Source organism: Lissotriton helveticus, chromosome 5_1 (assembly GCF_964261635.1).
Source record: "Lissotriton helveticus chromosome 5_1, aLisHel1.1, whole genome shotgun sequence".
NCBI lineage: Eukaryota > Metazoa > Chordata > Amphibia > Caudata > Salamandridae > Lissotriton > Lissotriton helveticus.
The window spans coordinates 1290560882-1290632970 of NC_136065.1; positions in this window are offsets into that span (position 1 = coordinate 1290560882).

Genomic DNA, 72089 nt, shown 5'->3' on the forward strand with positions numbered 1-72089 from the left:
TACCTACCACGTACTTGACTTATCTCTCTGGGATGCAGTCCCTTATGTCTCGGCATTGAAGCCCAGAGGGACTGGTAGTGCGGCAAAGATAACCAATGGTAGTCTGTTCATTACATAGATCGCCCGAGGGCAGTAGTACAGACCGCGTGTCGGAGAGGGTCAAAGGCCAGGGGTATTCAGTATAAGGTGGGGGGGGTGACGAATTCATGTTTTCATTCGAGGAAAAGAAAAGGTTTATGGTGGTATAGGGTCGTTCCTGTTCGCAGAGCATGGTATTTAAAAAAACAACCCTATCAATCTAAATGACTGTTATGATGCATATATATTTTTCTTTTAAAACCTTGATTACAAAAATGTCGGCATTCAAATACGGGCCTCCAACCATACAGGCCGGCCACGGGGCAGACGGGAAATGCATGAGGTAAGGAGAGATTACACTGTAGTATAGGAGTACGTAACGAGCGAGCCATTTAATTGGAAAAAACTAAACGTGCCAAACGGTTGCAGGATCAGTGAAGGTTGATTTTATAATTGAAAGTATAACAGGATCAGTTACAATAAAATCGTCCATACGCACACCATGGGTGAGTATCATGAGTAACATTTACTTCGGAGCTTTAATAATACAATAATCAATAGTAAAAAACCCGACATCAATAGGGTTGTCCGCATGTCCAGTCAGTACACTTCCCCGCCCGCCATGTGCACAAAGACCGCATACATCCCCCATAATATCAAGGCTAAGTAACTAGAATCGTCATAAGGAGTTGCAGGTCCGCCCATACTGGCGCCATTTTGGTCGAGGCCAGGGCGGGTCCAGAGTATAGTTCAAATGCCTCCAATAACTAGCGGTCGGACCAGAATCCCTTTCGGCAGTTCAAAAAATTCCGTTAACGCCAGCAGAAGAGACAGGCGGCATGAACCGCGACTTAAAGGCGAGGAAGGCAAAATCTTCCCTACCGGGTCACGCTGAGGTCCCACCGGAACTGATCGAGTTGGCAGTCTACAGTGTCTCTTAGTCATTCGGACAAAAGCTGGTGTCAGCATGAGAGCATCACCATCTTGTGACGACGTTGTGGCCACTCCGGAGAGCGGGACAGCAGGCGCATCCCTCCACAGATGCGTTGAATCAGTCTCTCCCACGGCACCAGACGTGGACAAGGCGGCGGTCGCCCGGGGCAGCGGCACATCCATGGGGGACAGTCGAGCAACAGTGGCAGTTGCCCCCACCGGAAGCCCGCGGGAGTCGAGGGCCAACAACTCTCGTAGAATCTTTAAAACTGAGAGGACGTCTTCAAGAGTGGGGCTCATGCCCGAGCAGGCAAGCATCCGAGTTCCATGGTAGCCCAGAGCCATCCTAGTGGACCAGGCCCAAATCCGGGGAGCCGGCCGCCATCTTGAGAGCCCCCCCCCCAGCAGCCGCCCTTTACCACGGCCACCGGAGCGGGTCCCCCGGCCAGTCAACCGCGGGGGCTCGTTGAGTGGAACACTAATGGCAGTCTTAGTGCGGGAGAGGAACCTCCACCTGGGGGGGGGGGGGGGGCCGTCCGCGCAGCCTCTCCGCGGGCGCCCCACGCCATCTGCGGGCGCCCCAAGCCATCTCCTGGCGCAGGTATACAAGGTGGCTGGACCAGGCAACAAAGGGGGGAGCCATCAGCAAGGCATCCCCCGCACACAACTTGCTGGACATCACCTCTGGATGATCCGTGGACGGGCCTCGGCGCGTTGGGTTGTCTCCGGCCTATTCGCACAACGGTCCTCCACCCCAGGCCGCCACCGACGCTACCTCGCCGGCTGATGGCTTTTGTAGACTTTCCACAGCCCAAAGCCAACTAAAAAGCAGCCCAAAGTAGCCCAACATTGCTACTTTAAGGAAGGAGAGACAGGGACAGCGTCGAGCAGAGAATGCATTGGGATTGATGTTGCAGCTGTTTGCCATGTAAATAGTTGTTTAATAAAAAGTTTTAACATATTACTTTGCTGGAGTGTTGTATATATTTATAATATTTGCATAGGGTTTGTCGTTATTTGGGCGGGGTGGGCGGCGGAGTCGAGCTGTCTTGCGGCCATCATGGCGTCGAGCTCGGCTCTTCTCACTAGTTTCATATTTCTCATGAGGGGTTGTTCCTAATGTTTCTATTTTAGCGGGGTCAAAAAGATCCCATCAGTGGCCTACTGATTTTGCTCGATTCCTTTTGTTTTTCCTAACGATTTTTATGTTATAGTTTGCTAGCACGATACAGCGGCTAATCCGTATTTTTATATATATGTCCTTTTTATTAGGGGTGTCCTCCGGTGGAGCCGGATGATCTACCTCTAATAACGGTCCGGGCTGAACCAACTACTGAACAATGGGGAGAAGATAGGCATGACGGGTTACAATGGGGACAAAAGTCTGCACTACCTATCCTTCACTACTTTGCGGAGACTAGGCAGAATATTTCTATTCTACAGTATTCGCAAATAGGGAATACCCAAAGAGAGAACCAATTCCAAACAGTCAATGTTCGGACAAACAATCAATCAAATGAGGGATTAAAATAGGCACGACGGATTACAATGGGGGCAAAAGCCTGCGTTACCTATCCTTCACTATCTGCAAAGACTAAACAGAGTATTGCGACTCTGTGCTTGTTTGTAAATAGAGAATGATCCAAAGAGAACCAATTCCAAAACAGTAAATGCTTGGATAACAATCAATCAAATGGAGAGGGAAGCAGGCACGACGGATTACAATGGGGGCAAAGGCCTGCGTTACCTACCCTTCACTATCTGCAAAGACTAAACAGAGTATTGCGACTCTGTGCTTGTTTGCAAATAGAGAATCTCTCAGAAACAATCAAATGAGTAATACTAGTATTTTCAAACAATCAAACAATCAATTCGCAATTTGTCGTGTTACACGACCTTACCCGGACCGCATGGACAGTTTCTCGTCTTCCGCTTCCAGCACCTGATCGTCCTCTATTCTCCGTAATTGCTGTGGCACTCCTGATGCTTCCCAGTCAGGACCGTAGATCACTCGAGAGAGAGGTCTGCTCGGAACCAGTGAAGTTCGGATGATCGGCTGCCAGACGAGGGTCTATCGGGCAGGTGCACTTCCCGATCGTTGCAGTCGTTCACTCTGTCGTTGGGACCTCTCCCACTGGATCCACGTGTCGCTGATGGGCCCCACGTTTGGGACGCCAATTGTAAAAAGGTAGGGCCGAATTCGACCAAGAACTCTTCAGTATTTGCCCGGCGTTAGCCGCCTCTCATACCATCCGATATTACCAAACAATGAGGCAGGCGCTGGAGACGGAAGGCAGGAAACAGGAGTTTATTCCGACGGAGCAGAACACGTCAAATCAGACAACAGGGTATCTTCTCGAGGTGCTCTAACCGCATCTCTGAGGCCTGGCCTCTTATACACAGGTTTATGGCTTTATTATATACACTGCATCCGTAATGTTTCTTTGAAGGACAGAAAAGACATCCTCGGAATCCCCGGCCCAGACCCGTTCCCACACACATCTACAGTAGAGTTCCCACCCCGATCTCAGCATGTGGTGGTTATCGCGCAGCTGGACATTCCACTGGGAACGGGGATGTGTGTGATCAGTCGGATCTTCGGGGTGCGAAAGCATTGATTAATCCCCACTCCTTTGATGTGAGGCGAGGTCCTACTGTAGGGGGCAATAAACTGCATCTGTCGGGCTAGGTGATGGCCTGGGATCAGGCCGGACAGTCGGGCAGGGAGGAAGAGGTTATCAAAAGGGCCTGTTCTTTGAATGAGATGAAAGAGCGGGGGGGTTCAGTACGGGATGTGGCTCGGAGACAGGGTCGCGTTAGAGGTGCGTTTATGGCCCAAGCAGGAGAGACCGGGGACTGTCGGGGCGCGGGGGAATGCTTGCGAGGCCGGGTAGTGAGGGGGAGAGACGCGCAGGCTATTGGCAGTGGGCAGAGAGGCCATGACACACAAAATGGCTGCCACTTACGTGCATGATGGGGCCTAAAAGGGACAAGATGGCGTGGCCACTGTTTCACGATTTTCACTTTACTTTCAACAGTGGCGGTGGTGAACATAAATGAACTCCGCTTATGTATACCTAATTTTAGTCATTTTCCACAGTACTGCAGATGTGTGTGCCACTAAACATGTCTACACTTACCACTGCTAGGCCCCTAGGTACCTGTAATACAATTATAATAAGTGCGTTGAGTTTTCTCCGAGTAGATGGACAATGGATATGTAATAACCATCAGCATGTAACATTTGCACGGCAAGTGAAAAGTGACACTGCACACATGAAGTAACAAGGTTTCTATATACATCATGTTGTAAGGCCAGCTCACAATCTTACCCTACTATTGGGTCATCTGGGCCCCATGGAAGAAGGGCTCAGGAACCCCTGTAGTCGCACTCTAAGTAGAAAGGGGGGGGAGTGAATCAAATGCACGTCCCCAATGGCAGGTAATGGTAAAAAGGGGAGCTAAGGGTCAATAGCCCTCCACACATACACCCTCAAGGTGCACTCCTGTCTGTGAACCTGCTGGCGTTAGCTCCTTCCACCCAATCAAGGGAGTAAGGGTGTTGCCAGGTATATGAAAATTGAACTCGTAATCATATTGGTCGGGACCATTACTCCATGATATCTAGTTGTAGCTAGTTTACTGAAAGCTGCTGCTCCCTTCAAACTGCCCACACCTGCAGCAGCAGACAGGTAGAAGCCCTCAGCGAGAGCGACAGTCTCGCCGGGGGCATGCGTCAAGTGACATCATCACTGCGTCCCGTCTGGGAGACCAATCCAGAGTGGGTGTGTATGCCCTAGAATCATTTGTTCTAGGTCGAGAGCCCATCCAAGCACAGTCACATGATGCCAAAGAGTTGTGGAGGTTGCTGATCAGAGGCTATTTGAAAGCCAGGCAAGCCCGGTTCTAGCGGGTGGGCCGGGTGGGCCAGGCCCACCCAAACATCATCCTGGCCCACCCAAACAGGATCCTTGGCCCCCGCAGTGAAGGCTTGAAGGCAGGCGCACGACGCCTTTGGAATCAAAGTGCTTCAACCCTCCCCCGCTGTGCGTGTCAGCCCGGGCTGAGGGGCTCACACACACAGACAGTTTAGAGATTATCGCGGCCGCACCCGAGTACTTCACAGGTCTTTACAAGACCATTTACATGTTAATGAGGCTTGGTTTATTTTTTCGCCCCTTCATCTCTGCAAGGTGAAAGGCGACAAATCCTTTCTTTGACAACGGTAACCTTTGGTAACCTGTGCCTACTGTCCTGCTGCGTTGATATTTATTTTTCTAAGCACCACAGAAAAAAAGAAGTTTGTTTATTCCTATGCACCTTTCCTGACCCCTGCAGTGGCTTATCACATAAGGCTGTGACACAAAGTTTGACTAATGGAGTAGGTAAGAGAATGTGTTACTATATTTTTTTCTTTTAAAAATCTGCACAGGCCCAGCAGGACACATACTTCGTGTCACTGCAGTTCGGAAAAAACGGACTACCTGTGACCAGCGCACAAAACAGAGCCCGATAGAGACCCGTTTCGAGGCCCCCTTAAAAAAGTTGCCGGTGCTCAGACCCAGTGAGACCCGGCCTACTTAAAGCCCTGGATTGCTCAGTAGGTTAGTGCCTTTGTCACAGAGAACCTTGTGTTACTTGCAGTTCAGAAGTTACAATCCGAACATAGGACAGTAACCAATGAACTGTCATCAAAGAGCTGCAAACAAACATAGATGGTATAGTTAGAACTTAGCTTTTTTTGTTTTGTGATATAGTTAGAACTTTCCCAGTCTTTCATTATTCTAATGTTGCTAAATTGAGTATGTTTGGATAGATATACATTTTTATCAGTAAAGCTGACCTCCATGGAATACTCTTTAAATCCTAAGGTTGTGTTTCCCCAGACCAAACCCTCTTAAAATATCCCACCCACCAGTATGGATGACATGTGATTCATACACCTTGTAATCCTCATTGGCTTATGTGACATTCCCTATAGACTGATTTACATACTTGTATGATTCATTGTCTCTGTATAATGTGTGCGTTGAGTAAAGTACTGATACATACTACACTGATATGAGTAGCACTATGCAACAAATGAAATGCATATGAGAGAGGGGCTATGTAAAGATAAGGGGCACTGTTGGAGGGTGGCAGTGAGGGAATCCGAGGAGGAGGTAGTAGAAGGGGCTATGGAGCGATGAGGGGCACTGGTGGAGGGTGGCAGTGAGGGAATCTGAGGAAGAGGTCATGGGGTGGAGGGGGGGTCAGGGAGAGATGAGGGGCACTGGTGGAGGGTGGCATTGAGGGAATCTGAGGAGGAGGTCAATAGGGGGAGGGGCTATGGGGAGATGAGGGGCACATGTGGCGTGTGGCTTTGAGGGAATCCGAGGAGGAGGTCAATAGAGGGGGCCATTGGGAGATGAGGGGTACTGTTGGAAGGTGGGGGTAAAGGTATTTACGGAGAAAGAGGTTATTGGTGCGGTGCCAAAAAAGACTTTCGCATCAGCGCTGAAGCCGGCCTTTCTGTTTTTGTTTATTTAATTAGGAGTCGGGTCATAAGGGCTACTGTGGGACATACTTTAAAGTGCGTGCTAATTATATTTACTGCTATATTCAATGTTTTAAGTTTGAAGGTGATTTTACTAATGTTTTTACTGGGAAAAATGAAAGTGGAGCCTGATGTTGCCTGATGTGGGGCTGGGGCCCAAGGTCAGCTCTGAGATAAGGTGCCCTGGAGAGGAGTAGTGGATATTCAAGCCTGTAAGAGAGTGCGCTGCAGAGTCAGGGTTCAGGTGGAGGTAGTAATGAAGAGGGATTCTCCCTGAAGGCTTGCACAGAGGGAGCCCGAGAAGTGTCACTTGCCTGATAATCCTGCGTCAGAAACCTCCTCTTTCCATCAAAGGGACATTACATGGAAAAAACACTTTTTGAGAGTGATCACATTTAGAAAGAGATTTGGGAAAGAGTGCGTTTTACTGGGCCTTATAAGACTAAGAAGAGATAAAGGAGGGCCCTGAAGCAGGCCTGCCTAGACATATATGCGATAAATTGAGCCTGCAGTGGCCTACCCGAATGCACCCTTGGCCCACCCAAATAAAAATTCCTGGAACCGGGCCTGAAGCCAGGACTCCAAACAGTACAAATCATGCCTCCACTTATGCAGGGCCTCCTGCATAATGCCTAAACTCTACTCATCTAATGCAACTTGAGAACTTTTCTTTATAATAGACAATTTTATGTCATGATTTGTAGTGTTTGTCTTAGGCATTTGTCTCATAGGTAACCCTGGTTACATTTTAACCAGCTGTAAATTTCTAATATAATGAATAGTGTGGTTGGATGCTGTCTAAAATACCACTGTTGCCAGTGAGAACAAGTGGGCTCAACATGTATCAGAGCTCTCTTAAGGGCCTATGCACCCTGAAGTCTTTAACCATCAGCCTACATTTATTGTGTTTACCTTTTTTGTGAGATACCAGCCCGTTTATTTTATGAGTTTTGCTTAATTTCTCTTGATTTAGCATTATTCTAACAAACTATCATGAAAACCCATTTTGTGATTTTGTGCACCCGCAACAATGAGCTCTTTGATGATATGTGAAAAACTCTCCATAGAAGAAGACAGTAGGCATGCGTCTGCTGGCAGGAAGGGCGGGGGCGTAATTACTGACTGCATGTCTTGGCACCTTCGAGTCGAAAGTGGACAGAAGCAACAGATTGAGTATCATGTTTACCCAATCCATTGGTGAATATCGATTGAACCTGCCCAATCTATATTTCTTTTTCAGAGCATAGCTTAGAATACGCCCCTGGAGGGACCAAAAACGGATGCAATAGTCTATATAATTATTTTATTCATTTTGTATGCATAATAAACATCCAGTACATATTTGTCAATATTTAATATATATGCACACTTGGTACAAACTTATTTGCCATCTATATTTCGATTATTGAGAATACATTTCATCCATTACACGGCACCATCAATGTGGCACATAATCTAACTCAAACACGCCCAGGTATCCTTTAGCCAAGGTCCCCTGTGAAAGTAGGCCAGAGAGTAGACATGCATAACACACTTGATACACGGGTAACCTTCTGCCTGCCACCTGTAGTCCGTGAGAAACATTATCCAAGTGAAACGAATAAACCCAGAAACTTAATGAAGATTTATGAGGAACCACGATCTCCAGCCATAGGATAAGAATGGCTCCTAGAAGATGATTTTACTATGATAACAGCGACTCACTCCACAATTGCTACAACATTATTTGGCGTTAAATCTATGCACCCTAAATGTGCTTGGACCTAATGATTATTTGTACTGTTCGGCGTTTTATCTGCTATACATTTCTTTACTTATACCTAGTGTTATTTTTAAAGACTGCTGCTGTTACTAAACATTGAGGGGGAGATTTACAAGCCCCTTGCGCCACCAGTGCGTCACTTTTTGTGACGTACTGGTGGCGCATTTTACTGCTCCATATTTAAAAAGACAGGAAAAGCCACCCTGCGTGACTTTTCCTGTCCTTGTAAATATGGCCCCTTTACACGCAGCACTTTGCGTGAAAGGGGTGCTTTATGGGTGTTGCTGTGGGTGCTCCCACGCAACAGGAACCAGACACATTTCCAGATGTATGAGGAATCGTAAATCTGGCAATACGTGTGAATACTATGCCTCCCAGGGGAGGCGTAGGGAGGCGCAACAAGGAGAAAAGTATTAATTTCTCCTTTTTCCACTTTCTATGCATGCTGCATTCTGCAGCACACATAGAAAGAGGAAATCACTTCTAATGATTGTTTATGTACAGGAAGGTGTTCCTTCCTGCACGTAAACAATAATTGAAACAATGAAGTTTTTCAACTTCTATATGTGCTAGTGCAGCACACATAGAAGTTGAAAAACGGCATTCCAGATTGTTTTTGTGCAGGAAGGGAACTCTTCCTGAACAAAAACAATATCTCCATGCATGACGCAGATATACTTGCACCATGGTGCAAGGGTGACTGTGCTGGCGCATGACAGCAGTTTGTGCACCAGCACAGGGGAAGCACCGAGATGCAACATATTGTTGAAAATATGTTGCATCTCTGTGGTTTGAAAGTTACTTACAGCCAGATTCATGAAAGAAAAATCGGCTCGCAAAGGGCCAGATTCTGAGAATCTGGGGGCATATTACCAAGCAATAGCGATAATTATCGCTATTGCTTGGTTAGAGACAAAATGTTACCGCTGAGCTGCGGCGATTTTTATCGCAGATAAACCTTGGTATTACCAAGGTTTATCGCAAATGCGATAAAAAACGGCCGCAATGCATGAATATCGCTGAAAAGTCAGCGATATTCATGCATTACCGAGCTAATGCTCTTAGCCATGTTATCCACCTCCCATTGTATAACATGGCTAAGAACTGCTCAGGGCAGGTGTTAGCTTTTGGAGATATTTGCACTTAGCGCGAATATCTCCAAAAGTTGGTAATAGGAGATAGCGATGTTAGCGACTGTTTCCAGTCGCTAACATCTTGGCACTCCCACTTTGCATGTCATTAGTGATAAATATCACTGACATGCAAAGTGGGGCCCAAGATGGTCGCTATCTACTACTAGCTGTCGCTAACTGGTGTTAGCGACAGCTAGGTAATAGGGAGATCATTTTATCTCCGCTTTCTTGGCTTTTAAAGCCAAAAAAGCGGAGCTAAAACCCCTTGATAATATGCCCCCTGGCCCTTTACGAGCGCTATTTTTGCATTTGGGATTCATCAATGCAGAAATCGCTAAATTGCGAATAATTGCATTTAAGGAATCTCAATTTGAGATTCCTTAAATGCAATTCATGAACCATTTTTAAATTGCGAATTCGCAATCTGGTGCCGCTATTTACCGCGAAGCCTAACTACGTGTTAAATAGCGAAAGTTTAGAAAAATGCACTTTAGTGCATTTTTCTAAGTTGTATGTTACACACACGTCCTTTGGACATGTGTGCGCGCAACACCAGTGTACATTAGCATTTCAGGGGTGCTACAGGGTGTCCTTTGGACACCCTGGCACCCTTGAAATCGCTTCCTTATTTGCGACTCCCCATTCATTCCTATGGGCCTTTAGGCCCATAGGAATGAATGGGTAAGCCATTCCTTATTTGCGATTAGCAATTAGTGAATCGCAAATAATGAAGCTGTAGAAATCGCAAAAAATATTGCGATTTCTACATGAATCCCGTTTTGCGAGTCTTTAATAGCGATTCCTAAAAAATCGCTATTAAGGACTCGCAAAACATGAGCATGATGAATCTGGGGGCTAGTGTGGTGCAGTCAAATGGCTTGCAGCAGGCACTTTCTTGTAAATCTGCTCCTGAATTCATTGAGAATGATAACAACCATCTAAGTTGTAACCCATGAACTTTCATTACTCAACCTGGTTCCTTTGGAGAGTTCCTTGTAGAAAGAGTTGCCAGGAAAACTAATGTATCCCAGGCGATGAGACAGCGGTAAACAGCCGTTCACACTGAGGATGCTTCCCAGTAATGACTGGCTGTCCAGGACCCAGGAAAAAAGTATCACACATATACAGCACTTAAAGTGGTTCAAAGCAAAGTTCGAAGTGAGATCCCCCAGGTGCTACTGTTGGAAGAGAAGCTCGGACTAGTATCTGAGCAGTTCAGTGCTCCGTCAGGTGATCCATCAACAGGAAACGGATTACTAGGGTGAGGTGATGATGCCTGGGGGATGGCATTTTAGGGAAGGTGGTCGTCACAAGGACGAGGGACAGGTGGATATTTGTTCGAAAGGGGTTTAACCAGCTGGAACGCCAAACTTAAAGTGCTACTTTCGAAGAAATTTGTGAAACATTACTTAGACTACTCAGTTCAATAGGTCAAATCAGCAGAAAGATAAAGTCAGACCGGAGGGAGTTCTTTGTTCAGTTATCGGGTTATTCATCAAAATGTGCAGGATGAAATCAACATCAAGTTGTCCCTCTGTAAGAAGAGACACTCTTTAGAAGGGCGTTTTTACGTGCCACACCTATAAACCTCAACAAAAAGAGGTGGGAAAAGGGAAAAACCCTCTTTTATAAGTAGCCCTCACCCACTCTAATAGTGGCATGCGTCACTGTCAAGTTCACCCTGGCCCCTAAAAGTCAGAGCGGGCTCAACCATGTTCCAGGGAGCTCTTTTAATATTATTATTTAGGAGGTGTAACAATTAAATAAAAAATTCTCTCTAGGTATTCCTTGATTAGCAGGGTGGATGGGAAAGATTAAAACTGAATCTGAAGGGGATTAAGCATAGTATGGTCCTATGACCCTTTAGATCAGCAACATGTTTCAGCCCCTCACTTCTGGTATAGGAGGGGGGTGGGTGCACACTGCCTCACACTTCAGCACTCAGTTTGCCCTGATACATCATAATAAATGCAGTGCATGATAACACTTTCTTCGGTGTCAGGCTTTAGTTTTTCACCCTTGTTGGTGCAGCCAGTGCTGTGTATGTTTAGGTCCTGGGATTTCATCAGGCAGGTTTGTTTTTCTTGTACTCCCCCGGTGACATATACTTTATTCGTAGAAGATTTTTTGTAGCATGCATTCTAAGTCAAGGCATGCACCGACAGTGTTATACTTGCCAATCCAAATTATACCTGTAGAGATAAGAAAATGCATGGCATAAAACGTTTGTATTACAGTGTGTGGTTGTATATGGTTTTATAAGCGTGATGTGCACACCTCCTACATGTGCATGTCTCTTCACATACATCAAATTGTGATCCATGTGCGTCACTAGATGGCGTTGCAATCATTTCAATGCAGTATACCATACGGTGTGTGATGCTTCACATCAGCTTTGCAACGCAAACTTCTGGTGCACGTTCTGTTTTGTACATATACTCTCCAGTTACAAATCCCAAACTAAGGCAAATCAATTGAGGGTTTAACCGCTGTGCTCAATAGTACACACAAACAGACAAGTGAGGACCCAAGTGGGTCGCGGGATGCATACACAGAGATGGGACATACTATAATTATTATCATACTATCATTTTTATCACTCACCGTCTCATTGGGTAATTCTTGTCCCTCGGAGGGCGGTGGGGGTTGGCCCTGTAGTCAAACACTAAGTAAAAGAAGGTTTTGCCATAGTGTCAGTCTTTAAGAAAAATTCGAATCCAGAACACTTAGATTTATCACGTTTTAAAAGTAAGCCAGGTGAGGAACATCACTGCTGCCAGGTTCTGCATATCCATGGCAATGATACTTCTAAAATAGTTAGCACTTACGTTGTCAAGGATCCCTGCCCTCCGTACCACCTATTCCGCTCTGCTCTCCGTGGCTCGTGGTGCTGATATGCCAAAAGCTGGGCTGTTTTATTTCCTGGGGCAGGCCAACAGGACCTGCTTTGCACTTACGCTGATATGGGAATTTGCACTCAAATGGTTTGCTTCTAATGCAGAACCTATGCTAGACAACACACACTCACCTTGCACTGAAGTGCAGGCTGTGTGTCGTGGAAGGCAGTCTGTTTGTGCACCAGTGGAGGGGATGACAGCAAAGCAGGCCAACCTTAGAAACATATGGCTCTATGCTGGCTCTGAGTTTTACTGCTTGCAGAATAAAGCAAATGTGGTTGCTGCGCTGCATTGTGGGAAAATCTGTAAACCTCAGTACCACTGTGAGATAACCATTGATTCTGTACTAGGGTGGCTCTGCCATCTTGGTTCTGATGACCTCTTTGCAGCTTTCGATACTTTGACCCTCTACTGTCGATGTCATTGACCCTGCCCACCCCTCCTTCCTCCACTCGTCCTATCTGTGTTTTTCCAGAAAACCTCTCTAACCTTTTGCCTATCCTTACGACATCTACCGCTAAGGCCCCGGGCCCTCACAACACTGATAGCTTTATGCATAAAAAGAGTGAATGCATTTTTATGGCAACTTACTTTGCCTTTAAAGAGTAAATACAAAAATGAAAACTCTTTTAAAGTTACAATTTCTATCATATAGTGCATTGATCCAACGTTTCTTCTTTTAACTAGAAACATTAGCGGGTTCTGAGCGCAATGGGTCAATGGACTTTGTACTGCACCATATACTGAGTACTGTGTATTGTGCATTGTACAGTGCACACATCCGTTCATTATAGAGTATTGAACAACATGCTGTACTGTACTGTGCACTACTACCCATGCTGTACGTCGTAATATCTAATCGATTGGGCGGTTTATATAAAATTGCAGTGCTTAATTTGAGCCGGTGGCTTTCTGTACTAATGACAGTCTGCACATGATGGCACTGTCAGTTGAATTTAGAGATAAGGACAGCAGCTGTTTATTAATTCAACACACAATAAAAAATATAACTAATACCTACCACCCAGACCGTTTTTATGGTTTTGGGGGCCTGGAATTGTCACACTTTTAATACTAATAGTGTGTTGGTGCTATCACTGGCAGAGGCAGCGGGTCGTGCAAGCTGTAGTGGCCTCCTGAAGAGAGCCCTGGCACTTCTTTTTTGTTTTGTTTTTTACAAATTAAGCACTGTGAAAATATGGTGTCAAAGGTCTGTACGCCCTTCCAGGTGTGTTCGACTATCCAGATATCGTACAACACCGTGTTCAACGAACGCACAGTTTGAGTTCCCGAAGGGCAATTTAACCAGTTCAAATAGCACAAGAAGTCTCAGCATTTTTATAAATACGGAACACAGTTCCGTTAATTATTTTTTGTGCGTAAATTACAAATAGACGATAAAGCGTCTGGTTTGAAGTTTCTCTTATGACTCTTGCATAAATTATAAGAAATTACCTATGAGTGAAAGATCAAAGTGAAAGTCTCATCGAAGTGAATTCCAATGCAGCGTGCCGCATCTCAGCGGGGCATCTGACGCCCGTTCACTGAGGGCCCAGTAACCTCCACGTGACTCCGCACAGGCATTAGTGAAACACGCAGACTGTCTCCCTCACTCTTCCGGGAATGTCGACGGTGGAGTCGTTTCTGCTCTCTAGAAGTCTTCGCGGGGCCATTACTATATAAACAAGTCCTGCTGTCACTGACAGGTCCCCACCTGTTGACGGATCTCACAGGCGGCCTAAGAACTTGTGCCTGTACCGCACCAGCGCATGGAGACGCAGTCAAGCTTCACATACATGATTCACTTGGTCTTTTGGGATATTTGTGAGGCACCTGCATTACAAAGGCCTCAAGGTGCCCGCAGAAGACAGCAGATTAGACGATTGGGGCAGTCATAAAAAAACAAGCCAGGTTTTGAGTTCTTTCCAGAGGGACTTGGGTCACAGAACCCTATGAAATATTTAGGTGGAACCCCACGGGATCCACTGATGAACTGCGAATCTTCAATTGGGGTTGGTGGGGTAATTGTAGGGTGGTGAGTTGATCTGGTTCATGCCGGGGGTGGGGGGGGGGGGAGCAGTTTCAAGGTCTTGTCAGTCAGAAATATGAACTCCTTTTTGTGTGGGTCTTTGGGGACCATGAGCAGTCCCTTAAATTGGCATTGTTCTTCGGACTGGAGCCAGTGGAAAGTCTGCAGAAATGTCCTATTACTTACCGGTAATCTTCATTACTCCGGGTCCCGTACACCTTCATAATTACATGTGGAGATAACTATCTCCCGACAGAAAAAAAGAGCAGAGGCATGCTGGGACCCTAATACTGCCCCTCCCACCGGGAGTACATAAGCAGTACTTACCCAGCATCCCGTCTGTACAACCAAGCCCAGACAGCAGGCGGGGTTCGTCCATTGGGGCGTGGGGGCGTAGCCCCCCCATGCCCGACGCCGCCCGCAGCTCCTCCATGACAATCATGTCAATGAATCAACATGACGTCAGACCGCCGGGGGGGCGTCATGTTGATTCATTGACATGATTGTACAGGCGGCAACACAAGTACGCATGCGTGGGGACGGAGGGTGAATTTTTATCCATGCCCACGCATGCGCACTTGTGTTTTGGCGGCGTTGCGCATGCCCATCAGGAGCCCTAATGGGCGTGCTGCGGGCGAGAGGGTACCTCTGCCCCTGGTGCCAGGATTGGCCAGGGGCGCTGTGAGCCTGTGACGTGTGGGGAGCAGAGCCCAGAGGTGGCGCGGACCGGGACCGGCAGAAAGGTAAGAGTGTGTGTTTTTCGGTGTTCCAGTAAACTAGCTTGCACAAATGACTTGAGATAGTTCAGTGTGTTAAAGCATCTGCTGCAGAAATGTGTGCGTCTATTCCAGGTCACCCGTTTATTTCACGGCATGGGGTTTTGGATATGTAAAAATTCTCAGAATTTCTATTTTGATAGTTGCAACAACAGCCTTCAACAGATTTCATTTTATAAACATTTTCCAGAAAATGAGTTAACAACTTTGTCACCACAAATATAATGTACTCTTTGAACTAAGGTTATAACATTTCAAAATGTTAACAAACGGTAGAGACGGAATAGCATGATATATGCATTTATTATTGCATGCATGTTGGTGTATGTTTGTATGTGATTATAGTACATACCTAGGGCTTACAGGATGGCAAATACATGGGCGGTAGAAGGTTTCCAGCATAAAAAGGTAGGGGTGATGTAATATGTAAACTGGCACATCCTTCAACATCGATCCTAAAGGCTTGTTAGAGTCCATAATTTATTTTTATATGGTCATAAAAATACATGAATGATGGATGGATGCAGGGTGGGTGCATTAATGATTGTTCGGTGGATGGGTGGGTGGATGGGTGCATGGATGGATGCATGAATGATGGGTGAATGGATGCATGAATGATGGATGCAGGATGGATGGGTGGGTGGGTGGATGGATGGATGCATGAATGAATGATGTATGGATGCAGGATGGGTGGATGGATGGGTGGATGCATGAATGATGTATGGATGGATGCATGGATGCATGCATGATGGGTGGATGCATGATGGATGGATGGGTGGATGGATGGATGGATGCATGAATGATGTATGGATGCGGGATGGGTGGGTGGATGGATGGGTGGATGTATGAATGATGTATGGATGGATGCATGCATGATGGGTGGATGCATGATGGATGGATGGGTGGATGCATGAATGAATGATGTATGGATGCAGGGTGGTTCGGGCTCGCTCGCTGCGCTCGATCGCTGCGGTGCAATATGCAAATTAGTTTACGCCTCACCACTTTCAAATGTCACCAGCCGCCCCTGCCAGACAGGAAGGCCGGCCGCCCGGGAGGGAGGGAGGGGCGTATGAAGGTGTGGAGGACTACGGGACCCGGAGTAATGAACATTACCGGTAAGTAATAGGACATTACCCCCAGGTCCCTCCAACCTCAACACCGTCATAATTACATGTGGAGAATACCAAAGCAGAAAACCCGGCCTTCCGCCCGCACAAGCACACCCAGGAAACCACAACAAAAGCAGCCACCCAAGGGAGCACCGAGAAGGAGGAAAGGAAGACCGCAGGAAACCCCCGGCCCGCAACCCAGAACAGGACAGCAGGGACAAGGACCGGAGAGAAAGAAAAAAGCCAGGGCACCAAGAAAGGAGGCCGCCAACCCGAGAAACCAACAACCGGGACCCGGACCAGGATACCAAGACCTGCCAAAACAACCCACCGGAGAAGACCGCCAAGGACAGAACCAGCAGGAAGGCACACAGGGCCAGGCAGACTCACCAGGAAGACGAGACAACCCGGAAGAAAGCCAAAGAAAGAAATGGCCAACAGAGTGCAGGCACAAGCACCCAGTCCAAAAAGGAAGGGGAAGCACAGGCCAGAAACACGGCCAAATACCCAAAAAGAAAGGACCCGGGCCCAAGAGACCCGAGGAGGAAACCCGTCCGAGGAGGCCCAGGAAGCAACGAGCACCCAGAAGCTGAACAGGATCAAGAACCCGACCCAAAAGACAGGGACGGGGAAGAACCCCACAACCCAGCCGAAAGCCCACCAAACAAGGAGAGGCCAACAAGACCGGAAATCAGCAACAAAGAAAACAAAACCAGGTCGGGAACAGAGAAACCGACCACAAGCCCAGAAAACCCCAACCCCAAAGGGAAGGAACACAAGGCAGGAAGGGAGCACAGAGCAACCGGGAAACCCCAGCAGCCGCCCAACGAGGCACAGAGTGCAGCACAAAGAAGGCGCCCAGAAGACACAGGACCGCCCAGGAACCCCACACCCAGGCCAGGCCAGCAGCAAGGGCAGGAGCAGCAGGAAAAAGAAAGCCCAGGGAGCACAGCGCCCAGACCAACACCACAAGGCCCCAACCCAGCAACGCCGGAGAGGAGCCAAGCAAACCGCAAAAAAGAGGCCAACAAACGCCAACAGAACCGGGAAGCCAGGACCAGAGCCAAGCAACCCGACCACGCAGGAGGACCCGTAGGCCCAATCAAAACCCAGGAATGTGCCCACGCAGCGCACACGGCACAGCAAAAAGGGCAGGGAGGAACCAGGAACCCCCAGCACACCACCGCCCGAACCACACAGAAGGGCGGAAAAGCACAGAGAAAACCGCCAAAGCGGAAGCCAGAGGAAGCAGAGGGCCAACAAGCAGAAGACCCCAGACAACCCGCAGCCAGGAGGGAGAACCCCACCAAGGCAAGAGCACCACGGAACCACACCCCACCCAGAGAGAGGGGGGAGGAAGGCACCCAACAGCCCCACAACAGGAACCAAGGCCGGAGAAACAAGGAAGGCAGAAGCCAACCAGGCCAAAACCAGGAAACGCACAGCAGAACACCCCAGAGCCGGCAAAACAGCCAGGAAGCCCAGGAGGCACAGCTCGAGGACAACCAGAACAAGCAGGAAGCCCACAGACCACCGGAGTCAAAGGACCCCACAAAAGCCCCAACACAGGCGAAAGAAGACCGCCAAGAACCGCCAGCAGGAAAAAAGCCCAGAAGGACCCACCAGGGTGCGGCACAACAGCAGAGTGCCCCGCCAGGACACAGAGAGCCCAGGCAAGGACGCAGAGCCCAAAAGAAGACCAACACGCAAGAGCAGAAAGCCCCAGCAGACACCCAGCCAGTGCAGAAAGGCAGCACGCTCCAGGCCACCAACCGGGAGAACAGGAGACCCGGAGAGGGGAAAAACAGGAGCCCCGCCAAGGGCGCGGCACCAGCAAAAGACAGCCAGGCCCAAACAGCAGCGGCATGAACACCAGGCCCAGAAGGCAAAAAACCACCGGAAAGACAACCCAGGGGGAGGAAGCACCAGGGCAAGAAGAGCAGGCTCGCCACAACCCCCTACCAAGAAGCCACACCCACAGGAGGCCCCCAACCGGGAACAAACCAGGCAGGAACCCAGGCAGCACCAGGACAAGCAGGCAGGAAAACACCCAAAGCAAGCCAAAAGGCAAGCACAGGGAGAGCCAGAGTAGGAGGCACAAAGAGGGAGAGAAAGAAAAGCGGGAAACCCGCGGCAGGCAAACTGGAAACCATGGGGCCAACAGGACCCAACCCCATGCAGACCCCCAAGGAGCCGGAACACCGACTCACCACCAGCCGGAGGCACGGAGGCGCAGAGGAACCAGAAGAAGGGGAAACAGAATCGCAAGCCCAACAGACTCCGCCACCGAGGAAGCGAAAGGCAAACCTGACACAAGAGCAGGACCCTGACATAGGGCAAGGCGGAAGCAGGCAGGCGAGACCCCCAACAAGACCGGGAACCTCAGGAGCAAGCACAGAGAGAGCCAGCAAAAGAAAAGGGAAACAGCCCACAGAGAGGCGACAGGAACCCACGCCAAACAGAGGCAGGCCACCAAACGGTAAGAGCGAAGGCCAACAACAGAAGCAGCCAACGAATGCCAGGCAGAGGAGAAAGCCGCTCCCGACGATGGGGTGGGAGCCGCGTGCCCAACTCCCCAACCGGCCACCAACGCGCGCCCCCCCGGAACTCGGGAGCCCGACCGGGGAAGAAGCCCGCCCGGGCGGGAGGGCTCGCCGAAGGGACGCGGAAAGGGTGCGGTCGCATGGGCACCGGCAGGCCCAGCTGACACCCCCCAGGAGGGAGAGGCGGGCCGAGGCTGCAAACCAAAGGGAAAAGCCATGCGGCAGAAAACACCCACCACGCAGACCAAGGGAGAGGAGCACAAAAATGAGGCACTGCAGAAGGGAACAAAAAACCCCCAACCCAGACCAAGGAAGCCAGCGCCCAAGCCATAGGCAACCGAGGGGCAGGGCAGACCAAAGAGCAGCGAACCCGGAAACAGGCCAGCAACCCGAAAGACAGGCCAGCCGCGCCAAACAAGGAGCAGGGGCGAGCAGCATCAGCAGAGTGGCAACCCCCCCCCAGACCCCAGACCACAGAGAAGAGGAGCCGGAGAAGGGGAAGAGGCAGCGGAGGGAAAACCCCACGCAAGCCACCCGACACAGTACTACCAACAACGAGCAGCCCCTCAAGACAGAGGAACGGGGAGAAACAGAGCCCCCAAACCACGCCGAGAGAAGAAAGCGAACCAGCAGTAGGCACAACCACCAACACACCCCAGCTCCGGGAGAGCGACTCAGTAGGCCAGCCCGGAGGAGGAGGAAAGCAGCCCGGACAGGAACACCCAGAGGAAACACAGCCCTCCAGACGCAAAGACACAGGCACCACACAGGCAGAGAAAGCGCCACCACCAAAACAGACCCCAGGACAGACACCCAAGATCAGAAGGAGGGTGGCGGGGGCAAAGAACCCCAGAGAACACCAGGACGGAGAGCACCAAGGCCGCAGCAGGCAACCCAACAGAACGGGCACCCACAGGAAGCGCAGCCGCAACCCAAAGCCCACGACCAGGGCAAGGAGAGGACACGCAGGCGCGGACAGAAGTGGGGACCCAACACAGCGGGAGACCGCAGGCAGTGAATGCAAGAGGCCCCGGGAGCATACCCCCGCAACCCCAGGAGGCGCAAGCAGGATCAGAAAATGGCCACCGCATGACACAATGACTGCGCCAGCAGGATCCGAACCCACGTCCAGCGAGATCCTCAGTCACCACAGGGACAAGACTCAACAGCGGGCCATAGCTTTTTCCAGGCCGAAATAGCGTCAAACATAGCACCCTGGAAGCAAATACTCCCCAGCAAGGGCTGTAGATACTCTGAGTGAAGTGGGTATGAAAAACCACTCAGCAGCTCCAGGAGAGGCACGAACTCACCACCTCGACATGGCACATCAAGAACTGCTGTATAAGTACAGCTGAAGAAGCACTGCGCGCCAACCAATGTGCCACAGAAGCTCACTGCAGGAGAAACGACAGGAACACCCGACCAACCTGGAAAGAAAAACATAGGGAGACAGCACAGTGGCAGAGCGCATGTATGAGGCCCCTGGCACAATCCCCGGCATCCCAAGACTCTTGCCACACTCAACACGGAGACCGGCAGAAAGTCAGGGCTGCCCACAGGAAGAAGCCAACATGCAAGAAAACCAATGCGGCTGTTCCAAACATGAAAGCACATGGTGCAACAAGTCAGCCCACAACAGCGGCCCAGACAATAACGGGAGACATCGCATCCCCGAAGCACACCCCAGGCAAGTACAGAGGAGCCACACAATCCAGCCCCCAGCACCCATAAAGCGAAAAAGGAAGAAATCACTGCTTACCCCGGGAGGGAGGCCGGAACACCAACAAGAGCCCCGCCTCCCCCCACCAGCTCAAGGCGCACCAAAACATCCACGCCAGGGCCGAGCAGGCAGCCGGAGGAAAAGGCAGCTCGACTACCCTGCAGCAGGGACCAGGAGGACGAGCCCCCTGACCCGGAAAAGAACCGGAGGCCGGCGCACCAGCCGCAAAGGGCCGGCCCGCCTACTATCGCATCACAATTGAAAACAGGAACCAGGATACGAAGAAGCCAGCCTCCCAGCAAGCCCGGCAGGCCAGGAGGCAGGACAGCAGACACCCCGACCGCACAGCCAGGCAGCCGGACGGGGAGATCCAAGGAAGGTAAGCCACCCAAGCCCAGCAGGAGCAGCACCAGCAACCACAGCAAACATCTGTCGACAGACAGAAAAAAAGAACAGATGGGATGCTGGGTAAGTACTGCTTATGTACTCCCGGTGGGAGGGGCAGTATTAGGGTCCCAGCATGCCTCTGCTCTTTTTTTCTGTCCGGAGATAGTTATCTCCACATGTAATTATGAAGGTGTCGAGGACGGAGGGACCTGGGGGTAATGGCCCACTTGTTCTCCATGATGCCTATGATCACAGGAATGGAAACAGGTGAGTGCAGTTTTTATTACTACCAGTTAGTATGGTAGATTCAACAGATTTCTGCGTTTTTGTAGTTAGTAGAATTTTCTCAATGTCACCCAATTCACGAGTAGAAAAAACTAAACTGGCTTGCATCCCTATGACGATTTCCTATTCAAGGATGTTTTGCTGGCGGGACATACTGGAGTGGGATGTCAACTGACTCAGTATCTCTCCCACCATTACCAGGTAAGATGTGTTTTGCGGCCACTATGTAACTATATAGCCTTATACATACATGTGTACATAACAGTGGTGGCTGCTGCCAGTATAACTTGGTGGTGCAGCGTGGGGGGAGAAATAAAAAACATAAAAGAAGAACTTGCCTGCCGCTGTCGGTCGCCACTTCATTGCTTCTCTGGTCCCACCACTTCAGTGCTCCTCTACTCCCCACCGAATTTAGACTCTGCTCTCATGCAATTATCCAGCATGAGAGAAGGCAGTGATTGGTCTGAGCGGACTAAAATGGCGCTCAGTTAGGGACACGGGGCCTGTATCTCTTCTCCCTCCCACATGTGAATGACAGCTGGGTTGGAGAAATGGGATCACTGACAAAATATCGAAGGTCAAAAAATCGACCTACAAAAATATCGGAGTAAGAATATCGATGTCAAGAATATCGACATCCCATCTACAACATGGTAAGTACAAAAATACCGGGGGAAACATATAGATGTCAAAAATATCGTTATTAAAAAAATTTTTTTTTTAGATAATAAATATGCAAAATAAACTAAATAATACTTATAAATGAAATAACCACAGTTAACAATATTTTATAATGTTTAAAATTAATAAGTAATATATATAATTTAATAAAACATGTATTAAACATATAAATTTAATATATATACGTACTGAATAATCAGTTTTAATAATTATTTTAATAACATAAATTATTTAAAAATATTATAAATTACAAATATATCCATACACGTAAACCAATAACATAAATACAAATTTAATAATTATGTATAACACATTAAAAAAATTACATTTACTTTTAATATTTTTTAAATTAATTGTATACTACATTAACTAAAATAATACAAAAATATTAAATAGCAGGGGGAATAAAACTACGATTCCAACTCCAAAAAAAACAACCGTAAGGAAAATGTTGTATAGCGTAGGGGTATAAATTACTATTCCCACTCCAGGGAGTGCAACAGAAAGGAAAGTGTAGGATAGCGTAGGGGTATAAACTACTATTCCCACTCCAAAGAGTGCAACAGCTGGGAAAGTGTTGGATAGTGTAGGGGTAAAAATGACTATTCCAACTCCAAACAGCGCAACAGTAGGGAAAGTGTTGGATAGCGTAGGGGTAAAAATTACTATTCCCACTCCAGAGAGTGCAACAGTAGGGAAAGTGTTGGATAGCATAGAGGTAAAAATTACTATTCCCACTCCAGACAGTGCAACAGTAGGGAAAGTGTTGGATAGCGTAGGGGTAAAAATTACTATTCCAACTCCAGAGAGAGCAACAGTAGAGAAAGTGTTGGATAGCGTAGGGGTAAACATTACTATTCCCACTCCAGAGAGTGCAACAGTAGGGAAAGTGTTGGCTAGCGTAGGGGTAAAAATTACTATTCCAACTCCAGAGAGTGGAATAGTAGGGAAATTGTTGGATGGCGTGATGGTCAAAATTACTATTCCAACGCCGTAGAGTGAACAGTAGGGAAAGAGTTGGATAGCGTAGAAGTTACAAATAACATACTTATGAATAAAATAATTTTTGAAAATAATTAATTAATTATTAAATAACTAAACTATTTATAAATACCAATAAATAATTATTAAAGAAATAATTACCAATGTACCTGCTCTCTTTCCCTGAACCTGATGGCATGTGCGATTGCGATGTAGTGTGTTTATCTAGGTACCTATATTGATACTCCTATTTCTGACCCTTGTCCGGTTATTAATTCACTAATGTCCATACAACGGCACAGAAACCCGTTTTCAGATTAGGTCATAGCGCATGCTGTCACATTAAGCAAGCACTATCCCTCCAGCCCCCTAGAAAGCACACCGAGTTCTCAAAACAAACCAAACCTCCAGCAGACCTGGGAAATCCCCCGCAGCTATTGTTTTGATTTTGCTCGAGAACTCCTGAAAAGAATGTAAGAACGACCAGTCCTTATGACATTCTTACTGAAGTCTTATGTCCATCCTTACGTCAAACTCGGCACCTTTCAGGTATAAATATACCGACGCTGCCCTAAGCAAAGACACAGTGGTGACGAGCTTGGAGCAGCGCTACTTGCCAGAGAGCCCAGCTGATGCAGAAAGCCCACGGACGCTGCCCCTCCCTTTTGACGCGCTGAGAGAGACGCTGCCTTTTCTCCTGCCGAGAAATCCAGCCTCCGGCGTTTCCAGCCGCCCTCGCGGGTAACTGGGATATCGAGTCCTGAGACAGAGATACCAACCCTCCAGCCTTCTAAATCCCAGGTACTGAACTGACTAACCCCTTACAGAGAATTCTTGAGTCAGATCCTTGGCAAAACAAACTTAACTTAAACTGCTACTTATTTACTCCCGCCCACGTATTAGGCTTAGGTCAGGTACACCGGGGTAGGCGTAGTTAGAAGCACCAGTTGAGAACGATTAGTCAATGTATATATGTATGTATATCTTTTATCCATTTTAAGTATCATATGGCTAAGAAACCATATAAATGCTTTTACAGTATTATTTTATAATCCTGCTTTTACTGTATGCACTTTACTTAACTATAAGTATTGCAATAATAGCGATTCATTTCTCTTGTATGAGAAAAGAGACTGATCAATAAATAACACCTTTTTATTGAAAACGCCCGTCTCTTCCTTTTCTCTACAATCTGGTGAAACTAATTATGCACGTACTGACTGAGTGAAATAGTTGTCTTTTGTTTTCACACGACTCTAGAGATATACTCTTGATTAGGGGGGAGCAAAGTTGTCATGTTCTATGGTTGTCAGAAACTAAATCCCTTCTTGTCTATCCAGGGAGGTTAAACTCCTCCTTGCCTATTCGAGAAAGTTTCTAGTGAACTCTGAGCTAGCTGGCACACATAACTTTAAGTCTAATATCGTCAGTAGAAGACCTAGTTAACCACAGTCCTACGTCTATACTATTGAAGATATTATTCCAATGCGCAGAGCCTATTGGGAAAATAGGAACTACACTACAGCGAGTTGGGCGGAACTTCATCTTTTGGCCCTCTCTGCTCTGCACATTCGGGGTGTGGACAACGTGGTGGCGGATTCCTTGAGTCGGAGGTTCCCGTCCTCTCTCTCCCTGTGTCTCACCCCTCGGATTTTCAGGTTGATCTGCCGGAGGTTCGGGACTCCGGTACTGGACCTGTTTGCCTCCCAGTCCAATGCCCTGCTTCCCCTGTTCTGCTCCTGGTCTTCGGAGAGGGGGGCTTGGGGAGTGGATGCTTTGTCCGTCCTCTGGCCCCCTTAGTTACTTTATGCCTTCCCTCCTTTTCCTCTGATTCCTGCTTTCTTGCCAAAGGTTCAGCGGGTGGTGGGGCTCAGGTGGTGGCTGTTCTCCCTTATTGGCCGCGGCGGTCCTGGTTTCCTCTGCTGCTGGGTCTGGCGGTGGGTCCTCCATGGATTCTGCCCCGCTGCCGGTCTCCCCTGGGGTCCCCGTCTCCCTCCCTGCTGGTTGCTCTCACCTTGGCGGTCTGGAGGTTGACCAGCTGTCTCTTGGGGTCCGGGGTTTGCCCGACCACCTCATCACTGTGATGCAGGCATCTCGTCGGAAGTCCACTTTGGCCTCACATTCCAAGCACTGGGCTTCTTTTTCTTCTTGGTGTGCTTCCCTGGGCCTGTCGCCTGCCTCTTGTGCTGTTTCTTCTGTTCTGCAATTTTTTTGGATGGCTTTCAGAAACACTATGCTCTGTCCACTCTGAAGGTTCAGTGGGCTGCTATTTGGGCTTTTCGGGATCCGGCTTCTCTTCTGCCTTCGGATTGTTGGTTTCCCGTCTGTTTTAGAGTTTCTCTCTATCTGCTCCTTCTGTCCACTCTCCGGTTCCTTCTTGGGATCTTTCTTTGGTTTTGGGTGCTTTGCAGTCCCCTGCTTTTGAGCCTTTGGAGTCCGTGGACCTCAAGTTCCTGTCTTTCAAGGTGGTGTTTTTGGTTGCTGTTACTTCTGCGAGGAGGTTGGGCGAGCTTACGGCCTTGCGTTGCTCTCCCCCCTTTTTGCGTATTCTAGACGACGCAGTTGTCCTCTCTTTGGATCCCGGGTTTCTGCCTAAGATTCGTTCTTGTTTCCATTCTTCTCAGGAGTTGGTTCTTCCTTCTCTCTGTCCATCTCCTTCCTCGCCTTCTGACCTCTTGCTCCATTCTTTGGATGTGAGGCGTGCCTTGTCTGTTTATGTTGCTCGATCTGCTGAGTTTCGGTCTTCTGACTCCCTCTTTGTGACCTTTGCTTTGGCTGGTAGAGGTAAGGCTGCCTCCCGTCTCACTTTGGGTCGCTGGATTAAAGCTGTGATCTCGATGGCTTATCAGGGCTCTGCTTTGCCATGCCCGTCGGGGATTCAGGCGAGGTCCACCAGGGGTGTGTCTGCTTCGTGGGCTGCTTTCCATGGGGTTCCCGTTGAGGAGATTTGTCGGGCGGGGACTTGGGCATCCGAGTCCACCTTTGTGAAGCATTATCGCTTGAATTGTGCTCTGTCTGGTCGGACAAATTTTGGTTCTGGTGTGTTGCAAGCTGTGGGGGTCCCCCCTCTGTCTGAGTCTGTTTTGTTATTAAACATTTCACTTGCTGCACTCCTTTGTGTCTGGTCTGTTTCAGTATGTGGTGTGCCAAAGGCCTTCATGGGCGGTTGCTTTGGTATGCCTCATGTGTGATGACTGGGTCGAGGACAAGGGACGTAGAGGTAATGCTATGATTACTTTGGGTAATCCCCATTACTCTTAATCCTACTCATCCTCGACCCAGTCATACTTCCCGCCCGCCCTCACTTTCCAGGCCTTTGTTGCTTGGTATGTCAGGATGTGCTTCTAGTGGTGAGGTATGTTATAGCACCTGGCTGGAGGGTGGGTGGAGTCTAAAAAGCGTTTCCTGTTTTGTTTCCTGTCTTGTGGAATACCTCATGTGTGATGACTGGGTCGAGGACGAGTAGGACTAAGAGTATTGGGGATTACCCAAAGTAATCATAGCAACAGTAGGGAAAGTATTGGATAGCGTAGGGGTAAAAATTACTATTCCAACTCCAGAGAGAGCAACAGTAGAGAAAGTGTTGGATAGCGTAGGGGTAAACATTACTATTCCCACTCCAGAGAGTGCAACAGAAAGGAAAGTGTTGGATAGCGTAGAAGTTATAAATAACATACTTATAAATAAAATTACTTTTTGGAAAAAAAAATTTAATTAATTATTATATAACTCTAAACTATTTATACATACCAATAAATAATTATTAAAGAAATAATTACCAATGAATCATTTATTAACAATAAATTATTAATAAATACCAATAAATAATATTCAGCAAATATTAATTTTCAAATAATAAATATTGAGCAATAACGTATTTTAATAACAAAACATATTAATTATTAAAACATAATTACCAAATAACAAATATTGAACAATTAAATGTTTTTATACCCACAAATATAGTTATGAAAAAATAATTACCGCTTAATAATTACGTAATAATATATTAATTAAAAATATCAATAAATAATATTAATAATATGTAATTACCAATTAATGATAAAACAACAATAAATGAATTGTTATAACCAAAAAAATATAATTTAAAATAATTACCAATTAATAATTAATGTCCAATAAATTAATTGTCAATACCCAACAATAAATGCAATAATTACTTAATTAGATTTCAATTAGTTCCAACACTATTCCCCTATAAACGCAAAACACACTCCAATAATAAAATAATACACTTAACATAATTATCAGTTAATCAATTACTAAAAAATGAATTACCAATTAATAAAAATTAATTACCAATTAACAATTATTTAACAACAATATAATTATCAATACCAATTAATGAAAATAAATTATTACTTAATTACAATTAAATTACTTTCCACCCTATTGGCCTATAAACCCACAACCCGCTACAGTACTAAAATACAAATTAACTTAAAAAACACATTAATAATATATAAAATTGTATACATATATTTTAAAGCCAGTAGAACACTTAACAAAACACACTTTAAAATATACATATTAAATACATAATAAAATACATAACAATAATATAAATATCGATATTAGTATCATCGATATTAGTAACATTGATATATTTGATATCGATATTACTAACTTCGATAATACTTATACCGATATTAAAAAAATCAACATTACTTACCTTAGAGTCGATATTCTTAACATCGATATTCTTAACATCGATATTCTGTCCCTTCGATGTTATCACCTCAATATTAGTCTAGCTCGATATTTAATTTTCAATATTTTGACTGCTCACTGGAGAAATGTAAGTGCGCATGTTGGATTGGCCATCCTAAAACGGCCGGCCAAACCGACACACGCACTTAATAGTGCACCTACCGCTCGCCCTCCCTGGGTGCTTCTGACACAGAGCATGGCCCGCCCCTCCCTAGACTCGGCAGACTTGGCAGAGTAGGTGAAAAATAAAATGATAATAAAATAGTTTTATTATCATTTTATTTTTTCATATGCTGCCTTTCAGCAGTGGGGCGATGCTCCTCCGCCACAACGGAGGACCAGCCCCTGGTACATAGATACAAAATCGAACCCTATTGTGTTCCACGGTAATGTAGAACTGGGATATGGGCAAAGAGCCCACTAAAGCAAGTGAGCAGCAATAGTGTTTAATGGTTGGAAGGATCAGACCGACATCATAGTCACAGTCTACAGGCATTGGAGGAGGATTTTATTATCCCAGAGGTTAAATGTTAGACATGTCCACGAGATTAAGAAAGAGGCCCAGATGGAATAGGACTTTGCATTGGAGTTAGCTAGGCAGGGTGTTCTTTATACAATCTAACTCCAAAAGTAATTGATGCTGGAAAGTTGCACTTTTCAGAGTAGAAAAAAGATTTGCACCACTTTCCATTACGTAGGCATTACTGGATTCAATCAGTGAAAATACCCAATCGTTTTGATATAATGGCTGGTCTGCTAAGATAGCCAGACTGGGTTTTACACCACAAAATAACTCATACGTGAAGCTCCTGCAAACAAAGAAAAGTTTGTGAATTTCCACAACCAAAATAACCCACTGCAAGTGTACTACAGTGCAGGGCCGGCTTTAGCACTGGTGGCGTGTTGTGTGACAATGTTTGTTGGCGTCCCCCCCAATGACCACATTTACCACGAATTCCCTCACTACCACAATTGAACACTGCTCTTCAAGTCTCTATAACCACTCTCCCTCAGACTGATTTAGTTTTATATCACCACTTATACCAGTGTAAGGTATCACAGCCCTTTAAATCACACACACATTGGCACAGAAACAATCATACATGCGTAAATCAATGTACAGGAATGTTACATAAGACACAGGCCTACAAGGTATAAGAGTCACATGTCATATACACTGGTAGGCAGTATAGTTTAAGAGTCATTGGTCTGAAAATGCACAAATGCCAAATTTTAAACAATATCATTCTTAGAGGTTCTCTTTAATAATAAGAATTGATTTCTTCCCAAATGAACCCTTATTGCAAGTTTAGGATAATGAAAGACGGGGCAAAAAGACATATAGCTCTAATACATATCTTGCAGTTTGCAAGCAGCGCTTCGATGACAGTTAATAGCTCACTGTGCTATATTACGATGTTAACTTATAAACTGCAGGTAACAAAGGGATCCCTGGGACACAAGCAGTAACCCACTGACCTATTTACATTATATGCACTTTGTGATCTGCATGGCATACATTCTTTGCAAGAGGCATATTAACCACTGAGTGATCTTGACGTTTTTATTGATGGCTGAAAATTGCTGGAAGCAAGGAATGGGGCAGGAGCTGCTTTTAAAACGAAAATATACTTGCAAACACCCCTAGTCAGCGCCTGGTGCGGTGGCACAGATCGCACCACCCTAGAGCCGGCCCTGCTGCAGTGCATAGTGCCCTCTGATGTAACCTTCATAAAAGGTGTTTTACTGCAAAGGTTAGCATCAAGTAGAAATCATGTACTAAAAAGTACACAAACACCTCTGCTCTTAGGTGCAAACAACGTAGCCTTGTTTGAGTGCCAGCATAAGGGCACCCTTTTGATATGGAGCTGTGAAATGTTTTCACCCTTATGCAAATCAGCACAGTAGTTTTGGTGCTTTTATGCATTGGGTGAAAAATTGGTACATGACGGCCATGGAGTTCCTAATGAGGTAACCTAATGCTGCTACCATGGCTATTTCTGCTCTATAGTGTTTGTAGATTCATTTTGAGCCAGGCCTCCTTGAGTGTGTCTGGGAGAGCATTGTTCCTCATTTCACTTCAAGGACATGGGAGGACTAAAGGCTTTAGTGTTCTTGCATCAGAATCAAAAGCATGCGTCAGCTGGAGATTCGAAGACAGTGTGTGCATGTGGATGTCTCAATTCATTTCATCCTAATGGATCTGGAGAGTGAAAATAGATTGATTATTGTATGACTTGAGGAAAGGCAAAAGGGCATTGTACAGCCTTTCGAGGAAGAGAGACCTTAACTTGAATGGCGTTTGCTCTCATATATTGGTACTTGCCTAAGATCATTCAGGAAAGGCTGAGGGAGAGAGTGATTTGGTGGAATGTGCCCTGCATGATGTACAGTCGTGTCTCTTGTCTTGTATGCCTGAAGTACATATACCTGCGATCCTGGTATTTGGTTTTTGGTCATGCCATGCAATACCATGTGAACCTGTTGACCTGGGCCTCGTGGTTGTATACCTTGTCTTGCACTGTGAGGGGCGCAACTTAATTGTGACAAAGGACTCCTATCTCTGTCATAAATTTCCTGAGTGAAGCACGGTGGTGGCAGCCTACCATGGTGATGAATTATAGAGGTAGACACTTTTATCTCTGAGACATGACTGTGCCCTTATAGGTCCATTCATCTAAAGTTCTGCTAATCATGATGCACCTGGAATCCCGAATGCCAATATCCTCGGTGTTGTACATATGCGTGTGTACTAGGATTGATAGTGTACTATGCATGAGTGATACACGACTGTGGGTTCCATTTTGGAATCCCATAGCCTGGGCCTGAGTACAAGATGGCATAGGGGTTGTTTTCTCCATAAAGAATGTGTGTATTGCTGGAGCTGGAATCTCCTAGTTAAGAGGAGGGACATCAGCTGCTCTGGTGAGGAACATGGAGACAAGCATTTCTTTTTCCAGAGTGTCAGGACCCTTCCTGATACATTGAGATGTAAATGACTCTCAATCAAGATCCCACTAGGTATATTGCAGGTGGTGCAGGGTGAGTGTTGCAGTATATGTTAGGGAAAGGAAATCTTTGAAGGGGCACAGACTTTTGTCTCTTCCCGATCTCTGTGAGGAGGGGTCGTAAATAGCTGGGTGCCGTCTGCTCAGACCTCTTTGTACTTCTGTGGTGAGCACTCCACCTGGAGACTGTCCAGCTGGTCAGATCATCATTGTATAAAAAGACCATGTTTGGAAGGAGTCCTGGCTAGGACATATGAAAGGGGAAACTGAATAATTATTATCAGTTTAACTGTTCCAGCAGGGCAGTGCCTAACATCAATAAATACCCGCGTGCCTAGATATGCAGTGTCAATTCTATTGTCATCTGTGCACAAACATTTTACAACACGGTGGGGCTAAATGTCTGATGGGTGTAAAACGTCATCAATAAAATCGGAGTAACACACATTCGCGTGTTTGTCACCTGCGCTGAAAGCAGGGGAGTATTGCACCTTGACTAGGAAGATTGGACGGAACAAGCAACAACGTCTACATTAGCGCCATGTTCTCGGTGGCCGGCGCGTGCCATGGGGAAGAAAGGCTCTCTCCGCTGGGAGCCATTCATGTGGGTCCGGCTGGGATTAAGGCTGCGCGGCCAGCTGTCACGTTAGACACTGACGGATCGGGCACGGGTGCTGAGACACAAAGGAAGCATTGTGGGCCTGCTGGGGCTGAACGTGTCCTCGTCAGTCACAGCGTGACCTTATTATGGCAGGAGGAGAGAGAGCCAGGCCCGGCTATGAGTTTATAGTTACACCGAGTAAACGGAGCTCGGCAGAGGGGCATGTTGAGACATGCGGGCTAAAAATACGATCATTCATAAATATTGTCGGAAATGCCGCATTTCACAATAGGTGTCTGATTGCCTAGTTCTTAGTGTCCATTTTAAATTAGATGAAGTCCGAGAAGTTACAATCAAACATCTAAACTATGGTATTTAATAACAGCACGTTATTAAATAGGACAGGTGAAGTTCGATGTGATCATTTTGCCAGCTAAGCATCAACACATAGGGACTATAAGAAATGTTTGTTGGCACAGTGTAGAAAAGGAAGCTTTGGGCCAGAAATACTATTATTTCTTTCAGAAAACATTCTCACAAATTGCACACTGACGGTATGCAAATAAAATATTATTTTGCGAACCGACCTATGTACAGGCCAGTCCACAAAATGCTGATTGGCTCCAATCACAGGGATCTTGGCACTCATGGGACAGCAGACCACCACCATTAAAGGAACAGGTGTTACCTAAAAAATACAATAAAACTTTACATTTTGGAAAACGTCAGTGGGTGCAAGCAGTGATCGAGGGGGCTGCCCCTAAGGCGGCCAATAACATGGTTCCCAACAGGAAAGTGTTCCTAATGTTATGTTATTTGATTGTTGGTATAGCCCACGGCTCATCCCCGAAGAAACATCTCAGCACTGAAGGGCAGGTAGGTGAGGGAAAGTTGCGGTTGGAACTGCCAGGTTTTCAGACGTTTCTTGAATTCAGCTAAGCTTGGGCATGTTTGAATGGAAAGAAGTTGTTTCTTCCAGTGGAGTGGAGCAAGATAGGAGAAGGCACAGCCTCTTGGTGGTGTGAATAAGCCGGGGGCATAAACGAGATTAGTGGCTAGATCGGATGTTTCTACTTGGAATATGCCTATTGAGGAGATATTTTGGCCCTGACCCTGATAGAGATTTGTATGTCAGGCAGAGCAATTTAAATAGTGATTTAAAATTAGTTATCTTCCACCCCAACTTGGGGAGGGGAGGGGGGATTGTTAACTCATCAATGGTTTGCAATCACAATTGCAATTGTAAACAATTGATACATTCCTTTCTTAATCAGAAATATAAAGGGTCCAGAAAGGATCACAAAAAGTCCTACTACACGTATGAATGAATATTCCAAGTCATAAAAGGTCTTTTGTAAATAAAGAAAGCCCTTTTGAAGTTGCAAACCCTATGACTTTGCAAATTAGAGTATTTGCAATCACACAAGGGCTTTGTACAAGAGGGACTTTATTTTTTTTTATTGAGACATTTTGAAGGTTCAATGAACATTATGAAAGGTACGGAGATGGAATGAATTAACATTTAAAGTAATCTATTTTCAAAACAAAAGAAACTGTATGGAATGTGGTGCATAATAGACCTGGATATAAAATAAAGCAACAATGGATCCCACGGACAGACAGAAATCTCACTGCGAGTCAGAGCTGTTCATTTTCTTTTATTTTCCACAAACTCACTCCCACGTGCTGCTTGCGGTGCTTTATTTGTAAATGAATAAGTGGCGAGGTCCAGTATTTTGCTCCGAAGCCTACAGCCGGTGCTATTGAATGTAGTCATGATTAATACCAAGACTGCTTCACCTTGTACCTCTTTAAGCCACCACCAGACGCTCACTGCTCCTTTATCTCACTCTTGTGGGTTCGTTTTCATCCTTGCTCTCCCCTGCCGCATATTATTTCCGTTTTTTTACTCTGTCTTTCCTCCTAGTGTATTTATATTCCTCTTGCTCTGGGATCAAAGCCTGATGAGGAAAAATAAGTGGCTGTTCCCCAAAAAAAGTGCCAATGGGCCCCACCTGCGTCCAGCTGCTTAAATTAGACACAGCAAATGAGTGCTGAGCAAACTCTTGTATGGTATTGTAACATGCGCACAAATTGGGCGGCCTGTTTTTTTTACCCTGGCGGATTTTATAGGTTAAATATTCAGGGCAACTATTACACATGTCCTATTTGCCAATCGCAGATTGATGCATAGCATGCACTGTTAGTACATCATCCCCCATTCTAAGGTGCACAAAGAGAAATTTTACGCCAGTTGTGTTCCTAGAAAATACTGAACTCCTTAGAATTGGTATTTACAGTGTGAACAATTTGGAAATCAATTGATCTGGGTGTTTGGTGTTTTTAGTGAATATATGGTCTGCTGGTTGCTAATGCCTTGGTATTTGTCAAACTGCTCTCCGCAGACAAGATAAACTGGTATTAAAAGTTAATATATTTTTGAAATTAATTGCTGTCCACACTTGTAGTTAAAGCTATTCCACTACTGAGCTTAAAATAAAGTGAAACACTATGATAATTGAATAGAATGGTTTCAAGCCATCCAAACGGCCACATATCTCATAGTGCGGCAGCACTGCATTGCTCTCTTGTTCCTCAAAGTGGCTATTTTGTTTGCATCTATTTGAGTATGGCTGCGCTGCAACGTTCACTGCCACCTCAAGACCGCTTAATGGTTGCATCTCCCTCAGTGCTGCAGCTCTCAACCGGTGTGTGCTCCTTCAAGACTTCTTAAGGACTATTGCTCTTTCCCCACCACATAAGCCATGTCACGACTAACAGCCTCATTCACAGGCGGCATATGCTCCTCCTGTGTAGAATTGGCACGTGTTAGACCTGGTACCATTGGCGTGGGTCTCCCTTCCATTTTTGCTGGTGCCTCATGTATTTTTGCTGGTGTTAGATGCTTTGGGCACTGTGCCACTGCTATCCAGTGCCAAAGTGCAAGTGCTCCCTATTGTAAATTGATGTATTAATCAGTGTTTCCATGTTTGGCTAATTGGTTTACTTGTCAGACCCTAGTACAGTGCACTGAGTGTGCCCAGGGTGTGTAAATCCAAATGCTGCTGGTAGACCTGCAGCACTGGTTGTGCCACCCACAGAAGCAGCCTTGTAAAATGTGTCTAAGGTCTGCCATTGCAGAGCCTGCGTGCAGTCTGGTACTGTCATGCTGACTGGGCAAGTGCACCCAATTGCCAGTCCCTAAACCTTCCCTTTTCTTTATATCAGTCACCCCTATGGTAGGCCCAAGGGCAGGGTGCATTGTAAGTATAAGTTAGGACAAGCCCTGATGTGTGTGGCATGTCCTAATAGTGAATTACAGCCATTTTGCCATTTTCGTTTTTCACTATTGCAAGGCTACCTGTTCTCCATAGGCCAGAATGGGATGTTAGAGTTATTACATTTTATAATCCTAACTGTCTCAGAAAACATGGTAGAAGTTCGAGTTTAGTATGCCTGAACTCAGAATAATAAAATACACCTTTTAGTGAAGTTGGTTTTAATATTCTGTGTTTGCAAATACCACTTTTAGAAAGTAGGTATTTGCTTGTCTAGCCATTCAAACCTGCCTCTGCTGGGTTGTGTATTCCTATGTCTGGTTTTGTGAGTGAAGGGGCTGGGGAATTCCAGGAGACAGGCTGAGCCACCCGGTGGTGAATAGAGAGATCTGTATCTAGATGGGAGGGAGGAGTTGCACCTGAACCTTGAATAGGGCTGTGCCTGCCTTCCACAATGCTGGCTCCACCCCCTGGGGAGCGGCGGATGCCTCTGCCCTGCACACTGAAAGAAGAGAAGGAGTCCTGTAAACAAAGTGCTCCAGGACTGTACTGCCTACCATAATGCTGGCTCCACCTCCTGTGAGGCGTCTGATGTGCATTCCCTGCACTGTGAAAGGAAAGGAAAAGTCTGGTAAACAGAGTGCTTCAGAACTGGTTTGGACTGGGCAAAGGACCCTCTCCCCTCAGAGAACAAAGGCTTTTGGGGTATAAATATTGGGACCCTGATCCCATGAAATTAGATCACTTTGGACTACAAGAAGAAACCTTTACTGAGGAGAGGAACCTAAAGAAACTGAGGAGAGACTATTCCCAAGCTGAAGTGCTGCTTGGGGGATTGGCCTGCAGTGGTTGCCTTACTGCCAAAGGAAGGAGAAAGGAAGTTTGTGTACTTGGCTTTCAACTTGTGAAGGATCTCCAAAGGTTTGGAAAAGAGATTGCCTCCTACTGAAGTCTCACGGATAGCAGACTTCACCCCCAGCTCCTCAGAGTTTTTTTGGAGGTGCCTGCTGCTGTTTTGGACCTTCTGAGGGACTGTGTGTCGCAAGGAGCTGGAAGCGCGACTCAACGAGAAGAAGCGTGTCGCCGTCGCTGTGCCTGCCGTCGCAATTCCGAAGGAGGGTGTCGCAGATGAAATTGTCGCACTGCACCGCATCGGAGAGAAGCGTGCCGCAACGAAGAGGAAGCGTGTTGCCGTCGCTGCTGCTGCCGACGCAACTCCGAAGGAGGATGTCGCCGCTGTAGTTGTCGCACTGCACCTCATCAGGAGAAGAATCTCACAACGAGGTCGGAGCGTTTCACTGTGCCTGCCGTCGCAACTCCAAAGGAGGGGGTCGCCGCTGGAACTGTCGCACTGCACCGCATTGACCAAGAGCACCTCGCATCTCCAAGAAGCGTGTCACCGTCAGAGCTGCTGCCGTTGCATCTTGGATGTTGCCGCTGTAGTTTTCGCATCGAGCGGAAGCTTCACGCATCATGGTTGAAGAGCGTTGCCGCTGGAGCTGTTGCCGTCGCATCATAAGGGTGTCGCCGCTGCAGTCCAAGCATCGAAGCGAGAGGTTCTCGCATCCCCGAGAAGCATGCCACATCTGGAAGATCTTCACGTCTTTATTTCTTTGCACCTGACTTTGCCGCATTTCCCATTGCTGCGACATTGCTTGTCGTGGAAGCGCAACTCAACTTAAGGTACATTGACGCAGAGTGTCACATCTAAGAACTGAACTGAACTAAGCTTAAATCTTCCATCTTAAAGTAATCATAGTGTGTATTTTTGTCGTTTATGGTCTTGAGGTAACTCTATATATAGTATTCTTATTTTTTTATAGAAAACCTGTGTGGTGTCCATTTGTTGTGTTGTCACTGGCTTATTGTATGTGGTCACAACTGCTTAACTTACAACGCCTCTGAAATAAGGCCTTGGCTGCTCACAGGGTCAGACTGAGTTGCATATGGCCATGTCTGAACTGGGGTGGCAGAGTGGGCTAAAGAACGGTGATGGATTAAACCCAGATCTTTTGACTGGGTGTGAGTGTTTGATTGGTTCAGATGCTCCGTCCATCACCACCCCCTTTTGTACCGCTTTGTTCGCCATAAGTTGGCAGGGTATGATCGGACGTGAGTCCCTTGCTCACTTTGCCACTGAATTGAAGCAAGTCTGGCTGAAGATGGCTGAAATACCAGAAACCGGTCCTCGGAAGCTTGTTTCCGGTCCAGGGATGGCATGGCTTGGCAGTTTAGGCTGGACTGTTCCCATGTGGCACAGGGTCAGACTGATTTGCACATGGCCATGTCTGAACTGGGGTGGCAGAGTGGGCTAAAGAACGGTGATGGATTAAACCCAGATCTGTTGACTGGGTGTGAGTGTTTTATCGATTCAGATGCTCCGTCCATCACCACCCCCTTTTATACCACTCAAAGTTAAACTCAGGCATCCTTTGTGCACCGCACATCAGATTCCTTCTGTAGTGCTGCGCTGCATTTGATAATGACTATGGGGCATATTAGCAAGAACCTCGTTAAAATTATCGCGGTTTTAGCAGCAGGAAACTGCCGCTAAAATGGCGATAATGAGCTTGCTAATATGCGTTATAGAATTCCAATAGAAGCCCAGGTTAGATGTCCTGCACATCTAACCTGGGTTTCTATTGGAATTCTATAACACATATTAGCAAGCCCATTATCGCCATTTTGGCGGCAGTTTCCTGCCCCTATATTTGTGCTCTAGCAACGATTCCATAGCGATTTCTGCTGAATTTCCCACATTCTGCCACAATCCCTGCTGCTGCTCTTATATGTTCCAATTATATACCCCAACGATCTACCCACTTATGTTCCTTGTAGTCACAACTAACGGACGGCCAAGTTGCATAGTTTTCTTTTATTAGTGGCGTGTGCAATTATCACGAAATCAATGCCTTATACACGTTTTGTACAAGGGGGCATATTTGCCGAACTTCTGCAAGACTTCATCATGTGATCTCCATTTTAATAATATGTTCGCAAGCATCGATCACCCTTGAATACCTTTCCTTGGCATTGTCACAATACATTGCAACTCCAATGTACTCTTCGGCATGGGAAGGCTAAGCTGTCCGAGTAAGGAAAAGAAGAAATGAGGCAAGCCCCAGGCAGCTCAATAATCGGAATCTGGGCAATATTACACATGCATAATAAACATTTCTAACGGATCAAATCATATCCGATGTGCAGTTAGAAGAAAGATACACCAGCCCACGTTTAGTGCTGAATGAAATGTATTTATTCATTTGTTATGTGTCATTTTGCACGAAGTCGATAGTCTCAATGCTAAACTGAAGATGTTTCTCATAAAAAAAAAAATACATTATCACTATAAATTACCCAATGCAGACGGAAATGTCGAGCATATTGACAGTGTCATGATCGCAATTGCTAACCCGTCCATGCACACATTCTGTGTCAGAGGGCCTCGGGGGGGGCAATGATCATTGGTATTCCAAGGAGGGAGGGAGCGTCTTCAGTCATCTCTGAAAGCTCGCTTCTATCCTAAACATCTCTAAAATACCAGCATTATTCGTACACTGATCGATTCAGACAGACGTGGCAAGGAGGGCTTCTGTGTCAGTGACCCTGAAATAAGCCTAGGTTTTTCATTTGCAAAGTATGAAATTTGAGGAATCCACAGAAAATGATAGTTGTCTACGATGAAAACTGGCTTTCTTTTGAGTCACAGATTGGGGCAGGTGAGATGGCTTCTAAGATTCAGTCATTTCTATTTTGGTTACTTTTCTACCACCAGGCGCAGGCAGGGTACACCCCTAAACGCAGTGCCCCCATTGTAAAACCCTTTTCTTTACAGGATCCATTGCTTAGTAGCCTGATTTTAACATGTAAAGTGCATACAGTCCAACTCAGAACAATGATAACAAGAAAGATGTGAGTAATGTGAAAACCTGCTTGAGGTATCCATCTACCATATAACAGGGGTCTCCAACCTTTTCTGTCAAAAGAGCTACTTATGTTCAATGAAACTCAAGAGCTATTAATATTAAAATTGTTGTAATAGTTACCACATCAGATATGATTACTATAGTGGTCACCATATGCAAGATTACTACCAGTGATCACCTCAGTTCATCAGGTACGATTGGCAACAGTAATGTATAGAAAGCTTTGTCAATATGGAATGCCTCTAGATGGGTAATACATAATAGTAATAGCTAAATGCCTCTGTCACCAAGGTAATAATGTTTTGCCAATGCTATGTGATTTATTACCCAAATATCCACCTTAAATATATTTTGGAAACTCACCCGTTTGCCTCGAAATATCAGCTTATGAGTTCTGAAAATAGGCACATTTTTGTCTCAACCGCATACTCTACATTTTGGTATACATCTATTAATTGAACTAATAGAAAGCTTCTAATTTAGTAGGCTGGGCTGCACACAGGTGAGCTACTTACAGATACCTAGAGAGCTGCAAGTAGCTTGCGAGTTACTCTTTGAAGAAGGCTGTCCTATAACCTTCTCTAAATGCTGATAACCAATCCCGGGCAGAGGGATTCTTCAATATCGTATCACAAATGTCTCAATATAGCATTTGGCTCTTGTAAGTTTAAAAAAAAAAACGAATTTATCATATTCTCGGATTTTCTGTTATTACGATATTCAACAGGTAATTATCAAAGGAGCAGTGTCATGATCAAATATGCATTAGTAGTATTCTTACTGGCAATGGTAATCAAGTACAGCGTGTTCAACAGAGACTAATGCTGTTGGTGTGACCAACAGGGCAGTCAGTGGCATAACAAAGGCCAGTGCAGCCCCCGCATTGCGGGGGTGGGACAAGCTCATGGGGGGCCCCTCAGCACACAACCTTGGCCTGAGGGCTCCCTAGTGAGTCAGGAGGGGGCCCTCCTTGTACTTTGCAGAGGGCCCCCCTCGAGTTTCATTACGCCACTGAGGTCAGTGAGCAAGACTGGACAACGTTGGTACTTTTGATTCAATCAACCAACCTATAATGTAAAAATACTGTGAGTATATTAGTGACCTCCTCCATAACTTGGGTATGTTGGAGTACAGAAGGAGAGTACTAGTAGATTCCTGTCCTCCCTATTTTCCTAAAAAGTATGAACTACAAGGTAGTGACATGTTGGATAGTTAGGCCTCAAATACACTGTTCTGATTTTTTTATACTGCGGAATGAAAACTCTGTAAGTCAGTGCCATGTGCCATGACACTGCTGCCATTAATTTATCATTTACACATAAAACGGGGTTAACTGAAATAGCGCAAAAAGTACATGAATAACAAAATGTGCATATGAATGCAAAAATTTGTAGTAGGTAATCATACTTCGACATTATAAGCAGATCAAAGAAATATTAATGTACTAACTTGAGTTAGCTTAACTGACGATGCCTGTTGGACATGGCCTTCTTAGGGGAACACCCCTGAAATGTTTTGCTCTTTTGCCCTTTTAGTCTCCACCTACACTCTCCTCATGACCCTAGAACTCGGGGCATGTTCCCATTGTACTGCAGTGGGAAGGTAGGAGCATCCTTCCTACACAGGCTAGGAGCGTGTCGTACCCAGGAGAACCCTATAAAAAGATAGTAGCAGCTGCCAGTGAAGAGTACCGGGGCGGGGAGGAATAGAAAATCAATCAAATTGGTGGGGGCAGGGGTGGAGGTAGGGTAGAAAATAAATAAATTGCCTTACCTGGCTGCTGGCTGCTGCCTTTCCTCTGTCCTCTTCTGTTCCTGCTGGAAGCAGGAATCACACACAGACTCCCCAAAGCCTATCACAATGCTGCTGTCACCATAACAGCAGCGTTGTGATTGGTCTGAGTACCTTGGTTCAGAGCTCAGATGAGGACTATGAGCCTGTGCATGTTCTCCACCCAGGCTGTACAATACAGCCAGTGGAGAACATGCAAAGTGCGCATAACTGTTTGGCTGGCCCAAGATGGCCGGCAAACTGTCATGCTCACTTAAGTGCACTAACCACTCTTCCCCTGTTGGCTGTGACGACAGACCCGCCCCGCCCCGTAAACCTCCCACAGTGTAAAAATAAAATGATAGCGTTGCGTTATCATTTTATTTTTCCTTTTTCCACATTGGGGGAGTGCTCCTCTGCCTTGGCGGAGGAGTCACCATTGTGAAAAGGTACACCATATACCCAGGGCAGGTACAGCATTGGCAAGTAGGGGGACGTGGGACTAATCATGCCCCGTGGGTCTCACGTGCCCAGTGTGTCTCCTACTCAGGTTGGCATCTCCACTAGTGTGCCAACCCAGAGGAGGCCTCCCCTACTGCTGGAGCGGCCCTAGGGTACGTCCCAAGGGGTGAAGCTAAGGGGAGGTGAGGAGGCGGTGGGAGCCCGAGCAGAACCACTGCCCAAACAGTGGAGTACGCCTAGGTGGGCTCCCCCAATCTTGGAGTTCAGTTCACATCCATGGGACACCTCCCGAGGTTGCAGAGGCCCCTTCGCAGCTGTAGGACCCTTAAATATATCCCACAATGTGACTGGGCCTATTAATGGGCCTAGAACACCACTGGTAAAACAGCAATAATAGTTGAAGAAAACACGTTAATCAATTAGCTCATACAAACGCATGCATACAAATGATGGAGAAGCACATGGGGAAGAAAAAAGGGAAATTACTGGAAACATGGGCCTAGACTCCTGGAGCCACTCAGACCTTGGCCACAAACAGACAATGCAGCACAATAACTACATTTGGCATAGATACAATGCCACCCACAAGCCTCTACAATGATAAAAATATCTCTAGCACACAAATAGTGAGAAAGTGAAAACAATTAATCCAAAACCTACAACAGATTAGGCCCAAAAAAGGTATAAGCATCACAGTATAAAGACAAATCTGGACAAATTTCCCAAGAACTGGAGAAACATAAAATGAGGACATATTATTAATCCTAGGCCACCACCATCCAAAAGTTCCCATTATCCCTTGACTCCACACAAGCCTGACTGCACCCTGCCTCACTTAAACTTCAGGCATCACCAACAAACAAGATGAAAAAAGAAACAAAAATAGTTTTGCCTGCCAGTACAACTATTTTGAAAAGAACTGCCCCGAGCATACTTAAATTAAAAAAAAAAAGTAAACATTTCTTAAAAAGTATAATGCGGTAGAGATTACAAAGGATGAGTGATGCCTTCCCTTCAAAATCCAAACCCAAAATGACCAAGGGCAGGACACAGCAAAGTGAGGAGTCTTCAGAAAAAGGAAGTTAACACTGTAAGTACAGTAGCCTCACTATCTATGGAACTTCGGGGCATATTATCAAGGGGGTTTATCTCCGCTTTTTGGGCTTTAAAAGCCAAGAAAGCGGAGATAAAATTATCTCCCTATTACCAAGCTGTCGCTAACACCAGTTAGCGACAGCTAATAGGAGATAGCGACCATCTTGGGCCCCGCTTTGCATGTCAGTGATATTTATCACTAATGACATGCAAAGTGGGCGTGCCAAGATGTTAGCGACTGGAAACAGTCGCTAACATCGCTATCTCCTATTACCAACTTTTGGAGATATTCGCGCTAAGCGCGAATATCTCCAAAAGCTAACACCTGCCCTGAGCAGTTCTTAGCCATGTTAACCAATGGGAGGTGGATAACATGGCTAAGAGCATTTGCTCGATAATGCATGAATATCGCTGACTTTTCAGCGATATTCATGCATAGCGGCCGATGTTTATCGCATTTGCGAAAAACCTTGCTAATAGCAAGGTTTATCTGCGATAAAAATCGCCGATGTGCGGCGATAATTTTTGTCTCTAAACAAGTTAGAGACAAAAATTATCTCTATTGGTTGGTAATATGCCCCTACGTTTGTGTAACCCAGATAAAACAAAACACAATACATTTCATTCTCAAAATATACCCAACAGTTCACTTTGTTAAAACAGTTAGAGCAAAACATTTTTTGAGTTATTTTTATTGGTGCCCATATTAAAGAAATTCTGCTCACACTAGGGTCGCTCTTGTTGCTGCTACTCACGGATTGTGTTGTATTTGTGCTCCTCAAAGAGGATTATTTCCTGAATAAACATCCTGTTAACATGAAGAAGTGTTTTGGCGCAATCTCCGGCATTAGGCATAATTTTCACAATGCGAAGTTCCTGAGATTATGCCAAAGTACACTGATGCAATGAAAATTACACCTGGGCCTATCATTTTCGCAGAGAAGGACTGATGAAGGCCAGATACCTTCAACACGCATGCCTTACACTAACCCTTTTGCGGGGGTTGAAGGCTTACTGAAAATTCAAGTCTAGTTCACCTTTTTGAGTTGTTTCTTGGATGTAAGCTCTGTGAATGTCCGGGAAAGTTAAATAATGCCTTTACATAGGTTTATCCCAATCATATCCCAATCCATGAAAGTTTGGTTCTTAGCCTTAAGAAACTCCACTATTCAACCACCCACTCAGTGAACAAGGTAGACTACTAAACTTTCCTTGACTGTGAGCTTTTCCCTTGTCAGTGCCAATAATTCCTTTTGAGGAGAATTAGGTGAACTGTCCAAGTATCACTAAATGCAGCTATGTCATCTAGATATGAGACACAATGCATCTTGGTCATGCACAACATGATTTTCTTACATTTTGAGTTCAAATGACATGCCTTTAAAAAGAAATTAACTGTCTGATATGGAGGATTTAGAGCTGATTTAGATCTTGGCGTCCTATGGGATTTATATCTTGGCGGACGGGATATCTGTCACCGTTGTGATGGAGTAACTCATCCGCCAAGATCTAAGATAGGCCTATAATCTTCACCTCAGAACCAGGGGATAAGGTAATCTACTAGAACCACCTGGCTAAGTCAAAGGTACTCAACAAAAAAGTAGCACTAAATTTATCAATGAGATTGTGTAATCTGGTAAGGGGTGCAACAGAAGTAGTGACAGAATTAGTGATCACATTTGGTCATCTGTAATCCGCTCAGAAATGGATGTCCATTGACACCTGTTGTGGCACAAGCGCCACTTGGTTTGCCCAGGGGCCGTGGGAGGGATGACTCCTAGAATCAGCAGTTTACTGGCTTCCTTAGTAAAGTGTTTCTGGATACTATTTAACATGATGTATCTCTTGCATTTTGTAGGCATGATGTCTCTTTTATAAATGATATGTCTTACCATGGCATCAGTATGTTTCTTTGAGTTGTTCTCTCTGACAGCTGGACTGAGACAAATGTACACTCCTCCGGTACTGGGATGTCAGGTGAGGATTTACCTAAACTTCCTCCGCAGACCCATCTTTATGTGCCTTTTTTAACATGCCAGTGGAAAAACTGCGTTCTTTCTCTTCCTTATTTTAGACAAAAAATGTGCATTGAAAGTTCCTCGATCTAGTGTATGCCTTTGGCCCGTTCATGTGGGACATCTTGTGTGGCACAAATATTAACTAAATAATTAACATCAATAATGCTCAAGATAGTATAGGGGCTAGCACATTTATACTCAAAAGCACACTGCTATATGGGCTTCAGGATGAGTACTGCCAGACCACCTTTTATAGCTGCTTACTGACTGTACCACTCGATGAGATCCAACTCAAGTCAATGTAACTTTATTTTGACAGCTAGTGCTTTAAAGCAAACAATAAAATAACACATCTCTATAATACAACTTAAAAATTAGTAAGACTCGAAACAGACGATAAATACTATTTTATTAAAAGAAACCATCTTCTACAAAAGCCTTGAGATCACAGCATAAATTAAAAGGGTGTACATGACGCTGGAGTATATTTTGCCCTCTCCGTCATACAACCATAGTTGATGTTTGAAAATGATGTTTTTTCAACAACAGTACTAACATCAATTAGATGAAACCAATGAAGGAACGCCAGAGACCCAAAAAATGTACTGGCATAAAATAATGTATCACACAGCATCCACAACATAATGTGTCCCACGGAGATTTAGTTGGCAAAAGAAGATCAATTACCAGCCTATCAACGCTAGGCAATGACAGCCCTTCTTCTTACTACCCACTTCCAGCCAAAAACTAGGCAACAGAGCAAGCATATAATGTTCGAGCGCCTGTTCTTAAAATGCTATGGGCAGTACAGCTACTTCATGTGCTCGGTTGGTTTTAGAGAGGCTAAATCCATTTCTAAGGGGGACCAACATAGCCCGGACAGACAAGCAAAACAAGAGCTATAGATTCTGCAGCAATATTACATACAGGACACAGAGCACACCTTCATTTATGGCCCATGTACTAGTAAAAGATTTCAACGGCAATGTGCCAGCTCTGAATTGGAAATAAGGTTTCCGTGTTAAAATCTAGATTGTGGTGTAAACATTATCGGCGCCATCTTGTCTCCTTTCGGATCCATGCGTGCGCGTAAGCAGCAGCCATTTTTGAATGCCATGATCCCTCTGCCTACTGCCGATAGCCAGCGCGTCTCACCCCCTCACACCCCGGCTTTGCAAGCACACACCCCCCCCTTCGACAGCCCCCGGTCTCTCCTGCTTGGCCCTAAACGCACCTCCAGCGCGACCCTGCCTCCGAGCCACATCCCGCGCTGAACCCCCCACACCCTTTCATCTCATTCATAAAACAGGCCCTTTGATAACCTCTTCCTCCTTGCCCGATTGTTCGGCCCGACCCCAGGCCATCACTTAGCCCAACAGATGCGGTTTATTGTAAGCATGGGTGGATTTTGCGAATTGGCAATCCGCGAACTTGCGTATTTACGGATTCGCAATCCGTAAAATCCGCGAACCCCCGCGAATTTGCGGATTTTTTTTTTTTTGTGTTTGCAAGGATTTCTGCCAGTTCGCGAGGATTCTGTACCAGTTCGCAATTGCGAACTTACTTGTCGGCTCGCAACGACCGCGACTATGTTGTTTCTACATCTGGTTCATCATCACAGGTTCACAGCACCCTCTGTTTCACCACTGCCACCCTCTGGTACACCCATGCCACCCTCAGGTACATCCCTGCCACCCTCTGGTTGGTTTATCACTGTAGATTATGGGGGTGAAAAAAAGCAAGCACACCTGCCCTGCTTCAACTGACATGAATTAATTTGGGGTTGATTAATGTGTCACTGAATTTAAACTTCCAGTCTGGCTGGCACCTGCTTCCTTATCTGTAATTTGCTGAACTCTGAAGGGGCCCCTCAGGAAGCACTACAGGGAATGGTTACTAATGATAAGATTGAACTTTTGCACCTGCTGAGTGCTTTCAGTATTGTCTGTAATTGCTTTCTGTTGCAGTGTAATTTTTTTAACAGGACCTTTGTTGTATACTTGTAGCTATTCTCTGAGCCTGCTGTGAGGGTCAGAGCAGGGTCATAGAATAGTTGCAAGTAGGCAAATGAACTCTGAAGCGGCCACTCAGGAAGCACTACAGGGAATGGTTACTAATGATAAGATTGAACTTTTGCACCTGCTGAGTGCTTTCAGTATTGCAAAAATCCAAATATCCAGCAGCATCCACAAAAGTAATCCTTCCAGGTCAAGATCCAAATCAAAGTGACCAGCACATGAAGAAAGCACTGGGAGGAGCCTGGTGGACAGGAACAGGAAGTTGGAAACTGTGGGGCACTTCCTTCCTCCCACCCCCACCCCCCAAAATGGACTCCTTGCAAAGAAAAAGTGCAGGCAAATGTCAACCTGAGGAGTTATTCTGATAAAAATCATAATTTTCAAGGTTTATGCTGCCTGCTGGTGGATTTCTTGTGCGAAATTGCAAATTTTGCAATCTCGCAATTGCGAGATTGTCGCTGCCCGCCGCATCTACGTGTTCGCAAGTATTTACTCCAGCGAAATTGTATAGTATTCTAGTTGGCAAGCAAAAAATCCGCTTCGCACTGATTTTACGAATTTTCGGCAAGTTCGCTAGAGTTCGCGGATTGCGAATTTACCGAAAATCCGCGAGCGGAACGGATTTTACGCCCATGCTTAGTTTATTGCCTCTACAGTAGGACCTCGCCTCACTTCAAAGGAGCGGGGATTAATCAATGCCCTCACACCCCTAGATCCGATCGATTACCCGCATTTCTGTTCCCAGCGGAATACCCAGCTGCGCGATAGCCATCATGCTGAGATTAGGGGTGGGGACTCCTACTGTAGATATGTGTGGGAGCAGACCTGAACCGGGGATTCCAAAGACGCCTGTCTCCGTACTTCAAAGCATTACTAAGAATATGTTGCATGTAATAAAGTAATAAATCAGTGTATAAGAGGCCAGGCCTCAGAGATGTTGGGAGAGCACCTCGAGAAGATACCCTGTTGTCTGATTTGACGTGTTCCGTCGGAAATAAACTCCTGTTTCCTGCCTTCCAATCTCCAGCGCCTGCCTCTTTATTTGGTAAATCGTGAGTTGGGTGAGAAGCGGCTAACGCCGGGCAAACCTAGAAAAGGGGTAAAACGACCTGATCTGCCTGAACCCTTTTTCATCATTTGGCGTCCCAAACGTGGGGCCCATCAGCGACACGTGGATCCAGTGGGTGAGGTCCCGACGACGGAGTGAACGACTGCAACGATCGGGAAGAGCTCCTGTCCGATAGACCCTCGTCTGGCAGCAGATCATCCGAACTTCACTGGTTCCGAGCAGACCTCTCTCGAGTGATCTACGGTCCTGACTGGGAACCATCAGGAGTGCCACAGCAATTACGGAGAATAGAGGACGATCGGGCGCTGGAAGCGGAAGACGAGAAACTGTCCATACGGTCCGGGTAAGGTCGTGTAACACGACAAACTAGGAAATATTTGATTATTTGATTGGAAAATACTAGTATTGCTCTCCGAATTGTTGGTTCTCTTGGAGATTCTCTGTCTGCAAACTGAGAGGGATAAAAGTATTCTCTCTTCCTTTGCAGGCAGTGAAGGGTAGGTAACGCAGGCTTTTGCCCCCGTTGTAATCCGTCGTGCCTATCTTTTCTCCCCCACTGATTGATTGTTTGCCCGAACATTGTTTGTTCGAGGATTGTTTTTCTCGAGAATTCCCTGTCTACAAACGGGGAAGGGTAAAAGTATTCTGTCCTCCTTTGCAGATAGTGAAGAATAGGTAACGCAGGCTTTTGCCCCCGTTGTAACCCGTCGTGCCTATTTCTTTCTCGCCACTGATTGTTTGATTGAACGGACATTAATTGTTCGATATTGGTTCTCTCTTTGGGTATTCCCTATTTGCGAATACTGAAGAATAGAAATATTCTGTCCAGTCTTCACAAAGTAGTGAAGGATAGGTAGTGCAGACTTTTGTCCCCGTTGTAACCCGTCATGCCTATCTTCTCCCCATTGGTCAGTAGTTGGTTCAGCCCGGACCGCTTATTAGAGGTGGATCATCCGGCTCCTCTGGAGGGCACCCCTAATAAGGATATGTTTTTAAAATATGGACTAGTCGCCGTAGCTTATAGTAAGTTATGGAATAAATATACAAAAAAGGATCAGGAAAGTCAGTGGCCACTGATAGAATCCTTCGATGACACAAAAATAAACGTGCTGGAAACAGCCCTTTGTAACAATAAAACCACGCCCACTATGCTTGATAGTTTCGGCATGTGGTGCAAAGAAGCAGAACAACGAAAGAAAAGAGAAGAAGCGAGAATAGGAAAAGAGTTACGAAAGGCAGCCCACCTGGCCGCTAAGAAACTAGAAGAAGATATAAAAGAAAGGGAGAAAGCCAGACAAAAACAGGAATCTGAATCGACAGGCCAGTGTCCTGTTAGGACCCCCTCTACGCTCTACCCTGAGCTGACCTCCAAGCCCCCCTTATGCCCCCTCCCAACCCCTAGTACAGCACTTGCCAGCTCAGAGTGCAAATGAGAATAACCTTGAAGCTAGTGCCCCAGCCCTCACGGCCTCCGCTCCGGCCGCATTAGAAATAACATCAGATGAACACAAGACTAGCAAGCAGCCACCGGGTAGACTGAATAGATTGAGCAAAGATGAGCGAGAGGGAATTGACAAGATAGCAAAGGCACTGGTAGAACGGAAGGAGAGCAAAGAATATACGATGGATATGCACAATTCGCATGCCGGTAGCCACAGACGGCATTTCATTTTACGGTTTAGTTACCACACCCTGAACGCATATGAGGATAGGCATCAGAATCGGGGTCCTACTAAACTGACAGCGTTATATAGAAAAGTCGATATTGGGGACGAGGCCGAGCGTGACGCGGCGGACCTCTTCATGCAAACGCTTGAGGTTTTCCTCCACCTCCGGAACAAAAACCGGAAGTTAAGATTACAGTTCCCGAAACGACTGGGTCCTCATCAGAAGTAGGCAACACTATGATGCCTATCAGAGAAGCCGCCCCTTACTGGGTTCCCCCACGAGGTCAGGGAACGAACGACGATATCAACCATGCAGATGCAAAGGGGAGGGTTGTGTACAACTGGGTTTATCAACCATGGGACCGGCAAGATATTTTAACTTTTAGGCAAACCCTACCCGATTTAAGAAAGAACCCGAGAGCATTTTATACCTAACTAGGTACAGCCTTAGGCTCAACCATAATGACTCTAGCGGACATTGACTTGTTTTTCTGGTTATGTCTGCCGGCTGATGTGTGGAAGCAAATCCGAAAAGCCGACCACACAGATCTGTTCGGACATACCTGGAATCAACTCAGTGAACTAGATAGGCAACGGGAGCCCGGAAAGAAACCTGTAAAAGACATACTGGAACTCCCAGACAAAATAGTTCAGAAGCTAAAGACATTGATCCCAGAGAAGAAGGTAGACTGGTCGGTAGTCACGGCTTGCCGTCAGAAACCCCAGGAAGACGTATCAGAATACTTCTCCCGATTTGAGACGGTGTTCTCCGACTACAGTGGCCAAGACATGACCACTGCAACCGGACAACACCTATTCGTGCAAAACTACGTGAAGGGTCTATCGCAAGAGGTCTCCCAAAAGTTACAGACGAGCGAGAGTAGTTGGGGGGCCTCCAAACCTGCAGCTATCCTTCAGATGGCTCAGTATTACGAACACCAAAAGAACGAGAAAAAGAGGGCGACTGAGAAAAAGAAAAAGGACTTGAAAGAGCGAGTGATGATTGCTCAATTACAGGGAGTGACGACAGGAAGGGAACGGTATAGAGGAAACTACCAACCAAATGCACCCCCTAGAGACCGCACACCCACACCCGGCGCTCCACGAACAGACCTCGATGAGAACCAGTGTGCGTTTTGCAAAGGATTTGGTCATTGGAAGTCTCAATGCCCGGTCCTCCTGGAAATGCTTAAAAATAAAGAGACAAGAGACATGGCAAATGGCCCCAAAACTAGAGGGCAGGGACGAGGGCACACCCACGACACCAACAATGACAGACCTGGCAGACCGAACACATTTGACCGCCCCCGACAGAACCAGTGCCAACAGTCTGACTGCGACAACACTCACGACTTTGCATAGGACTGCCAAGGGCAAGGAAGGGATCCAGTCGAGCTCTATGTTGACCAGCAAGGTCCTTACGTCACCGCTAAGGTCCTAGGTACGAAGTCTCCATTTCTGGTAGACACTGGCGCGACACGTAGTGTGTTATCTAAACGACTGATTCCAAGGGCACCCTTGTCTGGCTCACACATAACATCAATAGGCTTTGATGGAACGCCCTCCACTAACCCTTTATCCGCACCGGTTTCCTTCGACTTGGACAGTAACCCCACTGACACGACATTTCTGCTTTCCTCCAACACCCCCGATGCCATTATGGGACTTGATTTACTAAAGCATTTCCGAGCTACTATCAGGTGTTCACAGGATGGGGTTCGGGTCATCCAGTACGATAACCCGACCCTGCTCAGACATCATCATGCACTACACATGTCTTCCATCTCAGACACTGACGCATCCTTACTTGACTCTCTACCTCTGTATCTGTGGGCTAAAACGGACGCTGATGTAGGACGAATGATGATCGACCCCGTGCGCATAACTGTCCGCCAAGATGCGATACTCCCAAAACTCCCACAATATCGGATATCGCCCGAAGGTGAGAAGGCATTGGTAATGATTATTCAGTCCCTGGTAGAGGCAGGAGTGGTAGAGGAAGTAGTCAGCAATATTTGCAACAGCCCCATCCTACCTATTGTGAAGAAGCAGGGCGAGGGAGATGAGAAAGCGTACCGCTTCATCATCGACCTTCGAGAGGTCAACAAGGTAGTTGTACCCCAGTACCCTGTAGTCTCAGATATCGCCACCATTCTGACCCTGATTCCTTCCACAGCCACCTCCTTCACTGTAATTGACCTCAAAAACGCTTTCTTCTCCATCCCCATCCACCCGGACAGCCGCTACCTTTTCGGCTTCACGTTAAAATCCCGCTCATATAGATTTTGTAGAGCTCCCCAAGGCTACACAGAAAGTCCCAGCATCTATAGCCAGGCCCTCAAGAGACAGCTGGACGCCGTTCAGCTACCGGAGGGAGTGGTGTTGATACAGTACGTCGATGACATCCTTTTGGCGGCCGACACCACTCCACTTGCAGTCACAGCCACCCTCCAACTCCTGCACTTCCTCGCGGAAAATGGCCACAAGGTCTCCAAAAAGAAGTTGCAATTCTGCCAACCCCAGGTCACCTACCTAGGCCACCTCTTGTCCAAAGACGGGAGAAAGCTTACACCCGATCGGATTCAGTCCATTCTGGAAACCCCCGTCCCAAAGACCCAGAAACAAGTCCGCTCCCTGGTAGACCTCACCTCCTTCTGCCGGCAGTGGTTGCCAAATTTCAGCCTCATTGTAAAGCCGCTACTTTCCCTACTAGCCAAAGATGTCCCCTTCCCACTCCCTTGGACCCCCGAATGCCAATCGTCCTTCAAGGAACTTCGAGACGCCCTTTGTTCTGCACCGGTCCTAGGAACCCCCGATTACACAAAGCCCTTCTCTCTCTACACTCACAAAAGGGAGGGGTGCGCTTTGTCTGTCCTGACTCAAACCATTGGCCCCAAGCAACGACCATGTGCCTATTTCTCTGCCACCCTTGACCCCGTAGCGAGAGCCTTGCCTGCCTGCCTTCGAGCCGTAGCGGCCGCTGCTGTCTCTATCCGACAAAGTGAGGGGATCGTACTCTCGAATTCCCTCACGGTATTAGTGCCCCATGCTGTTGACACCCTCTTGAACCAGACTAAGATGCAACACCTGACCAGCGCACGACTGACCGGGTACGAACTAACCCTGCTTGCATCCCACATCACGCTGAGAAGATGCACCACACTGAACCCAGCCACCTTGTTGCCCCTGCCCGAAAATGACCCGAACGTCCCCCCTATACATGACTGTGTGACCCTCACAGACGAACAGACTAGGAGTAGAGTTGACCTCCGAGACACCGCCTTCACGGACCCTGACGGAGAGCTATGGGTAGACGGTTCTTGCATAAAACTCCCCGACGGCACCACCTCAGCTGCCTATGCAGTTACCACAGCCCAAACCGTAGTTGAAACTGCCCGCATCGCGCAGCGATCCGCACAGGCGGCAGAGCTGATTGCCCTCACACGAGCATGTATTATAGCGACAGGGACTACTGCAAACATTTACACGGACAGCCAGTACGCCTTCGGAGTGGTTCACCATTTTGGACTCTTATGGAGGGAGAGGGGATTCCTGACGTCCCACGGCACGCCAGCCTCCACGGAGATTTAGTCTCCGCCCTGATTGAAGCAGTTCTCCTTCCCAAACGATTAGCGGTAATCAAATGTCAGGCACACAAGAAGGTGACAGACTTAGTCGGACAGGGAAACGCGCTGGCCGACATCACTGCCCGAACCACAGCTGATAATAGGACAACGACACGTATGTATGTGACCAGGTCACAAGCAGAAAAATGGACTGACGTTAGGGAAACGATTAGGGACATCCAGATGGCCAGCTCACCACACGAATTGACTGAATGGGCATGGGTGGGATTGAAAGACGAGGAAGGCTGCTGGCGGACAAAGGACACCAACAAATGGTTGCTACCCAATTCATACTTGATCCCCATACTGACTATGGCACACTCCCCCGCACACATAGGATCTGCCCCCATGATCGAACTCATCTCCAGGGTTTGGCACAACGACAAGATTCCCGACTTAGCCAGATGCCTGGTACAGCAATGCCTTATCTGTTTGCAACACAACCCTGGGAAAGGAACTGTGGTACCCCGGGGAGGGTTTGGGGTCCCCGACCATCCTTTTGAGGTCCTCCAGATGGACTACATCCAACTGGAAAGATGCCAAAGCCTGAAGTATGTATGAGTCATTGTGTGTGCTTTCAGCAAATGGGTAGAAGCCTATCCAACCCGTGATAACACTGCCATGACCACTGCCAAGGTACTGCTGAAAGAGTTTTTCCCTCGCTACGGTCTTTGTCGAATTCTATGGAGCGACAACGGCCCCCACTTCATAGCTGAAGTTATCCAACTAATCTTGAAAGGGTTGGGTGTAAAACAGGTTTCATGCAGTTTTTCACCCCCAATCTGCTGGCTTAGTTGAGCGACACAACGCCACACTGAAACTAAAACTGTCAAAGATAGTGGCCACCACAGGACTTAAATGGCCAGATGCCCTCCCACTGGCGTTGCTATCGATGCGCTCCACTCCCACTAAGCACCATTTGACCCCCTACGAGGTTGTATTTGGGCGACCGATGAACCTCTGGACTGCCCCTAAACCGACCTCCATTCACGACGTCCCGGACGTCCTACTGTCTGATTACTTGTGCAAATTGACTAAAACATTGTCTATCATTCATCAGCAGGTGCAGCAGGCCATCCCCGATGCTTCCAGGGGTCCGGGTCACGATATCCAACCGGGAGATTATGTGCTGATCCGGAATTTCCAACGGACAAAGAGTCTGGAACCCCGGTGGACGGGCCCCTGGCAAGTACTGATTACCACCCGAACGGCTCTTCGAGTGGAGGGGAAGGGACACTGGCTGCACGCACACCACTGTAAGAAGGTCTCCTCGACCCTGACCACAACAGAAAGCGTCAGCACCCAAGAAGAACTGCTGAACAAAGACCGGCCATCATTGAACTGTTATCCTGATATCGAGGCACTCGAACTTGCAAAATTCTCTGATCCATCTGTACCATCCAGGGAAGGGTATTTCCTGCGTCGAAAGGAGGGAGCTTCGGCTAAGTAGACCACAGACTAAGTTGAATCTCAGAACGGTAGCCTAAACACAACCAAGGGTTACCAGAAGAGAGGCTAAACGAAGTCAGCGGTTCTGCCCACTACCGAGCACCTTGAAGATGATAGAAGCGCCAGATAAGAAAACGACGGAATCAACAGGAAATACCCGTTATCGAAATCCAAAGACTGACAGTATACACAAATCGAAGACAATTGTTCTTTTCATTGTCCTCCTCTTTTGCCTCCTCCTCATGACTTCCTTCTGGATCATGGAAGAGAGCGCACCCGCTCACCAGATATTGCTGACCACTGCACAGCCAACTACTACGAAGGAACATCACCTGATCTCCCTTTCGCCTCAGCTCCGAGAAAGGCGTAAGGAGTTCTGGAACAATTCCTTCGTGCAACTGTTGCACCAACACAACCTTGCCGCCAACGCCACAAACTGCTGGATCTGCGGGTTGCTCCCGCATGCCACCCGACACTCCATCCCTTTCATCCCTTCCCCTTTCTCAGTTCACGGTTCTTGCCTTGCCTGGTTGACCCTCTTGCAAGAGAGCTACAGGGACAACGCCACCTCTGGTCAAACAGTGTCGCACTTCTACCACGGGTTCTGGCTGAACAAAACCGGAAGGACCTCTGCTCCCTTTTGTCCTTTGACCTCTGGCTCCTCCTTCCAGATGGACATCCCTGCCAAGGAGCGAGTCGAAATGCAGGTGTTCCATAATCCAGCCAGACCCACCTTCTCCTACTTACGGAAACGAACTGCTGCCACTCTGAAGGTGGCTCTGTCTGTTATCAATGTCACGGGCCTCGTGTGCCTCGAAGGCTTGGGAACACAGCCGGTGGGTCACAGTTCCTGTCACATCACCAGAACATTGGACGCCATCGATCCCCCCTCCTTTGTTGCTTCTCCGAATATGTACTTTGTTTGCGGCACCAAAGCTTACACTTGGCTTCCAAAAAGTTGGGGGGGGTACCTGCTACGTCGCCTTCGTTCTCCCTCCAACGTACGTGGCCCCAGCAAACCACCACAGACAGAAGCGCGCAAAAGACATTGAACAAGCCGACTCCACTGGAGCACAGTTCCTGGATGCAGTGAAGGGACTGGTTCCTCTGTGGGGCCCAATGGCAAACAGCCGCGCCATCCACCACCTGACCCAGGCAGTAGAAACAACCATGAACATCACGGCTGGCATCCTCACTAACAATACAGCCGAACTTCAGGCAGTCCGCCTGGTGGCTCTTCAGAACCGTCTTGTTCTAGATGTGGTTCTAGCTGACCGTGGGGGAGCATGCCGCATCATTGGGTCCAGCTGTTGCACCTACGTGCCAGATAACTCGCCCTCAGTCTACAAAGCAATCGAACACCTCCACAGACTTTCCTCAGAGGTTCACCAGGAACAGGAAGGATGGTCGCTTGGAAGCTGGTTTTGGGGCACTTTGAAGGACTGGGGATGGAGGTTATTCACATTTATATTGATACCGGTCGTGATACTGTGTGGGTGTTGCCTAGGTATTCAATGTTTGCCACCTCTGTGTTCGCTCATTGCTAACTACATGTGCCCTAAGACTTCGGACTTCAAAACTGAACACATGAAAGCATTGTATGACCTCGAAATAAGAAATATAATGGGGATTGACGTAAATTGACAAGCTGGCTAGATATGTTGAAAAGGGAGGACTGTTAAAATCTAGATTGTGGCGTAAACATTATCGGCGCCATCTTGTCTCCTTTCGGATCCATGCGTGCGCGTAAGCAGCAGCCATTTTTGAATGCCATGATCCCTCTGCCTACTGCCGATAGCCAGCGCGTCTCACCCCCTCACACCCCGGCTTCGCAAGCACACACCCTCCTCCTTCGACAGCCCCCGGTCTCTCCTGCTTGGCCCTAAACGCACCTCCAGCGCGACCCTGCCTCCGAGCCACATCCCGCGCTGAACCCCCCACACCCTTTCATCTCATTCATAAAACAGGCCCTTTGATAACCTCTTCCTCCTTGCCCGATTGTTCGGCCCGACCCCAGGCCATCACTTAGCCCAACAGATGCGGTTTATTGCCTCTACAGTAGGACCTCGCCTCACTTCAAAGGAGCGGGGATTAATCAATGCCCTCACACCCCTAGATCCGATCGATTACCCGCATTTCTGTTCCCAGCGGAATACCCAGCTGCGCGATAGCCATCATGCTGAGATTAGGGGTGGGGACTCCTACTGTAGATATGTGTGGGAGCGGACCTGAACCGGGGATTCCAAAGACGCCTGTCTCCGTACTTCAAAGCATTACTAAGAATGTGTTGCATGTAATAAAGTAATAAACCAGTGTATAAGAGGCCAGGCCTCAGAGATGTTGGGAGAGCACCTCGAGAAGATACCCTGTTGTCTGATTTGACGTGTTCCGTTCCGTCGGAAATAAACTCCTGTTTCCTGCCTTCCAATCTCCAGCGCCTGCCTCTTTATTTGGTAAATCGTGAGTTGGGTGAGAAGCGGCTAACGCCGGGCAAACCTAGAAAAGGGGTAAAACGACCTGATCTGCCTGAACCCTTTTTCATCATCCGATCCAATGGAACAATGTTAGTATCCCAATATTGTTTCAGGAAACTACGACATTTAAAATCAATGAACACCCCCGACAGTGTTGAACTCATATTGCTATGACATCACTGTGCATAATCCAGGACCAATAGTGCTTTTTCAGCAGCTCACTTGAGGGAATTGGGTGACAAGATGGACTCTCCCAAAGCTCCGTCATTCCCATGATTAGCAACAACTTGTTAATTTGTAGGAGCCAGACGATTTTTTCGGATCTATCAGCATCCATGACATCTGTTAGAAGCGGCTGTCTATAGTTGGCAGAGGTATACACTTCTGAGAAATAGGGACACACCTTTTCTAGTCAGGGCAAGGGGATAACACACTTAGATAACCCCTGCTCACCCCCTTGGTAGCTTGGCAAAGCAGACAGGCTTATGCGTTAAGCATTTATGACCACATACAGTAATAAAGTGAATACACTACAAATGGACACGACACAGTAGTATTATAAAAATAAGGATGTTTATATAAGGCTTAGCACAAGACCAAATAACGACAAAAATATACCACAATCTTAATAAATACTCTTGGAAGGAAAAATAATAGTTCAAGCGTAGTTTCTTCTTAGCACAAAGTCTTTAGTAACAAAAGCAACTCTTCTTCTTTAAAACACAGTTCTTGGCAACAATGTAACCCACACGGGAGTCACACGACGTTGAGGCAAAGTTAATCCAAAGGTTCGGCGTCGACCGCGAGGAGCGCTACGTTGAGCCCGGAGTCGCACCGACCCCCCACAACACAGTACCTTGGAAAAGTGAAGCACTCGATGATCAGCAGCGTCGAGATGTCTGGCATCGCGTCTTCGGCGTCGATCGGGCCTCGGAGTCGGGGCGATCTGCAGCGGCATCGACAGATGTCAGGCAGGAGCAGCGCTCACGAGGTGAAGCAGGATACGGCGTTGTCGTCGATGTCGATGTTGCAAGAGTGAGCAGCGCTCACGGCGTCGAGAGGGCTCGCCGTCGATGCGATCAGCGGCGGCGTCGACACAGGGTCACTTGGAGCTGGAGCTGAACTCGCTACTCACTGGCGTCGCTACTGGCGTCGATCGGGCCCGGCGGCCGGCGTCAGAGGTGCGGGACACGGGAGCTGCACTCACGATGTAGGGCTGGATCCGGCGTCGTCCGTCGGCGTCGGGATTGCTGGATTCTTCAGAGGTGCTGGATTTTCAGGTTCCAGCAACAAGCACTTTTAGCAAATAAATGAAGTCCTTTGGCCCTGTGACTTCAACAGGAGGCTGGCACTCTTCCAGCCCTTGGAGATTTTCCTTTGCAAAGCTTGAGAGTACACACTCAGTTCCTCTCTCCTGGTTCCTTGGCAAAAATAAAGAAGCAACTGCAGGATTCCCCCAACAAACAGCACACTGGCAGAAGGGGTAGGCAAGTCCTTGGATCAGCAGGCTTCTTGTCCTTGGTTCAGGTTTCCTTTTCAGAAGTGATCTAAATTCTTGGTTCAGGGGTCCTTCTCTTATACCCCTTTTTGGCTTTGATCCCTTTGTCCATGCAGGGGAATTTCCCCCCATCCTGGGTTTGTTGTGGGCGTTGCCAGGCCGAGGCACCTGGCCTATTCACTGTGCAGGCAGAGTCTTCAGCCGCCCAGCAGGGGTGGAGCCAGCATTGTCACTGGCAGGGGCAGGGCCATCAGTCGCCCGGTAGGAGGTGGGGCCAGGATCGTCCCTGGCAGGCACAGAGCCATCAGTCGCCTGGCAGGAGGTGGAACCAGCATTGTGTCAGGCAGGGCAGGCTATCAAGAGCTACTCTTCCCCTACTCTCAATGCAAATGCCCCACTCACCCCACACTGACTCATTCAGACCTCTGGAGCCACCCAGCTCCTGTCACACGCACACCAAACCAGCAGAGACCAGTAGACAGGTAGACAAGAAAATAGCCACTTTCTAAAAGTGCTATTTTCAAACACAGAGTCTAAAAACCATCCACCCAAATGGATGCGTTATTAAACCCTGAGTTCAGGGATACCAAACTCGACATTGCACCATGCTCCCCGAGCCCGCTAGGATTATACCATTAATAATCCTGGCAGCCCATTCTAACTGATGGAGAGCAGGTTACCTTACAATAGTGAAAAACGAATATGGCTGTAATTCACTATTAGGACATGCCAACCTTGTCAGGCTTGTCCTACCTTATGCTTACAATGCACCCTGCCCTTGGGCCTACCATAGAGGTGACTAACATGAAGTTAAGGGAAGGTTTTAGGGACTGGCAAGTAGGTGTACTTGCGCACGTAGGTCTAGCAATGGCAGACCTTTAGACATACTTTTACTAGGCCGCTCTTGTGGGTGGCACAACACGTGCTGCAAGCCCACTAGCAGCATTTGTATTTACAAGCCCTGGCACTCCTGGTGCGCTCTACTAGGGACTGACAGTAAATCAAATAAGCCAAACATGGAATCCAATCAATACATCAATTTCACATGGGGAGCACTTGCACTGTGGCACTGATCAGCAGTGGCACAGTGCCCAAAGCAATATACCAGCAAAAACATCGTAAACAGAGGAGGCAAACAGAAAAAATGGAGGAGAGACTCATGCCAATGATGCCAGGTCTAACAACATCCTTCGGAGCAGTAGCGTACTGAATAGACTCTGCTGTAGACCAGAGCATCTTCTACTTTAATAAAGGACGCAGTCTGGCCTTACTAGTTGATACCTTCCTATCCATATCAAGCAATGATGGAAGGTGAATCGGACTCTTCAAGAAATGGGACTCTGATCTCGGGTCTTATAGCTGCTTGGTGGCTGTACCACTCACTGAGTTTCATCCTGACTCAGACTGTGCTCTGCTTCTAGTGCATGAGCTAGGTCTTTTCTTTTCACAGTGTTAGCAAATTGTCAACCACATCGCCTGGTGGTAGACAATTGGGTAGCCATCCTAACTGTATTTGACAAGGGTGACAGTGCCCCTCAAACAGTGGCCAAAGAGCAACTTGAATGTATCTGTGAAAGTGGATTATAGATTGGGGTGGATGGTAGTCCACCGCAAGAAATAATGTCACTGTTCTGCCCAGTAAAGGTTCAGTAGATTAAGCCTGAGCTCAGCCTTTGTTGGTTATGGCACAGAACAGGCAGGCTTCACATAAGAAAACAGTTAAAAAGTCAAAAAAGCAACACAATAAAAAAATCACGCTCCAATTTATAGAAGTTGGAAAATATTTTAATGAACGAAATGACACCAACATTCCAATATGGGATACTGAAGGTATGAGTGTTTAAAGTTTTAAATCAAAATAGTACCAAAAAGCGCGAGGTCCCAAATGAAGGCAACTGGTTGCACTAGCATGGGGCAAAGTCAAAACTTAAGGCCAACTGTGGTCAATCGCCGGTCAGCTACAGGAACTGGCCTCATTCAGGACAAAAACTTAGCTTCTTTTCTTAGAAACAGTTCTGGAATTTGATGGGTTATCGAAAGCAGTGTGTGGAAGCCAAATCAAGGCTTGACTTGTAGGATGGGTTCGATGGATTGCATGATGATATGGTTCCAATGCACTTGTTGATGAAGGTGGGAGAAATTTGGGTTTACGAGCTCAGGAGATCTTCGGAATCATGAAAGTTGTAGTATGGAGCTGAGGTAGCCTTGACAGATATCAACATCGAATAGGAGAATTAGCAGAAGCTACAGTGAAATCAGACCCACTGGCAATACATCCTCGGTGGATTGACTGGCAGGTTGGTGCCAGCCCCACAGCAGTTCTCCAAGCAAACCTTTGCCAAAAAACTTTAAGTGCCTGCTTTTAGGGTTAGGCAGGAGGAGTACACTCTGGCACCAGCCACGGGTTCCAGGGCCTCAGAAAGAGGTTTGGGGGCTCAGGACTTACTCCACCAGAAGCCACCTGAGGGGTGCAGCGCAGGTCTACTTGAAGCTTGTCAGCTGGGCACTCCAGACACCTGATTCTGGATGTCAACTTCTCTTAGTCTTGGACTTATGAGGAGAGCCCTTAGTGCTGGACTTGCACCCACTTGTGCAAGTCCAGCACTAAGGGCTCTCCTCATAAGTCTCAACTGCAGATGTAGTCCTTCTGTATGCCATAGATCCAGTAGTGTTCTGAAGAAGGTACTCAGGGTTGCCAAATTGGTGCTTGGAACTAGCTTGCAGTTGGGGGTAACTCCTGGCCCCTCCCTAACCAACAAGTAAGAAGTTCCCAGGGGCACACTGTCCCATTTTAAAAGCAATTCCGGTTTGCCTGGCAGCAAACAATCCCACAGAGCTACTGTGCCCACCCTAGATGCGTGGCCAAGGAAATGACCATCACCTCCTCTGTGGCCACTAAAAATTGATTCTGGGGACAGCTGTTCTCTCACTGGGATTGCTGCTTGACTGGCTAACAGGACAAAAGAGGAATCAGGCCCAGGTGTTAGACGAACACCTGCCCACACCCACGCCCGCACCCTGTGCATCAGCTCTGGGAGCACACAGATCATCAAGGAACTATTCATCTCTTGTGTTACAGTTGGAAGGTCACATAAATGGACTTCTAGAGGCTTTAGGGAGGCAAAAGTCATTTTTTAAGAGTGCCTTTAGTAAAATATTTAGTACAGTCTGGTTTTACCAATAAATTGGGTATTTAATATATCTTTTTTTTTAAAGTTCAAGAGCAAACTTTTTTGCTGGTTCCTAGGTGAAGATTACTTTATTCCATTGTAATATTAACTACTAATGCCTTCCTATAGAACAGCTGGCCATGCTACAGTGAAAATAGCTTTTGGGGCCTTGTCACTATAAGAGTGTTACACATGAAACTTTTACATGTCCTGCGTTTAAATATTCTGCACGCTGCCTTCTTGGTTATCATGGCTCCCTTCAGGGTGATTTATTGATATTTAAAAGGACGGTTTAGCCATATCCAAAGGCGTTATTTTCATAGTTTTAATTTGCAGCCTAAACCTGCATAACCAGGTTACTGGTGGCAGCCCACAGTCATGCTTTGCATTATCTCTTTAGTTGTGGCACAATATGTGCTGCAATCCACTAGTGGCATTTACCTTACAGGCCCAGGGTACTCTTTGTACCATTTACTAGGGATCTATAGGTAAGTTAAATATGTAAGTTAGGAGTATAACCAATTTCAACACGTTTTAGGGGTCAGATAACATGCATTGGGGCTTGATTAGCAAGATCCCAGTGCACAGAGTCGAAAGACCAGCAACATCAGTCCAAATTAATGGGGACGGCATGCAAAAAGTTGCATTTTCATGTTGAGAAACAAAAATCAACACACTTCTGTGGCACCTCCGTGCATGCAGAGCACTGACATGAAAGGGCGTGCTCTTCTTCCTCCCCTATATGGCTTCTAGAGTCCCCATGTTACTTGTGAACATTTTGTTAAAATGCTAAAGCCATATGTTGGTCTGAGAATTGTAGGAGTTAAGGAAACTGCAGTTCACCCTACACTCTTTTCATATGGCCTCGAAACTCATGCTCAGACTCATGAAGTTGGTTCCCCAATCCTAGAGAACTTTGTTTATTTATTTATTTATAAAGTTTTATATAGCGCGAACATGATCCCGAAGGATATTAGAGCGCTTCACAATTAAGGATGGTCAGGTAGGCATCCAATACAAATCAAAGGAAATAGTTACAGAGGTTACCACAAAGCACTACAATAGTTGAAGAAACAACTTTTTGGAAAAGTCTTGGTAAATTTCTCCAACAGGTCATGGATACAACAGTGTGGGTCACACGTTTGATGGGTACGGCTGAAGGGCTTCTGGTATGGTTGTCAGACCCAGTTCGGAAGGCCACATGGCAGAGAATTAATAGTGGGACCGAAGTTTGGTGGTTGAGGTCACTCATTGTCAGCTGGTGTCCTTGAACCTATCCTACCTTAGCTCTGCAACCTGTTCCAGGTTTTAAGTTAGAGATCTCATTGTATATCTTACTTCCATGTCAAAAGACCTTGATGTGCCCAATCCCCAGTAACTTCTCAGTAAATTCTCCATCAGACTTTCAGACAGAACACAGTGGGACAATCTTGATACCACACATAAACTCTGTTTCTAGTAGGGCTTCCCTTCTGGAACATTACTAAAACGCATAGATGTCTTTTGTCTGTTTCAGCTGCATGTTGTGATTATGGGGTTTCCTCACAGATAACCCAAGGTGAGTTTAATGTTTTTGCGTGATCTACAGAAAGCTCTGCATTGACAGGTCGTGACTGCGGTGTGTTCTGACTTTAGTGAGTCGAAATTCCAAGTGTAGTCCATTGGAGTGTTCCAGGACAGCTTTGGGTGTGTGTGGCAACCCATACTCTACCAGCACCAATGCAACGAAGTCATTACACGAGAAGCAATCCACGGTGAGATAATTTTGTCTTTATTATCTTCATTTTACTCATACTGGTGTTTGCTTGAAGCTTCAGTTTCACTTTTCAGTGAAAACATTTTACATAGGGATGACATTTTGCTCAGTTATACAATGTTATTTAATGCCAACTACACATTCATGCAATACAACACAACATTTCTTTCTGATTTAGTTGATAAAAGCTGAGGTTGTAAATATCAGCGTTATTTATAAGTAATACGTCCTTTTTTTGTTTTCAACTGGAGGTGGAGGTTCCGGGAGAGGTGTTTGCAATCAAACAGAGAAGTAACTAACATTTGAACAAACCTTGACTCGCTTGTTGATTGTTTGATATCTGATGGCTTAATGTAGGAAGATACGAGAACGAGGCCCAAAGGGTCACAATGTGTTTGAACTGAGGTGAAAAGTGCACAGTGCATGGGTGCCCAGCAACCTTAGGGTCTAATAAAACCTAAGTGCCCCGCTGTCTCATGCACTATGGGCCATGGAACTGCAAGACACCTGCTTCAGCAAGGAGTTGCTGGGTAGCTTTCGTCACCTGCCAAGAATGATACCAACCAATCGCCTCGAAATATCTGCGCCATGATGTGGAGGGCCGCGGTTCAGCCAGGAGATTAGAGAGCTTTAAACAGAGTTTATGGAAGCAACTGCGCAGGATCTGTGGGCTGTCTGTTTGTGACATCTCTGCTATACAATATTGTGCCCCGTAAGCGCCAGGCATGTTAAGTCAATAACTTGTCTCGTGTTATTGGAAGTGGGAGCTCATCACGGTAACGTGTCAATAAGGTGTCAATTCCCAGAAATGTCTATCTGAGTGTCAGAACATTAGACTAGAAATACACAGCTGTAAACTGCTGCTCTTATGTATACAGTGCCCGGCACAGCTTGGGGTTGGTTTAAGGGCCATCACCAGTAATGCACACTGGCTCGCTTTCACCATTACATTTCTGCTTATTTTCAGAATGGCTAATGTAAAATGGACACCACCGCAGAGAGATAAGGTCGAGTATTACGGGAAAATATCAATACACGAGTGATGAGGCTGTCCTGCCGGAGAAAAGCATCCAAATTTAGCTGCTGCGGGGAGTTAAAAATACGGCAAGCTGAAGATTAAGGAGGCCTGCACACAATCTCGTTTGATGTGTCATGGAGACGTGTTTACCACTCTGCAAAACTAGCGGTAACTCTGGTCCCAGGATGTGGTCCTGCCAGTGCTGGGATAAAAACAGCAACATTATAAACAAGAGATATCTGAGGCTGTCTTTTCGCAATACTGTACAGATATGTTCTTTGGAAGAACAATTTACGTATTTTTTCATTTCATCTTTAGACATCTGTATAAAATGAACAAATGCACTGGTTAAATGCCACCTCGCCTATACTGTATCACCGAACTACGCTGTTTACTCAAGAGCAACTTTGAATAGGCGATAAATTCATGGAGAGATCGTATATTCCTGCATACCGATTGGTAATACGACATAAATTGGATATATTTTTTAAATACTGCAATTTACATGCTTTATATTGCTGGTCAACTGAGAAGAATTTATGATAAATTAGCCCTGAGGAAGTCTTTGGCTCACGCCTAACAAGACGAAACATGTGTTGGTGGCTAGATCTTTGCATTGAAGAAGTGTTGAGAAATAAAAAAGAAGACTGAGAAGATCATCTTGTGTCTGAGGACTCTGGTTTTGAATGATTAGCTCAGGATATACTGTTTGTTTTATTTATATTAGTATGGTTCTCTATACCATTTGGTGAAAAAACCTACTTGTTCCCCAGAGTAATGTAGCTTTTTAATAGATGCATGGTTAGGTCTCAGCGCCAGGATACCCTTTGGGTGACAGCTGCGCTCAATAAGCAATAAATACATACAAATACAAAGGTGGATGGCCATCACCTTATCCTTTCATTTTGACTATTTCACAACTGTGCGCAAGTGTCACTCAGCCATTCTCCTCTGGTATAATATTATAAACAAGAGATTACTGAAGCTGTATTTTCGCAATACTGTACAGATATGTTCTTTGGAAGAACATTTTACGTATTTTTTCATTTCATCTTTAGACATCTGTATAAAATGAACAAATGCACTACAGATTTACATATCCTTGCATAGGACTTCCATGATATGTCGCTTACGTAAGTGAGTAATATTTCATTTTCATGACACATGAAATAACTGTTGTGTATTAAAGTGCTGAATGCGTTGAAAATAGTAGACTAGAAAGGCACTGGGAAAAAGGTTTACTTATGTTTGCAGGGTGAAAAGGTGGGAGGAGGAGGGAAAGGGGCATGGTGATTATGAAGGAAAAATGGGGGAGACGGGGCAGGCAAAAGGTGATCAGGAGAAGAAGTCTATGGACACTGGGCTGGTGAGGTAACGGGTTTTTAGGAACCCGTTTGGTGCCAGGGGATAACACCCGAAGACCTCTGAGTTCTCCCTGTTCCGGACCACAGAAACACGGAGTCTTCTAGTCGAGTCAGAGATCGAGTTTTATTGATAGCTACCAAGTAACAGGTGTCCTAGAAGCACGACAAACACGGGTCATGTGTTCTCAGGAGACTGTTTGTTTTTACAGAACCAGCCTTCTCCTTACATACAGAAATAATAGCTTCAAGCAAGAATTCTTGAGTTTATGATATGGCTATACACATATTTCTACAATAATACGAAAGAGCGAAGTCATGTAGGCAAGCCCGTATTTTAGATGTCCAATTCGTGATAGATTACTCAGCTAAGCCCGGAACTCCCATCAGATATCGGTGAAGCCCCAATAAAGGAAGGCACCTCCTAGTCATAAAACTGGTCATAAACGGGGAACAGGACAGGTGTGTGTTTGTAGAAAGCATGGTTTGTATGTGGTGAATGGTTTGAGGAATGTTATGTATCGATGCTATCGTATTTGGCCACTGGGCGAGGGGCTGCCCAGACAGGTTTGGCTAAAGGCGATGGAGTCAGTTGGGACAGGTCAGGGGGAAGTCAGGGAAGGAGGACGTGTCCTTTTAGATCAAGCTCGACCTTTAATTGACTTATCATGAGGGCAAGACATAAGATGGATGCCGTTCACAAAATGGAGTCTAAGGGGTTGGGACGGAAACTATGATTTGGGGGTGTTGGCGACCCTCGATTATGACGCAAATGCATGGGAATGATGCCCTAATCATTATCGGTTCGCTGACACCAAATTCGTCATGGTATGTTGATATTTTGTGACACGGGTATTGGACCTCGATATCGGGATGACAACAAGGTCCAAATTTTCAGTACCACAGACCCTCCTTTTGCCCTTATGTAAGGCAATGATTCATCTTAATCGGAGTCCAAATCCGTATGAAGGAATTCGTGGAGATGCTGCTGTAACATCATTCTGTTGCTCAGTTCGTCTCTTGACACAGGCGTCCGTACACATGACGTAGCACAGAGGCCACAGAGTGCAGGAGCGCACTGTATACACAGGCAGAACATAAACAGAAGTGCTAAGATCATCCCAATGAAGATCAGTGTTTTCCATCCCCATGTAGCGATCAGTTCCCAGAACCACCCTAGTAAGGACCAATCCCCTTTTTCCACGTGGAGGGAATCAGATATTTCGTGTAGTTTAGAGATGGCTTGGTACACTGTCGGTGCGTTATCAGGGATGAAAATGCAACAACTAGATTGGATCACTCTACACATACCACCACGATCGGCGAGTATGATATCTAGGGCAACTCGGTTCTGAAGAGTCATAAGTCGATCCGACTGAAGTTCGGTCGTCAAATTTCCAAGGGCTCCGGCCGTTGTAGTCACGGCGGATTCAACTATCCTCGATAACTGGCGAATATTCCTGCTGTTTACCATAGGCCCCCAAAATGGCAGACAACCCTTTGCGAAGTCAGTGAATTCCTGACCCGCGGTGTCGTCTTTACTCACGACACCTCTAGCTGTCCTTGTCCGATGGTAATCTGCTCTGGCCGTGTAAGTGGGAGGCAGCAGAAATGCGATAAAGCATGTACCTGAGAAGTCAGGAGGCAACCATGTATATGCTTGGTCGTGGCAGACGAAATACGTGCCTTTGGCTGCTAATAGTATAGGGGAAGTTCGGGAAGCGAACACATATGTTTCCGCGCATATACTCTTCCCTAATTGAGCTTTGGGATCCCTGCCGATACCCTGTAAACATAAGTGACCTCGGTTGGGTACTATCCAAACTGGGCAGGATTTCTTTGCTGTCTGGCTCTTACTCAGGTAGACCCCATATTTGGTTACGTTCCAACGAGTGTACGGAGTGAATTCATCTTTGGGAATCGTAAGATAGGTGTCGAACTCTCTACTCATATTTCTTATCCCTGCTATTAGTGCCTTGTTACTGGAATCACTTTCAGTAGAACGTGTCGGGTATGGTTCTAGGGCGAATAGGAACATTGTCTGGAAAGCCCACAGAGAACCATAGTAACTGAAAGGCAGGATAAAGTATGGGATACCCTTATCCGTCGTGTGTGGCATGAGTCCACATATCCAACAGTTCGATGTGTTCATGATGGACTGGTGTTGGTGTAGGAGTTGAATAAATGAGTTATTTACAAATTCGAGTCTTCGGGCAGACTCGTGTTCAGGTAGAGGGTGAAAGTAGTGTGGAGAAATAGTAGGAGGAGATGGTGGCTGGGTGTCATTCGAAAAGGTAACTTTAAACACGAATAGAGTATAACCAGTAAGAAACACAACTATGCTACATAACATTAAAACACATATTATCAGGAATCTTCTTTTGGACAGTATCGTGCATAACTGTTTTTCAAAGTTCGTGAGTCTGATAGGTCTCTCTACCCTAGGAAACTCCATCCTCTAGTTGCTGCCCGCGGCGGTAGATTGATTCTGCCAGGGAGCGCGCTCTGCTCAGTCCGGGGTAACTCCCGTGGACCAACCAGAACCGTGGTCCTAAAACTTCCCAGTTGCACTCCCCAGACTTCAACTGCGACCCTAGCAGCAGAACCGCATGGCGGTTCGAAAATCAAAAATGAGCAAGTTTCCTGAGAGCGAGAGAGCTGAAAAATCAAAAATAGTTCTTGGGGGAAGGGAAATCACATTCGTTTGTGTTTTTTTTTAATTAGTCTCTTTGTCTTGACCTTAGATTATACTGTTCTTTCCCAGGTACGGTGTGGTCTTCAAACAATGTCTCAGGTTCGGTAGTGTCCAACTGCATAGACGGTGGCACAAATCCTTGTAGAATATGATCACTCTCCTTTTCGGTACCAGTTTCTTTTAACCGTGCATCGCTGAAAGGGATGAAGCGAGGTATGGATTCTGTCTCGGAGTCGGCAATTCCTTCGTTGACCCACCGGTCGTATGGAAGGGGCAGAGGGACCCGTTTGCAGTGGGTCCCGTGCACCCAGTTCTTTTTGCCGTCCACCCGAACCGCTGATCTCGTGGAAAGAAGTACCAGGTAAGGTCCGGTCCACCTCGGCTGTCCGTTGTTGGTGCGCTGGAAATTTCGCACCAACACCCACGTTCCGGGTGTGATGGAGTGACCTGGATCGTCAGAGGCTGGTGGGGAGGAACTGTGAACCTGTTGGTGTAAAACACGCAATTTAGTTGTCAATTCGCACAAATAGTCAAGCAGTACGGGGTGCTCTATTTCGCTAAGTTTCTTTGGTCTTGGCACGCCCCAGACGTTGGCTGGGCGGCCAAACACTATTTCGTGAGGGCTAAGTCCTAATCTGGAATGGGCAGTCATCCTAGTTGACAAGAGTGCTAGGGGCAAGGCGTCAGGCCATTTAAGACCTGTACTGGCTTGGATCTTGGCTAATTTGAGCTTTAAAGTGCCGTTGTAGCACTCTACCAATCCAGCTGATTGGGGGTGATTCGCGGAGTGGAATTTTTGCTGTATGCCTAAACATTCACACACTCTCTTCATCACGCGTCCTACGAATTCACTTCCATTATCACTCCAGACTAAGCATGGGCGGATTTTGCGGATCCACGATTCACGAATTTGCGGATTCACGGATCGTGGATCCGCAAAATCCGCGGATTTTGCGGATCGGCGGATTTGGGGGCGGGGCTTCCTCGAGTGTGTGGGCGGGGCCAAACGGACGGGGCTTCCATGCGAGCGCACATGCCTCTTGTGTGTATACAAAAGGTCAGAGACCGATCAGAGCAGCAGATTAAGAGACAGAAGCCCCTGGTCACAGGAACAGCACGGGGATTGCGCACGTGAAAGCCAAAGATGCAAATGCCTCTGGCCAGCATCACAGCGGATTTCCGATGGTATATTTGGGAAGAAGGCACATCTGCCCAGCCTCCCAACGCTCACGATTTTTTTTGGGCTGATGAATGAGTCACTGCATTTGCGCTTCAACTAGTTCCAGCGACCAAGTGTGTGTTACTACTATGCAATCGCGCCGAAGTGCGCAGGGGTCCCTTGAGTGAAATGTCCATCATAGTGGGTAAATGGCGGGAAGACGGGCGGGTGCACACCTCGAGTGTGTGGGTGGGGCCAAACGGACGGGGCTTCCATGCGAGCGCACATGCCCCTTGTGTGTATACAAAAGGTCAGAGACCGATCAGAGCAGCAGATTAAGAGACAGAAGCCCCTGGTCACAGGAACAGCAGGGGGATTGCGCACGTGAAAGCCAAAGATGCAAATGCCTCTGGCCAGCATCACAGCGGATTTCCCATGGTATATTTGGGAACAAGGCACACCTGCCCAGCCTCCACAACGCTCACGATTATTTTTGGGCTAATGAATGAGTCACTGAATTTAAGCTTCAACTAGGGCACATATTTATTCAAGAAGACACACCATGTAAATAATTTACGATGGCGCCGGCAAGCTGCCAGCGCCATCCTGCAAAAGTTACTTAATTAGCTTCAACAGGAAGCTCCAACTGATAAAATAAAGCAGGCGCTCGAGCCCCTGCTTTATCTTATCTGTTAGAGCTTCCTGTCGAAGCTAATTAAGTAACCATTTGAGGATGGCGCTGGCAGCTTGCCGGCGCCATCGTAAATTATGTTAGGCTTGAACTTTTGACCGCAAAATCCGCTCCGATCGCGGATTGCGGATTCTCGGTAAATTCGCGAGAGTTCGCGGATCGCGGATTTACCGAAAATCCGCAAAATCCGCGATTGGGGCGGATTTTGCGCTCATGCTTACTCCAGACAATTCTAGGCATGCCAAACCTCGGGAAGAACTCTTTGACAAGGGCTTTGGCGGTTGACAAGGCAGTATTGTCTTTAAGGGGGTACGCTTCCACCCACCTGGAGAAAGCGCAAACAACAACGAGCACATACTTCAGATTGTTGCATCTCTCCATGTGAATGAAATCGAGCTGCAAAACCTCGAACGGATACGTTGGAGGCGCAAAATGACCAGCTGGAGTTGGGGTTCCCCTACCGGGATTGTACTTCAAACACACCATACAGTTTCTGACCACATTCTCTGCATATTTCGGGATGTTGCTATTTTGCCATACTGGGGCCAATACTTTACAGATTCCTCTCGAACTGATGTGTGCAAATCCGTGAGCCATTGTTACTACTGCAAGTACACAGGCGTTAGGCAATAACCATCGCTGGTGTTCTGACAATTCGACCCAACAACCATTCGTATCTAACCTACCCTTACTTTCTCTCCATTCATTCACCTCTTTTTCAGTTGCCTCGGCTTGTATAGATATCACGCTTTCAATGGTGTCCTCACACATTCCTACATCAATAATCCATCTAGCAGGACCTACAACATACATCCGACTCATTGTGTTCCTTGCAGTCTCTTTCGCAACCTCGTCTGCAAATGCATTCCCGCGGCCAACATCATCCTGAATCTTTTTGTGTGCACTACATTTTATAATGGCAACTTGTAGTGGCAAGGTCAGTGACTGGAGGAGCTCATTAACTAGCTGACCATGTTGTATCTTTGCACCATGTGACGTAAGAAACCCACGTTCACGCCACAATCTCCCAAAACTGTGAGCCACACCAAAAGCGTATTGGCTGTCAGTGTACACATTCACTCGTTTACCTTTCGCTAACACACATGCTCTGGTAAGCGCAATTAGTACTGCAGCTTGTGCAGAATTATGGGAAATGCGCGCAGTTTCTATAATGGTGTGTAATGTCGTTACGGCATATGCTGCAGTCGTATCACCATTCGGCAGCTTGAAACATGAACCATCAACCCATAAAGTATCATTGCATTCAGGAAGGGGAGTGTCCTGTAAGTCTACTCTCCCTTTTGTCTCTTCTTCTGTCCTAAAGCAGCAGTCATGTTTATCAATCTCGTCTGTTCCTGTCGGAATGGGTAATAACGTTGCGGGATTCAGTGTATCGCACCTCTTTATGTGGATGTGACTTGCTAGCAACGTAAGTTCGTAACTGGATAGTCGAGCGCTAGTAAGGTGTTGTGTCTTCGTCCTGTTTAGTAAAATGTCTACTGCATGCGGAACCATAACGATCAGAGTATTATTCATGACTAATCCAGCGGATTGTCGAATGCAGACAGCTGCTGTGGCGGTAGCCCTCAGACAACTTGGTAGGGCTTTAGCCACAGGGTCTAGAGTTGCCGAAAAATACGCGCATGGGCGCTGTCTGTCCCCAAAATGTTGTGTTAAAACTGATAATGCACAACCTTCCTTCTTGTGGACATATAATGTAAAAGGCTTACTGTAGTTGGGGTTTCCCAACACAGGAGCCGAACATAATGCATCACGCAACTTGTGAAAACTCGTCTGGCAATCTTCAGACCAAGGCATAGGATTTGGCGTGTCTTTACAGAGTAGTGCCAGCAAGGGTTTAGCTAGTAGTGAGAAATTCGGTATCCATTGTCTACAGTACGATGTAATGCCCAAGAAGGCTCGAACCTCTCTCTGTGTCCTTGGGGCACTTAGTTCTGCAATTGCCTGTATTCTTTCTGGTGTCAGTCTCCTTCCCTCCTTCGACAAGATGTGACCTAAGTAGGTTACTTCTTGTCGGCAAAATTGTAGTTTGGAAAGAGAGACTTTGTGCTTCATGTCGCATAAGTGATGCAATAATGATAACTTAGCTTTCTTGCAAATCTCTTCAGTGTCTGCAGCGATCAGTAGATCGTCTACATACTGAATCAGAGTTGAACCATTTGGTAGAACAATCGTGTCTAGTTGTGTTTTCAGGGCCTGACTGAATATTGATGGACTTTCGCAGTAGCCTTGAGGAGCGCACTTGAAGCGGAAACTTCGTCCTCCTAAATTAAATCCGAAAATATCTCTACTCTCCTCAGCAATCGGGATACTGAAGAAAGCGTTCTTCAGGTCAATCACCGAAAACCAATTTGCTGAAGCTGGAACCATCGTCAATAAAGCAGTAATGTCGGGGACAACTGGAAACTGTGGGATAACTATCTTGTTTACTTCTCTGAGGTCGATCACGAACCTATACACAGGGGGTTGTGAAGGATCAGTACGTTTTAAGACGGGCAAAACTGGACTGTTACAAACATTTCCTGTTGTTTCTTCGATGACGTCTTTATCAATCAGGTCATAAACAATCGTCAATAACACCTTTTCACATTCGCTAGATATTTTGTATTGGGGAATACGTGGCAACCTAACGTTGGCTTTCAATGTTATGACATATGGTGCTATCTCCAAACGAC